This window comes from Podarcis muralis, chromosome 4, assembly GCF_964188315.1.
Source record: "Podarcis muralis chromosome 4, rPodMur119.hap1.1, whole genome shotgun sequence".
Lineage (NCBI taxonomy): Eukaryota > Metazoa > Chordata > Lepidosauria > Squamata > Lacertidae > Podarcis > Podarcis muralis.
The window spans coordinates 71,936,100-72,007,532 of NC_135658.1; the positions used below are offsets into that span (position 1 = coordinate 71,936,100).

The following is a 71,433-nucleotide window of genomic DNA, read 5'->3' on the forward strand; positions in this document are numbered from 1 at the left end:
AACGTCATCCCTTTCTCTTTCATAAAGAGCACATGCACTCCCTTGACCTAAGCAAAATGGCTGCTGTCAACTGCCGTTAAGGAAAAGCTGTGAGTCAGCTACTCTTTTTAGTCTGCCGCTCTCTTCAGTCTGTTCCATTTTTAGTAGCGTCTCTGTGTTTTCCGCACATTCACTACAAAAGGTTGCTCTATTGTTTATGGAAATGGAAGCGGGTGCACTCAGAGTGAATTACTCATAAGGAAGAGCAGCTATTGGCAAGGTCACCTTTATGCCTCATAACTCTCAGGTACATCTCTGAGTTTCAGAGATGAAAAGCAGTAAAATATATATCTATAAGTTCTGTTCTACCAAGCACTCCTGCATAGTATGGATCTGTGGAGTTTTAAAGCCTTAAGGCAGGAGGGAAAGTAGCTTACATAACCTTCCTAGATAACCTCACATTATACTCCATGAGTGAAATCCAGCAAAAAGTAATAAATCTCCCTGCCCCCATCCCACAAGATCTGTAGCTGCAGGAGGACCGGAACTGTAGGCTGTTGATTTCAGGTTTTGGAGATTGCTGGGAACTGAAGTAGAGTATGAAACAGGCATGATAAGAGTAAAATGCAACTGGAATTCCAGAAGATTTTATTTTAGAACTTAAAACTGCCCAAAGAAACTTGATTGGATCAGCAGCTAAAGGAGGGGGGCACCTTTTCCCTGCACTGCTTGTTATCAAAATGCTACCCACTACTGGAAAAATAATAATAAAGCCATGATACAGGCACAGTGTGGGGCTAATAATTATTTAAAGCAGACCAGTAGAGCAGGCATCCCCTCCCTCAGCACCACTACTCCAACAGAAACCAGAACCTCCCTCACATTAATATATCTTTATTATATGTGGAGAGATCCTGTCATGTATCTTCTATTTTATGTCTGTTTCAGAGCTGTGCTCAGACCAGAGAAGCCATATTGTTACTGGACTACAACTCCCATCATCCCTGACTATTGACCATGCTGGTTGAGGCTAATGGGAGTTGTAGTCTAGCAAGGTCTTCAGGGCCACTGGTTCCCTGTTTGTGTCACAATCTAAATTACCCTGCCTTTATTACAAGTCTAGAAAGGAAATGTCTGCTTTCTGTCCAAGCATCCCACTCCCACCTTTTCCCTTGTGGATGCTGAAATGCTGTCATATCTCCGTTTTGATACTAGGGGGATGGCACTGGTTCTTTCAGGAAGAATCTGCAAGTCCCGGTAGCTTTTGAGTTGTTTCAAACCCTGAATTGACTGCTTTTGCAGAAAGACACACTTCCACGCATTCACAAGGTATTGACAATCGTGCTAACAATAGCCTATATTCTCACATCCTGCTCCTTGTCTACTTCAACATCTCCTGTCGCTGTTACCAGCACCCACTCTGCATTCAACACTCTTATTGATCCAGGCAAAAGTCTCAGTCAATCGTTGCAAAGCAATATTGCTGAATTTTAACAGTTTTAGAAATGGCATGCTGCTTCCTCGTTTGAATTCCAGCCATGCTCTCATTTCAGGCAAGCAGAAAATGATGCACAAGCAAATAACTGTCTAGCACCTTTCACTTGGGTGCACGGCCATGGAAAGCATCTAAAATTACTTGTCAACTGACAAGACACGCAAGCCTGTTTCATTCGCATCTTGAACCAAGCAGGACTACTTTGCTTTACAGTATCAGCCCAGTAAAGCAAATATATTCTAGAGAGCAATATTTGTGGAGTCCTGTAAAATATATAGTATAGTAACTGGATATATTCTGTGAATGTAGGGTTCCATGGCTCATGAGACAAGTGTTGTGAGAGGATGAAGGGCAGCCATTTTGGAAAATGGCTTCCATAGACTTCCCTTAACATGTTCAAGATGTCTACTTACGTTTATATTGTTTCAAACCAGGGATTTTGCCTCATATAGATCAGCCATAAAATTCCTACATTGGTTTATTCCAGAGACAGGATTAATAATAACCTAAGAATTACAACTACGTTTCATTTTAAAAGCCACTCCTAAAGCCATTTAAAGGCCTGCTGAAATAAAAATGTAATAAAATAAAATAAAATAAAATAAAATAAATGTAATAAAATAAAATGTAATAAAATAAAATTAAAAATAATAATAATAATAATGAGAGATCTGGTCAAATGGACTCCTCAGACAGGCTCAGGCATGGAAATGCATCACCTGCAAGTAGAGATGGAGTAGAAAACTGATTTTGTTTCAGTTTTAATTCATGCTTCTTGAACCAATATGCAAACCGAAATACAACTATCCTTCAAAATTTACGCTTCTTTGAATTTTACAATAGTGTTCCCCAACCAAAGAATACGTACAAAAATCATTATATTAGAGGGGAAATGTGCATAAAAACATAAATATTAGTGAAATGTATTAACAAAAATTGCTTGCAAAAATGTGTTCATTAGTAAATGCATAAAAAAACCTCACACTGACAAGCTGAAGAATATTCACTAGGTTTTTTGTTTCATTAAAAAAACAAAAACAAATTTACAAATTGCTGCAGAAATGCAGAGAACTGAATTTAAGACTGGAAAATTTAGAATCTTAGAGAACCAAAACTGACAGATTCACCCATCCTTACCTGCAAGTTTTGTCCAGGTCACCAAGACCTCTCCACCAAGTAACTGTCCCCTCTTCTTTCGTCCAGAACTATACAAGACTATGGATGAGTTGTCACTTGGTGGTAGGCTAAGGAAAAGCTTTAACTGTGCAGAATACAGCCTGCAGTTCATATCCTACCCTTTCCTGATGAAGGCACGTGACAACCCCTGAATATAAAATGACAGCTACCTGAACATTATTGCAACATTATGTATTTTTGGTTGGACCAAAGTATTGCTTTGGTTTAGCCAGTTTCTTACATATCTCTAGATTGTTGAATCAGTACAACAGTTCTATCTTCAAATAAGTGGTATCAGAAAAGTATATTTTTGTATGTACGTATACCTGGAAATATAGCATGTTACTTTAAAACTATGGGATGAGATTCCACTTACATTTCACAAGGAAACACTCCACGATGATGGAATGTTTGCTCTGCAGAATTAAGGAGCAGGGTGTTTACAGTGGGTTTGTCTTGGTTTTACCAACTTGACCTCAGTGCTGAACTTCATCCTTGAATGTAAGTGGTGGTCAGCATAGACATTTCAGAACCATTCACAGTGTACAGCTGAAGTATAGAAGAACAGCACCATCTAATGGCGAATGTGATACTGTTTCGTGAGAGAAGTGTTGATTTGTTTTCAGGCTCAGTGCCAACTTGCTCATTTACCTTCTTAAGACATTTTAATTTACATTGCCTCCCCCCCCCCACCCAGCTTCAAGTCTTAGTGTCACCTGCCAACTTAGGATGACACTTCATGTATCTGATGCGATGAAGTAGACTCCAATTCACCAAAGCTATACTGAATAGCTTTAAGGTGGCCTCCTCCAAGCAGATGTCCTACAGATTTTTGTGGACTGCAAAGCTCTGGAGGGCATCAGCTTGCAAGAGGCTGCTTGCAAAGTGCCAGAATGCTCTTTGTTTTGACTGCAACAGACTGTCCCCCCAAAATCATTACACAATACAGTAGCCCATACATCCATCTTCCAGGACTGTTTTGCATTTAAATAAATCCTGCTCATTAGCTATTTCTATTAACTAATCCAAAGGTCAAAGTATTTAATTGATAAGTCTTTTCTTTCATTCATTAACGAGTTGCCATTTGCAAATAATTCATTTCAGAGAATTTTATTATAGAACAGGGCTAGTCTGAACAAAAAATAAGATATCGCCATTTGTCAAAAGGTTTTCTTTTGTTTCATTTCTATTTAGCCCTCTCTTATGACCTACCATCTCATTGACCCTGTGTCTCCTGTACATCTGTCTTAAGACATCTCCCTGCACCTGTGTGATGTTTTCATTTCCCTCACTAGATTAGCATTCCATGACTGATTTTTTGTAACACTTCACATGACATCACAGTGGCCCAAACCAATGCCTAGTAGAATATACCTACCAATATTCACTATGTGGACTGTAAGGCATGCTTAAGCTGAAAGGGATTCTAGACTGAAAAGGCCAAGCAGGCACTCTCTTTCCCTAAGCTGCAATTAAATAAATTAGTACTGTAACATTTGACAGTTATTAGATTGCTATTGATATTATAATTGCGACTGTGAGTTGGATAGATATTTTTAACTTAAGCCAAACCCTATCATCATTATTATTCTTGCTTTATTTGCCACGTCTGATAATAAAGCTGTAGAGACTATATTATTTTCTTCCTAAAATGGCATCATACAGCTTTCCAGTTCTCTTGATTTCAATCTCCCTGAAGCCAGCTGCTGTGAGGAGGCTGCTGTACTCTGCAGGGGTCCGCTCTTTCCCTTCAGTCTGAACCAACATATTAATGGAATAGAGCTGGCTTTCTAAAGGTCCGCTTCTGTCTTCATTCAGAAGTGTTTCGACTAGTAAAACGCCACCACCTGGTTGGGGAAAACAAGATTCATTTTGACACATTGCCCAGCCTCGTCTTAATCCTATAATGGGTCTATAACCTCAGCCTAAGATTTCAAGAAAAAGAGAGCACCCAGGAATGAAGATGGAGCTATGTGAAACAGAACAAGAAGGATTTAGACCAGTAAGCAAGTATGGATCTCTATACTCTTCCTGTAAACCAGAGCTAGCTAATGTGGTGCCCTCCAGATACTGTTGGACTACAACTCCCATTATCCCTGACATTGACGCCGATGGGAGTTGGAGTCCAAAGCCTCTTGAGGGTGCCAGGTTGGCTATCCCTACTATAAACTGAGCATCTTCCATTAAAGTAAAATGATGTATTGTTGCTGCCATTATAAAAGAACCAAAGACTTTTCAAGACGTTATGGAAAGGCTAAATTGATTGATAAAAGGAATGACAACGCCAGGCTCATCATGTCATACATGTGACCACTGTGAATTCTATAATATGACTTGTACTTGTGCTGTTTATCTTTTCTTTTTTTTTTAGTTGTTTATCTAATAGTGTTTTTATAAATTGTAATTGTTTTACTGGTGATATGTTAATTATTCTATATGATTTGCGTTGCATTTGTAAGCTGCTTTGCAATTCACTTGAATGAAAAGCAACACAGAAATATAATCAATCAATCAATCAATCAATGTGTAGAAAGAGAGATGCCAGGATATTCAGCCTGCTCTCACAATGCCACTGCCCCCATGTCCACTTAGTCCTTCCGTAACTTCTGAAAGGGGAATACAACTACAACTGCCACTAACATTTCAGCTACTTTATTTCTAATGTCAAGGAAAAGCTACGTAGACAAACTTAGGAGTTTGTACATGCTTGGTGGGATTTTTGAATATTTCCTCCCCCTTTTAAAAGCAGGTTCCCATAGGCTATCACAACTATTTTTGAAACCCTTCTGAAAGGGTGGCAATAGAAATGCCTGCTTTGATAGTAGAAAAAAAGCTTATCTGTGCACATGGGACTAGCTGCTTGATGTTTTGAATCTCGGCTTTCTTTTTTAAAAAATAGCACAAATAGAAAGGATCAGCAACAGTTGTAGAAAAACTCAAGAATGAAAGAGACAGCTGCACAAATAGATATCATTCCCAATGTGTTTTCAAGAAACTTCTTATCGAGGGATATCTTTAGAGCTTCTTAATAAAATCTGTTTGGGGAACATTTGGTGCTGCAGCTCACCCCTTGATAAAAAGTTTCTTTGAAGTATGCTGAGAACCAATAACTTCCACCCACCTGCACAGCGATACTTCCCGTTCCTCTTCTCTCTCTCTCTCTCCCCTCCAGCCTCAAACAGCTTGTAGCCCCCCAGTACAGATTGAAGGGTTACAGCAAGAGGAGAGGAAGGAGAAGCCTTATTGCATGAGTGATATCTACTTGCCTAGTCTGCCACCAATTCCACCACCCCTCCTTCCGTGGTTGCAAGAATGCTAAGTGACAAGCTGACGTCACAATTAATGGAAAGCACTCAGCACATTAAACAGTCCCAGAGAGATAAAGGCACTTGGTTTTTTGAAGTGATAATTGCAATGTATAGCCAGGCTCTTGTACGTTATTATACACACGTACGTACCAGTTTTGCAAGCCTTCTGCACCTTTTTGAGAAGCTGCACACATTTCTCATCTGCCCAATCGTGGAGGATCCTTGCTAAAATATACAGGTCAGCTTCTGGAACTGGGTCTGCAAAAAAATCTCCTGTATCAGGCAGAAAACAAACATTAATTTCTGATTAACCGAGACTCCAGCATGTCAAGAAAACATGGAATGGGTCCAAAGTAGCTGAGATCAGAAGAAGATTCGCTGGTGTTTGTTTTCATGCTTGAGCCATCATTAAAGTTCTTGGGGGGACAGGGGACAGGTTTTGTAACTGTTGAGATGCACCATGTTAATAAAAGCATCTAAACTACATGTTTTCTATTTGTTGGACCCAAGGCATGTGTGAAAGAAGGAACAGTAAGTCCAAGCAATACAGGCACTTTCTGTATTGGGTTCCATGTGAAGATGGTCTATCCTGTAATTAATTTGGAGAATAGAGGTTCTAATATTATAATTTAACCTATTTCATTCTTGAACAGCATGGGTGGTATACAATCATCTTCATTAATTTCAATGGGTCTTCTCTGATTAAAAAGTAGCTGAATATCACCCAGAGTCTTGGGATTTTAAGAAACATTCATGCAAGCAGCCCAAACATTTTTCTGGAAGAGCCAACTCTAAAAACCAACCAGTGACTTATCTGTTAGGCAGTGAGAGCTTTTGCAGTCACACACATATATATAAGCTCTAGCTCCAAGTCACACTTGTATGACCCTTTCGAAATGTGCAACAAATAAAATATTTCAAATGTCAGGAGGAGGAAATAGCCTTAGGGAAAAAGGCACAGTATTAAATTATGGGGCTACTTTCTAAGGAGAGGGGAAAGGAATTTACAGTAAAGAGCAATGTTCTCCTCCTCATCCTAGTTTTCTCAGGAAACACAGAAGAAACCACCATCTTTACCTTCATGAAAAGTGATCCGCTGTTCCTCAGAGGACACAAAATGCTTCTTTGCTGTTTGTACTACTTTAGGCAGGTCGAAAATTGTGACTGAACAATTTGGATATAGTGAGACACATTCCTGGGCTAAAGCACCAGCACCTCCTTTTTGAAGAAAAAGGTAAAAAAAACAACAACAGTAATGAGTTCAGAGGAGGAGGCGGAGAAAAATAACTAACCAACTAACCATATTAGCACAGCACTATTTTGTTTCTCACATCCTTTTTTGAGTATGGATGGGCCTGCCTCTGGGTTTCTTACCATTTCGGGCAGGGAATGATGCCTGCTTCATCTGAAGTGGCGTAAGGGTTTCGACAGTCTTGGGCTGGACAGGACCACACCCCAAGCTAAGGTCCCCTGGTATGCATCCAGCATGAATTGAGGTCACATTCCACAAACCTCTTTGATGGCACAAGGGGTGCTGGGACTTGAAATCAGCTCTGCCACTACTAACAGGAGCCAAGATACACAAGGAAATATTTGGTTCCTCTACAGAGAAGGCCCTCACTAGCCCCACTGAGTGCTGCAAACTGCATTTCCAAATCCTATAGGTATCACTGAGGCCAACATGGTTATGTACTAGAACACGCCAACCACTATAGTAAGGTCAGGTTTGGACAGCTGCCCAGTAAGCACACTGGTACTGCTGAGTACTGGATTGCCTCAAACTGCCATATGAGTAACTGCTTGCAACTCTTAAAATTCATGCCAGTCCATAAAATAGGTCCAGTGTATTCTTAATGCCTTCATTAAACCGGGCACTTGTCTTAAAGTGCAAGTTTTTCCATGCAAGATTTTAACATTTCTGTGTGTGTGTGTGTGTGTGTGTGTGTGTGTGTGTGTGTGTGTGTGTAAGAAAAACTACTGAAACATATTAAATGGCACTTACCTCCAAGATCGTATATGACAGGGAACAGAGAAAGATCAAATGCAGCTATCACATCTCTGCCACATATGCTCCAAATTGCATTCAATCCATACATGAATTTTATCATTTCTTCCTCTGATCTAGAGATTTGAAATTGCACAAGCAGTGAGCTCGTTGCAAATGCCCACAATGATTTACTGCTATGTAAAAGACATGGAAAGCTTTTCTGCCATCCTGATTAAAAGAATTGCATATTCTTTAACACACCCATGAGATCTTTGTGCAGATGGCCCCACTCATTTCTGTGGAAGGAGCAGTTCTGCAAATGGACACATGGATCTGCTGTTTCTATTGCACGAGCAGAAGAGCTTGTATATGATTGTGCTTGGAAAATCTCTTAAGAAACCAAGAATTGGACCATGACACCCTGGCCTCAGTTAGCCATATACTATTAACCTCCAAAACAGATTACTGCTGTGTGCTCCCCCCACAGTTTAACACTACCCCCACACTAACCATTATTGCTATCAAAAACAGTGTGCACACAGAGACATTTGATCAGGGGCAATCTATTGTGTTTTAGATTAAACTATTATAGTGGAAGCCTTACCTGTAAAGTGCTTCGAAGACATCTTTTGATGAAATGCCAAACGCTCTCTCGTATTGGTTTTTCCCCTCCCTTAAATTAAGGAGGGAAATTCTTGATAAATTCAACAGCTAACTTTAAAATGTCATTTATATTAAATAATACTGCCATACTCAAGAAGAATCCTAAACAAAAGCCTAAGAATGTTTGCATGAAGTTGCTTATAGAGTTCACTTTTTCACAGGAGCAGTGATCCTGAAGTAAGCTAGCTTTAAAAAAATAATCATCATCAAAACATTCCATAACCTCCCATCCTTCCTGGGAACCTAAGAGACAGAAGTATGCTTATATATGCCTACATTCCTAGCTGTATCAAGAACTATAAATGCAATTTAGCGATCCCAGAAATGACCTCTTCTGGTATACAAATTTGCCCAGCTTATCATTCTTAATCTTGCAAATCAAGCTTCTCACCCCCTAGGTCTTCTCTGATTTGGAATGTAAAACAAGATTCTGCACACACACACCCGACACAGACCCCAACTATTCAGTGGCCTTGACAACCAAAGCCAGATAAGCTTTGTAGGCACATGCATGAAGAAGAAGAAGAAGAAGAAGAAGAAGAAGAAGAAGAAGAAGAAGAAGAAGAAGGGGAGGAGGAGGAGGAGGAGGAGGAAGAGGAAGAGGAAGAGGAAGAGGAGGAGGAGGAGGAGGAGGAGGAGTTTGGATTTGATATCCCGCTTTATCGCTACCCGAAGGAGTCTCAAAGCAGCTAACATTCTCCTTTCCCTTCCTCCCCCACAACAAACTCTCTGTGAGGTGAGTGGAGCTGAGAGACTTCAAAGAAGTGTGACTAGCCCAAGGTCACCCAGCAGCTGCATGTGGAGGAGCGGAGACGCGAACCCAGTTCACCAGATTACGAGTCTACCGCTCTTAACCACTACACCACACTGTGCCCAATGAAACCCTCACAGCTGTCTCTGAACTGTGTGAGCCAGACAACCTAACCAAGCAGCCTTTTGCTTGGCATGTATAATCTGCTTTGGGCCAATTACTTTGATTTGTTCCTTGCGAAGGTTTCATGTGACTGATGTTTCTCACCCAGCTCAAAAAACCCTTTCTTTCCCCACTGAATGTATTTACACGGTTGTTGCTGTTGTTTTGGCTGGGAAAGGTGGAGGTAAATTTCAAGGCAGCTTTCTTCTCAAGCAGACATAAGATAAGGTGCCTATCTGCAGAGCACCACCAGTGAACATGTGCCAAGCGAGATCTCTTAGAAAACAGATGTGTGTGTTTTTCCAAACACATGCCGAGGAAGCTTGTAATTGCCAAGTGCATTCTTAATTGAGCCAAAGGGAATTGTTCCATCACTGGTGCACATGGGTGATACAGGATGCTTCTCTGCCAGAGCTACGCTTGATAGTTGTTTTGAATTGAAGGGAAATATGGAATTAGTTCCGCCTTCTACTCCTTCTGAAACAACTGACAGGTGTTAAGAGGGTCTCCAAAATGTCTTGAGCTAAAGTGCCTTCCCATTTTTTAATATTTATTGCTTTCTCTGGAAAGTAATAACTAACTAAATATTACTTTCTCTGGAAAGTAATAACTAATAATGCAAATGACCAGAACTTGAAGATAATGGAAATTTGTTGGGAAGCTTCTACTTGAAAACTGGGCAAATGGGCGATCTTAAATTTGCATTAATTTCCAGATGCAGCTGAACGTGGAAAATCCTCTTACACAGCTCTCAACCATCTGTGGTAAAGAACTTAGTATTACTAACAACAGTTACTTCAAAGTAGAACCATATAGTGGTCCTCATTCACTGAAAAATCCACCCCAATTTCCTTTGTTTTCTTCTGGCACAGAAAATAGAATCAACTGGTATCTCAACACCTTCGTGCCAGTTCCTCATTGCTAAGTATCCTCCTGAGAATTCTCTCGGTAAATAGTGCTGTTATGACAAAGCATTCCCTAGCTGGTTTCCACACACCTGCAAAAAATGAATCCTCTTAAGCGTTAACAATATCACAGTGCTACCACTTGGTGTGTGGTATAAAAAATAAAGTAATAGTGTAACAATAGTAACTCTATACCAGTCCTGTTTGAACTATTAGCACTTCAGCATTCAACAGTAAACAGTAGTTTTCCTGAAAAAGATCAATGCAAAGGGAATAATGCAGTGGTTCACTGCAAGGTTTAACAAAGGTTTCATTTTTCAGTTATCATCATAAGCTTCCTCATTGTTCACCTTACCTCACAGCATCTGTCAAGTAGTGCCAGCACAAATAGATGGTTTTGGAATAGTACATCAAGTTATGATACTGAGACTTCGGACTTGATTTTGTGAGGTAAAGATTTGATATTTCCGTGTTTCCATAAAATGCTAAAGAGGAAAGAAGGCAAAGTCAGTATTTAGCACAGTGGTGGTGATATCTGTGGCACCATCATCTTAAGTACAAGAACAATGCATCTGCGCAATTTATTTGTCCAACTTAAAGCAGTTTTTGATGCAATCTTCTTAGAAATCTTCACTGACTCTGCTTGCCATTTGCCAAAATATACGTCAAATTTGGGGATGTAACAGCATCCTTGTTCAGCTCAAGGTGAAACTGCCTGGAAGCAGAGAGAGATTAGATGCCCTCTTGTGTATGAGCAACACATACATTCACCCTTGAATGTTTCACAAAAGTCTTTCTGTTTTGCAGGTGGGAAACAGACAATCATTAAAAAAATGGTTTGAGAGTCACCTTCCATGGTGTATTCATGCATATATATATATATTGTACCCCACTCTCGCTTGTAGCAAACACAGCTTGCAGATTATCAAAACAATATAGAAATAGGCAAAACCTATTTACCAAAGCTGAAAGACAGTTGAGCAGGTGAACCAGAACCAGCCATCTCTATTTCGGATTACCTTCAACGTTATTAAGAAATGTTTGTTGCCCACTGGCAAGCAGAAGGCTCCAGGCTCAATCCCTGGCCTCTCCAGACAGGGGAAGACTCTGCCTGAAACCCTCAAAAGCCAACACCAGTCAGGATAGGTCATCCCTTCCCAAAATGGGGCTCAGTAGGTGGTTTGGACAAGCTTGACCATTGGCCATGCTGACTCAGGCTGATGGGTGTTAAGGTCCTAAACATTTAGGATACCCAGTTTGGGGGCAGCTGGTGTAGGTGGCTGGTTCCTTCCTATATTCTTAAAAAATGTCAGTTTCTAGGCACATAATGTACAGAGGCCAAAACAGGGGTGGCTGGTCATGTTAGATTCCTCTGACACGGTTACCTCCTTCCTTTTTCACTTCTGCTCTCAGCAGCTTTAAACCCACACAGGCATCTAACAACCTCTCCATTCCCTGGAAGCTGCTGCCCAGCTGCTCTGCAATGGCCTTCGAGGTCAAGAGATCTTCTGACTCTCTCAGCAGATCAAATACTCCCAGCTCACAGGCAGCAAACATCACCTAAAACCAAAGGAACGGGCAGGGATGAAAGAAGCAAAGAGAGAAAGCACAGCAGCAGCTAACAGTGCAGTGACTTCTCAGAAGTAAGGCTTATGGAATTCAATGAGGCTTGCTCCCAGGTAAGCAGGGTTGGTTGGGACGGCAACCTACAGTCGAATGGCAGAAATAATTTTAAACTGACCTCTGCAATGCATTGTTGAGCTTCATCTAAGTCTTTATTAAACTAAGCATACATAATCTGAATGCATATTTTTGTTGTGGGATTTTTATTGTTGCCATACACAATAATAAAAACAGTATGTTGAAGCCACAGCTGCAAGTAGATGTCCTGATTGTTTTTATCCTGGCAACAGACTCCTTTTAAAAAGAGCAACATGATCTCTATACAGTATATGCTTGCTTCAATATCTTGCTTTACCACAAATTCTGAAGGGATAGTTTCCCCCTTGGGGCTAGTTTAAAGTTATTTATTGATGATTTTCTAGAATCTTTGAAAACTTTATTTGTTCCCAGCTTCCTTGTTGGTTTACAAAACCTTTGCATTTTTCTATTGATTGGAATTGCATATCGCCTACAGAAGAGAGTCTATTTTCTCTCTTTTTTTAAAAAAAAAGGTTCATATTAGGAGTTTTCCTATTTCACACCTGTGAAGAATCTCGGATGTATATCAAAATGGAACTGTGTTTACACCTCTTGCTCTCTTTCCACAGCGAAATACTGTTGTTAAGAAACAAGGCTAGCTTCTTCCTGGAGGGCACAAGCTGTAAGCACTAAAGCAATTGAGCTCTTTCTACAAGCGGGCACTGAAAAGGTGGGAAAACTCTATGTGAGATTTACTTTTAAGTGACATCTTTGCTTAGTACTGGATTTTTCCAAATTTGATATTCAGAGAAAAGTCAAAACATGCTTTGCTTTTAACCTAAACATGTATGGACTTTAGATTACCAAGAAAAGATTGCAGGTTTGGAAATTTTAGTTTATAATGAGCCCTGGTTCAACAGAGATGATTCAAATGGTGGGGTTTAAGATTATTTACTTTGATACTGGTTTAAATCTCATTCGTTGCATTCCTCCCAGCACATTTAGTTAACACCTGTTGTTGCAAGCTGTTGAACACAAAATTAAAACAGATAAATTAAAAGATTCACCTCTATAGATGCTCTAGGTTCTGCACACATCCACAATAAGAAGAAAAAAGCATCACTTCCTAGTTTAAATTTCCTTGAGGCATTATCATTTGTGAACCTTACCTTTGATATTAAAAATCCATTCTGGTACTGAATTAAGAGACGAGGATATTCGAGGTCCTCTGCGGAGCTCATTTTTGTCCACTGCACTGTGAGAAATCCTCTTTCCTTCTTCATTTAAATAAGCCTCTTTAGCCTGTAGGCACAGACGATTCTGGGTAGTCCACTTTAACTGTACTAATACCACTCCAGACATATTTAGTCTTATTACCACAAATGTGCTGATGCAAGCTCTCCCTTCCAGGGGATGCTGTAGTCAGTGTTGTGGGTTCATTTGCTTGAATTAAAAACACCACTAGCCAAAAGAAGGGTCTGAACTATTGTTAAATATATTAACATGTGACCACCGAATAGCTTCAAGTGTGCAAGACCAGTTGACTGTGCGAAAGAGGCATTTTCCATTCTTTTTATTTATAGCTTTTATATATACCAGGCATGTCCAGCTCCCAAGAGACTGTGATCTACTCCCAGTATAAAAAAACTGGCAGTGATCTATCCATTGCCATTGGAGGTAGGAGGAGTGTGTGTGGCGTGGGTGGATTGCCCAGAGTTCTTCAGCTTTTATTTGTTAACTTTTGGTAAACTTTATTTAATCCCATGATCAATAAGGGTCCCGTGATCTACCAGGATCAGCCGGGGATCTATCAGAAGAACATGATCTACTGGTTGGACATGCCTGATATATACCAACGATTCAGTGGTGTACAGTAATTTGGTAAACAGCGTTTCCGTGCGCTGCTCTGGTTCGCCAGAAGCGGCTTAGTCATGCTGGCCACATGACCAGGAAGCTGTATGCCGGCTCCCTTGGCCAATAAAGCGAGATGAGCGCCGCAAGCCCAGAGTCGGCCACGACTGGACCTAATGGTCAAGGGTACCTTTACCCTTTTAAAGTCAAGATGATAGGACAAATACTAAAATAGATACCCGTGGGGTTGTCTGGAGTAGAAAGGGCTGAGGAAAAGGAATAGCAAATACTTTGCTTCTCCGGTTTCTGGAAAGTCATCAGTAAAGGCCTCAGACTAACCAGCCTGATCCCTCAAAATAATCCGATTAGCCTACTGAGATATGGCTAAGAGAATAAGCCTTGAATCTGCACCTCTGGTGTGAATTCATTAGATTACCTTAGACAAGCCAATCTCTTTTAGCCTCAGCATCCTCCCCTTGAATCTGAAGTACCATCTTATGCCAGGGATAGCCAGTGTGGTGCCCTCCAGATGAACTCCACTTCCCAACATCATCCAGACCGTCACCGTTCCTCAGCATTGTTTTCTATGCATGTGAAGCACTTTGAACATCAAAAGTGCTGTACAAACATTATTGTTGCATGATTATTCCACACAGAAGACGCGTGCTGCAAAGGGAAGTAAGAGGCACATGGGGCTTGTCAACCTGGGAAGTTAGCCCATCTAGAAGGAGGAAAACCTCTTTAAGGAAATATTAAACCTCTGCTGCCTTGCAGGTTATCTTTGGGGGAATAAAAGGCTCAGGACCCTACACATATCCAAAGTGGAGTCCCTAAGACAGTTGGATGACAACTTTGCACCTCCTTCCAGCAACTCCTGCAGCCAAGCTGGTGCTAAATGTATCGCTGTGTTTTCTATGGACCACACCAGCAAGTCTGAGTAGAGCATCTTCTTGTCTGGGCAGCTCAGGACCTCCATACCACGCTGCCCAGGCTTGTGCCCTGAGGTGGTCACTTTGGTATTGCTAATGCAGCGGTCTGACTTACCCCTGGAGGCACACTCCATTGTCTCTTGAGACAGATGGGTGCCAACAGTGAGGTTGCTATGCATATGCAGATAGATAACATTTGGAAGAGTCAACTCCCTTTTCAGTAAAAAGAAAGTAATTTTGAAATCTACATTATAGATAGATATAGATGGTAGATAGATAGATCCAGAAGCAAACAACACTTTCCTGCTATGGCTCAAATGGCACCTGTCTCTTTAGGAGGCCCAAGATAATCAGCTGAAAAGATTTACCCGAGTAGTGCATCTGAAAGAGGATTGAAAGTTCCAATAACTAAACTGATTGAACACATTGCAAAGGTTGCACAAGCTGCTTTTTCTCCTTGGTTATTATCATCTAAGCTCTCATTAGAATATGAAGATAAAACTAGAGTTTGGTTTCATTTGCCAATAATATTTTAAGGTGCTCAAACCTAATGCCCGAAGTGCTTGTTATGAAAATATTTTCCGTTTTTGTGGATACCTCTGGTTATCCCATCTCAGAACGGATATGGTTGGTTGAGAAAAGACTAAGTAAAGGATTGGAGCACCTTCCCAATGAGGAAGATGGAAGCAGCCAGTAAGCAAAATTTGTGCTTCACTTGTGACAAAGAGTAATCCAGTCCTCACATATTTATAGCCAGATTAATGACAAAAAACACAGGCTTCTGAGGAATGTGGCACATGTTCTTTTTTAATGCTAATTAATTAATTAAAATGTGGTTTTTAAAATTAAAAGATAGGAAAGCATCTCTTCTCAGGAAACTGAACTGTGCAATAATAATGTGTGCTCCTGCACAGTACAATCACAGAATGTGCAGAGCTAGAAACAGGTCAACATTTTCTGCAATGTAGCATTTGGACTACTTACCACATTTGCATACTACCTTGATTCCAGGTTCTATGTGTATAAATGTGAACTCTGTCCCATTTCTTCCTCACAACTATTGTGTAAGATACAGTGAGCATGCAACTTATGCACATTTAACTTATGTGAATTCAGCTTTACACTTGGCCAAAAAAATTAAAAGGGGGAGGAAAGGAATCTGGTGTCTGTGGGGGGAAAGAGACTTTGGCAATTCCACCTGCCATTGCACCCAATGCATGATTTTGGCTTCAGGCATGATCCCCGGAACTTAACAACATGCAGGTTGCAGGCTTACTGTACGTTAAGTTCTGAGAGAAAGTGTGCTGAGCTTCAAAGCTGCGTGTGGATTTGAACCCCAGTTTCTTTGATGCAAGTCCAACTATCCCATGTTCTTCTGATGCATGTGTCAAACTACAAACATTAAAATTAGTGGGCTGAGGGACTAAAGCATATTTTATTAGTGAGCTACTGTTTTGGATGTAGGGACGCGGGTGGCGCTGTGGGTAAAAGCCTCAGTACCTAGGACTTGCCGATCGAAAGGTCGGCGGTTCGAATCCCCGCGGCGGGGTGCGCTCCCGTTGCTCGGTCCCAGCGCCTGCCAACCTAGCAGTTCGAAAGCACCCCCGGGTGCAAGTAGATAAATAGGGACCGCTTACTGGCGGGAAGGTAAACGGCGTTTCCGTGTGTGGCTCTGGCTCGCCAGATGCAGCTTTGTCACGCTGGCCACGTGACCCGGAAGTGTCTTCGGACAGCGCTGGCCCCCGGCCTCTTAAGTGAGATGGGTGCACAACCCTAAAGTCTGTCAAGACTGGCCCGTACGGGCAGGGGTACCTTTACCTTTACCTTTTACTGTTTTGGATGTTCTAATTCACTCTGATTTTCTTAAAACGGCTTTGTTTTCTAGCTCCATTTCATCAATCTACATCTGTATGCCAGACATGGCTCTAATCTGCATCTGGTTATGCAACATTGTGCACATTACTGTGTGAAGTGGATGGAGTGGGTTTTAGCTTGTAAACATGCTCATTTCGTTCTAAGAGAAAATTGTCGCCTGAATTAGGTAACACTCAACATTAGAACTGCTGGAAAAACCACCAGTGTCACAAATTGTTTTCTGGAAAAAAAAATGCAATGTGCGTAAGTAACTATGTTCATGACGATACCTTTTTAGAACCTGCCCCAATTAGCCTGAGGGCTAGAAGTTCACAGCTAAATTTGTGTTAACAGGAGTATCTCTTTTAAAGCCATCAGAGATGGCAAAGGGGAAAAAAGGCTAAGTGAGGGTGAATTCATTCAAGGCTATTTAGGTCAAAAGAAAGCCACAGCAGTTATGTGGCGGCTACTCTCAATCATTTCTTTAAAAAACCCTGTAATTTGAGATGTTGCTTTTAAGTTCATAGAACAGAAACCAGAAAGTGTGTAGAACACTGTCAACAGTGCTTGATCTCATTTTGGATATGCAGGTGCACAGATGTTCTCAAACACAAGCATGGCTAGAAAATTTGACTGAGGCCCCTATTATCCACCATCAAGGGGGCACACATGGAACTCTGGAGTACTTCCTGTTCAAGTGCAAACTTGACCACAGACTCCAGAAGACTATGAGGTGGCTTCTGGGCAGATAGCAGGACTTCCCTAGCCTGCTCTTACCACTGCAGCCCATGTGCCCCTAAACAACCACTCACAAGGGTCAGGGGATCTTGCTGTACAACAGCTAACATGGTTGCAAAAAGGAAACTATGGCAAAGTGCTATGTGTAGGATGAACAGCTTCACACAGAAACAGGGCATTTGAGGTCCTGTCGCCCAAGCTTTCAAATTTGTGAAATTCTGGATGCAAAAAAAGAAAACGTGAGCAAATAATATCTGAAATCCTTTGACCCCACAGTTTAGGTCAGATCATGCTTCAATGTAGATACAGCTACATTAAACTGAAATGCCACGGAAAGTATTAAATATTATATACAATAAGATCAAGTCATCGTTGGAAATACAGAAACAAAAAGGAGATTTCTAGTATTATGCCAAAGGTCAAATGTGACCTCAGGGAAAAAAGTTTTTGTGCAGGAAATAAAACAAAAATCTTCATCAATGTGAAAGAACAGCGGGAACGTTCCTGCTTCTGGGAAGAGCAAAATAGCAGATAAAAATGAAATTATCTTGTAAAAGCGAAGTAGCTTTAAAATAGAACCACTTTATGTTAAGGACTCTGCATAATCAGTTATTAAAACAAAAGACAAACCAATTCATATTTAATGGTGTATATATCTTTTAATGTACCGAAATACGAAACAGTAATTTGGGTTCACTGGCAATGGCTTCTGTGGTTTTACCATTAGATGGTAAAAAGCTGGTTTTGCACTGCAACGTTAATATTTTGGGGAAATTCCCGAGCTTCATTTTCAGAAGCAAAGATATTATTTAAAAAGTTACTTAAGAGAAAGTACAACTCTGAACCTGAACGTAGCACATAAAAATAATTTAGCAGGAAGGCCCCTCTTTCAAAATAGACACCTGTGAAATTGCATGTAGAAGAATATTTCAACCAATGGTTTGAACAAAGAAAAGGTCAAATGTGAATACTAAAACTACAGCAGCCTGTGTATCTGCTTTCCAAAGGCTCCAAAACCCTGGCATATTTCCTTCAAAATGGAACAAAATGTTTAAAGTAGCAAACACAATGTCTATTCGGGCCCTGTAACAATCTATCAAGTTTGCAATTGTCATAATAGCAAAGAAGGCATCACAGCAGTGTATAAAAAATATGGTTGCATCTAGCACCAATTAAGATAGCAAAAAATCCTGGATGGAATTACTTATTCCCTGTGAATCAAGTAGGTCAACGTGTCAAGTTTACATTTCCTTTCAGAAACATACACATGCCAGTCTCTAAACAAAAGATTGCTGTGGCTGCAATCATTAGAAATAAAAAAGGACCCAAGAATTTTGAAAATGAAGTGAAATGCTGAATGCCTAATTAGGCAGGTTATCACAGAAAAAGCGTGAGCAAGAATTATCAGAATTTATAGAACTGTAGAAAGCCAACACATTGCTGACAGATAAAAGAAGCCCCCAAAATATTTCTGAAAAGCGCAGCTATATGTATTGGACTCCATAAACTAAATTCAAGTAAAAAAAAGAAGTCCCAATCAGTTTTCTTTTCCTCCCTGGACCGAATAAGGAGAGCTCCACTACAGTCCTTTCTGAGATAGCCCTTACAAAAGGCCAAGTCCTTCATTACCTACTCCAAGTGCTTCTTTGGTTGCTCAGAGATCTCTTCCGGTGCTTTTGTTTCTTGCTTGTGCTCTTGTGGCCATGACTGCGCCCTCTTTTATCTTCCTTCCTGTCTCTGCTTAAGGACCGCCTGTGCCGTTCATATTCCCGACTTAAGCTCCTCAGGCCAGGACTGCTCCCTTTCGCAGAGTATTTCTTATGGAGGCGCCTTTCTTTCCTACATTTTTCATCATCGCTACTTAAGTCTCTTCTGTGCCTGCTTTTTTCAGTCTTATCCTTGCTATGATGGTTGCCCATGTCTCTGCACAAGCGAGTCTTCCCCTTGCTCGGCTCCCTATTGCATTTGCCTTGCTCAGACAGCAAGTCTTTCTTGCAGGTGTTCTGCTCACGGTCTGGGGTGGTCTTGTGTTGCTGATTTGTAGGAATGCATGAAAGGACACCTGAACTACTTTCATCGGAAACGGTGTCCCTGCTACTGACATTAATCTTAGGGTCCTTGATGAGAACATCCTCATGCAAACTTCCATTTAAGTACTTTGGCTGACTGCTCACACTTTCATTAACCTTTATGCTGCTAGGACAGAGCTGCATCGGTTTGGCTAAAGGGGACAGCATGGAAGTAGATGCAACACAATGGGGAACACCCACCAGCACTTTCAAAGGCATAGGCTGCAGTGCATTAGCTTCACTCTTCTTCAGATGGGTTTCTTCTACCTTCTTATTCATGAGATTGCTCAACAGTTTCTCCCTCAACTCTCTTTCTTTTCTCTGCAGTCCAAGAGCTCTCTCTTTTTCTTCCTCTACCCGTCGGAGTTCAGCTTCTTGCAGCCTCCTCCTTTCTTCCAAGTGCTGAAGGCGGATTTTTTCCTCGTTGTGCTCCTGTTCCATAAGCTTTATTGCCTAAGAATATAGAGAGAAGAGATTTCCCTTAGTTCTGTATCAAATACACTCATTCCATGGCAGGGTCAACCTTGAACAACTTCAGAGAACTGTTAGAAGGGAAACTATTCCCCAAAAAGGGAACTATGCAGACCACAAGTAGGCAAGCTGCATCCCAAAGAGACCTTCCTTACAGCCCAACTCAATACGCCCCATCAGCCCAACAAACAGATATATGCAGGGAACACAATTTACATAGGTAGAAAGGGCTCCCTCCACCATTCGCTTTACCGCCTATTGCAATAATGCTTTCCTCAACCTGCCAAACAGCTGTCTGAGCTGGGGGAGCATGTTGCCCAAGCCAATGAACTGGAGAAAGGGGAGGCATGTGATAGGACCTCTGCCTATCATGTGCCTCCTCTCTCCTGCTGCTCAGCTGACTGGCGCTGGGAGGAGCTAAGAATTCATGGACAATGGGTGTGTGTACCCGTTGGGTTCGCTGAAAAAAAGGTTTGTGTGCTTGCATGTGAGTGTGTGTGCTCTCCACCCACCAAATGCAACTCTCAGGGCCAAAAAGAATTGCCCATCTCAACACACTAAAGGACAGAACCGTAGCAGATTTCCTGCTTCTCATTCTTAAATTGCTAATGCAATCCAGCAGTTGCTAATGCAATTTTGCACTGTTGTCAGCTTGGTGCCATGAAGACTTTAAGATTTAAGAAAGGCTTGAGATTAAGGAAAGTCGGAACTTTATTTTAGTGTTTTTTTTATTCTCCTTGAATGGATTGCTAGATTTTCCTAGGATTTTAAGTCTCTGTAAATTACTATTCAGGTCCTAAATAAATTTGTAAGCAGAGTGATCTCATGAAGCTGACAAATTGTTATTTGTGCCACAGCAGCAAAATCAGTGTCCTAAACCTTGCAAATGAGCACATGCTACACATGAAAAGGTCCTTGATACAAACACATAACAACCTTCACTCCTCAAATGCAACAACTGCATTCTTATGAACTCAGAAAGGCCTTTGATGCGGCAAGCTTCATGACTATCCCAATGCTGGTCAATGATCCCTTACTGGAGAAACTCAGGTTAAAGGGAGACCCTTGATGCCCAACTCCCAGGTCCTATGCATGCTTCCTGGATACAGTGGTTACATACGCTTCAGGTTACATATGCTTCAGGGTACAGACTCCGCTAACCCAGAAATAGTACCTCGGGTTAAGTGCTTTGCTTCAGGATGAGAACAGAAATCATGCAGTGGCGGCGCAACGGCAGCAGGAGGCCCCATTAGCTAAAGTGGTGCTTCAGGTTAAGAACAGTTTCAGGTTAAGAACAGACCTCCGGAACAAATTAAGTACGTAACCAGAGGTACCACTGTACAGGTTTTTGTCCCGTTTGCACAGATTGCATCACACACTGGTTCAGCTTTATGATGTTGGAAAACACAGTAGCCTATTTGTCCTTCAAACAGGAAAGAAGAGTGAAGACAGGGTTGGGCCTAGCCAAAACACAATGCTAACAGCAAGGTGCTATGAGCATTATTTAAAATGGAGTAACTGAAGAGGCATCATTATAAAATAGAGAGAAGAAATCCGTGTGTGTGTGTGTAATTTATCAAATCCTCACTTATAAGGTGCTTGGGTTTTTTTATACTGCTTTCCCATGCACACATGTCCAAACCCTAAAAATAAAAAACCAGTTACCTTTGCTCTGCTCAGCAGTTCAGCAATTAATTGAATAGACTGAAGGTTTCTCTGAGCTAAGAGAAGCTTTCTCTCCTCAAGCTTTATTTTCTCTTGCAGTTTTTTTTGCTCTTCAGCTTGTATTTTTTCAAGCCGCTTTTTGTTTCTACGAATTTCACGATCCTTTTGTTTCTGCTCTCTTTTGCGCAATTTCTCTTCTCTCTTTCTCTCTCTCTCCAATTCCTCAAGTTCTTTCTGTTTCCTAAGGATAAAGATTGCAGTTAGTCGCAATAGGTTCAATTTTAAAGGATTTAAAAAAATTCTTCAAACAAACAAACAAAAAAACAAAACTATTACTAACAGCTTCAAATCCATTTGGAGGTTAAACCTCACCAATTTCAAAGGACTGCTCCAAGTTAAGGATTGAAGTCTTACAAAACAGAAGTAAGAAACAAAGCCATATTGAGCACAAAGCAGCATTTCTAAATATTTTCCCAAGCCACAACAAGAAGGTAAAACAGAACTGATACTATTTTAATCATTTGATGGATAAGAACGTGGTATCAAGAACACCATGAATCACCATGAATTTGTTAAGTCTAATACACATTAACAGAATTGGCCATTAAAACACCTGTTTTCACCAGGAAGGTGGTAATGCAAGGTGTGAGAAGAACTGCTCACATTCTGATATGCTGTGGATAGATGCCATGCCTTCTATCTGGCATAAAGCTAGCTCTGCATCAATAAGTTTGGGTGTAATTTATGCAGCTAAAGCCATCAGTCTGCAAGAGCTGTGCTATTAACATCTGTAGCGATGAAATGCTTTGAGAGATTGGTTCTTCAACATCTTAGGACATGTTTTCCACCGGATTTTGATGAACACCAGTTCGCTTATTGGAGAAATAGGTCAACAGATGATGCCATAGCCACAGCTTTTCCCCTTGTGGCGAGTCATCTGGAGAGACTGTAGAATTATGTCAGAATGCTGTTTATTGATTATAGCTCGGCTTTTAATACCATCCTTCCGGACATTCTTATTAAAAAACTGAGGGACCTGGAACTTTCTTCTACCATCTGATTGGATTAAAGACTTTTTGAGGGATTGCACACAAATAGAGGATTGGGCCTGTTACATCTACCTCTCTGAAGCTCAGCACTGGCACCCCACAGGGATGCGTGCTGAGTCCCTACCTGTACTCGTTGTATATATGACTGTATCTCATCCGATCCATCTACTGTAATTATTAAGTTTGCAGATGATACCACCATAATGGGTCTAATTACAGGTGGAGATGAATCAGCGTATAAGGAGGTTCAAAAAGTCTCAACACGGTGCCTAGAGAACAACTTGCACCTAAATATCAGTAAGACAAAGGAGATGGTGTTGGACTTTTGGAGGACGAGAGGGGAACTAGCCCCATTGTATATTGGGGGGGGGTGCTGTGTGGAGATAGTCTCTTCCTTTAAATTCCTGGGAGTCTACCTTAGTGAAGACCTCACTTGGAAAATCAATACAACCCAGGTGGTTAGGAAGGCCCAACAGAGACTCTATTTCCTCAGGGTCTTGCGAAAGAAAAATGTCAAACAAAAACTGATAATCTCCTTCTACCAGTCCACAATAGAAAGTGTCCTTTCATACTGTATTACAGTGTGGTATGTTGGTTTGACAGCCATGGCGTTGGTTTGACAGCCACGGACAGGAAGTCCCTACAGAGAGTGGCGAATACAGCACATGACATCCTGGGCTGTCCCCTGAGTTTGCTAGATGACATCGCAGGAAACTGCTGCCTCAGGAGAGTGAGGAAAATTCTTAGGGATGACTCACACCCCGGCCAGCACCTCTTTAATCTCCTACCTTCGGGCAGGAGACACAGAAGTATAGTCAGCCGTACCAACAGGTTAAAGAACAGTTTTTATCCGTGGGCTGTTGGGCTGCTGCATGGAAAAAAATAGTGGTGCAATTGACTTCCGACAAGCACACAGAGTGCGAACCAGATTGAGTGTATGGGGGGGGGGGAACGCTCATTTAATTTCACTGCACACAGGTGGTGTAGTGACAATAAAGATTTATTATCATTTATTTATTTTTTATTATTATTATTATTATTATTATTATTATTATTATTATTATTATTGCAATAGAACACTGCCAAGAGTATCAAAGAGCTACTGAAAGCCATTTGATGCTATCCATATTCAAAACAGAACCACTGAAATCAGTGGACTTTATTTCAATGGGCGCCCTCTGAGTATCTCTAAATGGTATCACCCCATGGTCCAGAATCATGGAATTAAACATGTTTGGTGGCATATTAATTATCTCCACCCACAACCCAACAAAATATACCAGCCTTATTCGTAACATGCTCAGTAACACTTTGATAAATAAGATGCTCAAGAGAAATGTATAGAGTAACCATTCACAAGAGTGCAGTGTCAGTGGAACTGCTCTGAAGTAATTTCATCAAAGACTGCAGCTTGGTGTTCTATCAGAAGCTTTAAACAGATTGTACTAGACCAGGTGTAGCCAACATGGTCTCTCCAGATTTTGTGGAGCTATAAACCCTTGTCATCCCAAACTACTAGCCATGCTGGCTGGAGCCGAAGGGAGTTGTAGCCCAACATCATCTTGAGATCACCACATTGGCTTCTCCATATTAGACCTACAGGAGCTTAACTAAAGACACATATTAACAGGATCAAGTGCGTTAAGCTTAATTAGCTGAAAGTGGAAAAGGCCTTGTTCAGAAACTGTTATTTTCTTAGATTGATTTTACTGTCAGAAGCAACAGTGAACAGTCTATTGTTGTGCTTTCTAGATGAATAGTAGCATTTTCCAAAAGGTTGTATCAAACACCCCAATTTATGGCTTCTTAATGTAAACATTTACATAAAGCAAAATACAAATGGATTACAATATTCAAAACATCTGAGTAGTAAACAGCCCAAAATATAAGAACAGAAATAACTATGTTGCATTTTACAAGTACAAAAACATTAACAGAGTTTGTTATTTCTTAGGAAGGAAGCGTACCTTTCCTCCTCTTTTTGTCTTTCCTCTGCTTCTTTTTCTTTACGTTTTTGTTCTTCTCTCTGTTTTTCAAGCTCTTGGAGCTTCTGCCTTTCAAGCTGACGTTTCTTAATTGAAGCATCACTCAGGTGTTTTGTTGAATCAAATGAAACCTTTTACAGGCACAGAACAAAAAGTATTCACATTAAAGTACACTGACAGATTTTTAAGTGTTCCATTTGATTTCATTGTGCAATTTAGAATGGAACACTTGTGCTTACCGGTTACAGAAGCTTGAAAACTAAGCCACACCAGGTCTGTCCACATTAGTAGTCACTAACTTAATGAATATCATCACAGTTAATGATATTCATTCTTAACCTTTAATAGTCCTGAACGACAGTGGTTCTCATATTTTGCCGCAGTGTGCCCCCTTAAGTAATTATCAAAAAAGCCTTACAAGATTTTTGAACAGTAAATGACAGGCTTCCTAGTGCTTACTTGTCCTTAGGAAGAACAAGGAAAAGAGGACATTATTGACTAGGTGGTATGTAAATACAATCCAATTAATCCATCCATAAAATGAGAACACTGAAAGATTCCAATGTTGAATGCATTATTATCAAAATGAACGGCAAATCTCTGCTCACATAGGACTGCATTCAATTCACTGCATTCAAAAGGAACACAAAGGTTGCATGCCTGAAACCATATTGCAATGCAGATAACAGCGAATTCCCAGTAACTGAGAGGCTGATCCAACTATTTTCCTAGATGCCCACTCATACTGTTAAAACCACTAATTTACCCACATGCCTTTCTAGTTAAACTGAGTATCTGCTGACTAGATAAATACTGTTATTTCTAAATGCAAACTCTAATTTCACATAGAGTTCACTCTATTCTTTAACAGAACATATTAAACAGGGAATTATATACTATTAAAAAAAAAAATCAGCTGGAAAGATAAACATGAATAATGCCAGAACAATTGCTCTTCTTTTCAGTGTTATGATTACATGAAGGGAAAAAAATTCATGATTACATGAACTGGCAAAATAACTTTCATTGTAAATTGGGAATTGCATGGTTTAGTGTATGAAATGCCCAACCATCAGTCTCTCACAAGACAACTTTAGCATATTTCCTTATGTCACTCCTACTCTCTGTTCCCACATGTAGCAGAGCCCTATTTGGGTGTTCAATTCCCTGGAGACACAGCAGTTGGTCCAGCCCCCATAATGTCCCCATACCAGGCTCCATGCCCTTCTACTTCCCTGGGTGGTGAATATGTCCAGTGGGGAGCTTGCTTTACTCATGAGATGCATGTGCAATTGAGAATCATGCAGAGTTTCAATCCCATAGGGAACCTCTATGAATGCAGCAAGCTCCCTGCTATAGATATTTCCATCCCTACGTTGAGACGGGGAACAAGGGTAGGCACAGGTGAGCGCTAGAAGGTGAACACTGGAATATAATGGAAAAGCAGCTAGGCAACATGTTCCCACTCTCTCTAGTGTGTGAAACAGCATGCTTCGATAGGGCCTAGGAACATACTTCAATAAAGTAAGCACAGAATGAAGCACAGGAAGCAACGCAAAAGGCAATTCAGGATGCCACGAAGTACTCAGGTTTAGAAAAAGACTGGATATTCTTTTAATGTATTTTTTGAGATCATCTGACTTAAAAGAGTCTATGGGTGAGATCAAATGTAGGGTAAGCGGGCATCCACACAGGAAACAGGGCTTCCCTTCCTATCCTCCCACTACTGGAGCAGATTTATTTATTTAATTTTTTTGAGGGGGGCAGGGATGCTGCTGAAGGAGAAATAAGAAAACCAGAAGCACTTTTGTGCAAGTGGATTTCTGCTGCACAAAGAGAAGCTGCACTGGCAGCTGCTCTATATATTTAGTCTTTCAGACGTCTGCTACATCATTACAATTCATAAACTGTATGCCTATATCTTGTTAAGAACTAGTGACAGCACATTCCCCAATGCATACTTAACAGTTACTATAATTTGTGACATTTTCTTTGCGAGTTGCTTCTTCTGTCATATTCAAAGTTACACTCCCCACGCCATTTAGTTGGGCAACGCTTTGGGTACCATTTGTGGAAAGGTGGCATACAAATGTTTAAAATAAATGCCTCTAAAGGTTCACTTATGGGGTGCATGCACCTAAAACTGGTAACTTAAGCACCAGCTCATCAAAATATAAAGGAGAAGAACATGCAATGTTTCTTTGAAGAATTTTCTACTAGGAACAGCTCAACAGTATCTCACCTTTAAGTTACAAGCCACTGCTTTGCCATCTTCACCTTTGTACATCAGCTTCATCCCTCGTAAAGCGTTCATAGCCTTGATGAAACCTGCATATTCCTCATACTGAACATAAGCTTCAAAATTCAAATGGCCTCCAAAACTGAACGTATGAAAGTTTCTGCCAGTCATTTCTTCCCTATATGGGTCCAACATGGGTATGTCCACATTCCGTATTTCCCCAAATTTACTAAACACTTTAATAAGAACTTCTTCACTTGGTTTTTCTGAGCCAGAGTCTTTCAGCGCAAACCATTTACAAGGCAAGCCCTCCAGATGAATAGTGTCTGGCCTTTCCCCTGGCAGAGTTTCATTCATATCTTTTGCATCACGAAAAAAGGAGTCCCAGTCATGTCGAGTAGGAAAGTCAATTTTGTATTCTGCAGCGCGGACTTTTAAAATGTCTGAAAAGCCACTAAGTTTTATAGTTTTGCCATCCAGGCATGCAAGGAAGGATTTAACCAGACTCTTATTTTCTACCTCTCCTTCAAAGCGTATGAAATCCATGGTGCTTTTAGATATCCGCAAGGTTGAGAACTGATGTGTTTGCACCATTCCTTTCAGCCTTTCCATCACTTCCCAGTTTGAAATAGACTTCCCAGGCTGCTTTAACTGAGGAAGTGCCACACTGATAGTCATTTTTGTAATGGGCTTAAGGTATAGCCCATAAGGAGCACAAAGCTCCACTGCTTCTGATGTGTCATGAACTATTGTAGCAGCTGCCATAGCTACAAAAAAGACAATAAGCAAACAAGGGATAGTAGGCTTATCTGTGATTTAGACACTGGCAGAAAGTGGTTCCTTTCTTTGAATAAATGATCATTTTAACAGTTTCTTGAAAGCAGCATTCAAAGGCTTAAGAACAAGTCCTCTGTTAAAATTTATCAAAACAATATATATAGAGAGTCCACAACAAAATATTATGCTCTTTCCTAATCACACTGCAAGCAGAGAAACTGCAAAGCTGTGTGATGGGTACTAAGAAGGAGTGTTTAAGAAGGAGAAACTGAAGACGCAGAGAAATAGCTGTAGTCTTTTGCTTCAAATTCATTGCAGGTTGTTTGATGCATCACAACTGAGATGAATTCGAGTGGATACAGAAACCAGAAATCTGTGTGAAATTGAAACAAATGAATTAAGCATCTTACTTTCCATCCTATTAAACCAAACACAGGATGCTTTTTAGATAATGAAGCACTGAAGATCAGCAAACACCTCAAAGCCAAAATTACTATAAAATGATTTCTGGAAAGGTATTAAGTATAGTATGTACATTATATATTTCCTATGCACAGCAAAATTTACAAACTATTGTTACACAGTGAGAATACATCCAACTGACAAGTACTGCAATCCTAACCCTGTCTATTCAGAGGTAAATCCTACTGAATTAAATGGGGTTTACTCTCAGGTAAATGGGGTTAGGATTACAGCCTAAGTTGATAATATTTTCATTAGCATTACCTGCATGAAACATAAAAAGTTTCAGCAACCCTAGCTCAGAAATTAACTACAACAGTTAAGATAAAAAGAGAATTTACTAAATTGTCATCCAAGTTAATACTATTTTACTATTTGTAAAAGGTGAATGAATATATTCTACTTTCAATTACTGTAACAATTAATTTAACACCATAAAATTAAATTATGAAACTACATAATATGATTGCATGCTGGTCAATGGGGAAAGCAGGAGAATGTAAGGAGAGTCCTGCTGGCTCAGCCCCAAAAGCCTATCCAACCCAGCATTTTGTTTCCGACAGAAGCCAGCCAAATTGTCTCCTGGGAGCATGAAGGTGACAGCCACCTCCAGTTTGCTCCCAGTATTCAGTGCACACTCCCTAAAACACAAGGAAGAAGAAATGGGGCAATGAATCGGGTAGGCCCCACTTTTCAGGCTGGTGCTCAAGAAGGGTTCCAGGTCCGAAACAAAAAGGCTGACCACACAATATGCAACACAGGTAGTGTGTGGTGTATTAAGACCAGTGAGAGAGACCTGGGTTCACATCCACCCCCACCTGGCCCTGGACTAGAAAACGGTCCTAGCCTGCCTCAGTGCTGCTGTGAGAATGAAACCAGAGGAAGGCTTATTGATGCAAACCCCCAAAAGGTATTTTCTATGGTTAAGTTTTTACCTCTATCTTCAGTACATTCTATTTTATTTGCTACGGCTAGTGGCTGATGCAAATAAAGATTCTTCCGATTCTGACTCCAGAGGAAGGGCAGGGAAGCCTAGTGCCCTGAGCCCCTGGAAAGGAGGGCGCAGGTGAAAGGAGCCACCAGGAGCCTGGTGAAAGAAAGAAAGAAAGAAAGAAAGAAAGAAAGAAAGAAAGAAAGAAAGAAAGAAAGAAAGACGACGTCGTGCTGGGGCTGCAGGCTTAGAAAAAGGAGCTGTTGGAGAAAAAAAGGGGGGCGATGAGCACAGAATAGAGAACTTGAGCAGAGGACATTCGCTTTTTTCGCAGGTGGGCTAAGTGCCACAACGGGCCCGAAGGCAGGCTGGCGTCTCCCGCACAGACACGCACCCAGGAAACGTGTCGGTCCTGACACACGCACAACAGCACACGCGCACTGTGGGCGACTGGCTACAGGCGGATCGGTGGGCGAGAGGAGGCACCTACCGCGCGCCCGGTCCTTGGCACATCTGGCCTCCGCCAAACTGAGGAGGAAGAAACAGCCCCGCGCCGCCGACGCCCGTCTTCTTCCTCCTCCTCCTCCTCCTCCTCTCCAGGGTAACCCGCGGTCGCCTCTCTCTCCCTCTCCCTCTCTCGTCCGGCCTCCCGCGCACGCGCGCCCCGCACCGGCCTTCCCACAGTGCCCAGCGCCACCAAAACAAAAGCACTTCCGCTTCCTCCGAGATAAACGAGGGCGGGCCCGTAGGAAGCCCGCTATAGAGGGAAGGGAATGCCCTTATAAGGGCTTGGTGCACACAGAGAGACGGAGAGCGCGGAATGTAGAGGGACACGCGTGATGCGCACTTCAGGTTTCAAGACGCCGAGGGGAATGTTTTCTGAGTTGCTCGCGGGTCGGCGGGACGCGCGGCTCCTCCTGCATGCATGCATGCATGCGGCAGAGGAGGAGGAATAATTGTGGGTAGCTAGAGCTTCAGCTGCAGTGTGATGAGCGTTTTGTCTTGGGATTATTAATAAAAAAAATTATCAGCAGTCTCAGGTCTCATCTTACAGAGTCATAGAATTGGAAGGGGTCCGAGGGTCATCTTGTCCAACCCCTGCAATGCAAGAATCTCAGCATCCAATTTGAAAGCAGCCCGGACCCTGCTTGGCTTTGCAAATGTGCTAGCAGTTTTATTGCCGCTCCACTTCAACTTTGTATGTCCCTCAGCCAGCCTGACGCTCAATACAGTATTAGCAGCGGGCTATGATCTTGCTTTTCTTTAATTCTCAAACATACCGTTCTCTAAATTAGAAGTATCGTGGCAATGGATCGCGTTTGCTTTAGAATTTGCACTGTTGGGACTATTATTTTAAGCCATTCATACAAAGCAAGGCCGCAGTTAAAAGGAGTACGCGTGCCTCTTTTTGCTGCTAGTAGCCTGCGACTTTTTGATTCTGAGTGAGTGGGATCGCGCTGGTGTCTAAGCACAGCTGCGATACATAAATAAATGTAAGTTAAAAAACAACAACAACACGACTCCCTAGATTCAAATCTCGTATTCTAATCTGTGGGAATTTGTCACTTCCAAGGAAAGCTGCAAGAATGACTTTTCCAAAGTTAGACCAGGTATTCCTCCTGTTGAGACAAAGATACGTTACAAAGATTCTTCAAATACTGTATATAAATCTATGGAACGAAGATCATAGAGTTTAAAAGAATTGGGCTTCGCAACCGTAGAAAAATCATTGTCTTCCTGGAGTTACACCGTTAAAGGTGGGCTGCCATCTAGTGGTTTAGTGCGAATTTTCAACGTATCACGTCAAGCGGAGGAAAAGACGTTGAGACTACTTTGTTATTGTTTTAAAAATTTCTATTAACCATATAGTGGGTTTTTAAAAGAAAACTAGACAATTTTGTGTGTGAGAGAGCTGAGTTGTGATAAATTCAGCAGCCAACTCAACATAAAATCTGACCCATGTTGACCGTGACATACAGCAGTGTCAACGTACATCACACTGAATAAGGGTGTACTTACTTAATTTTATTTCTAATTATATCTCACTTTCTTCCAAGGAGATTAGGGTGGCATACATTATCTTCTACAACAGCTCTGTGAGGTAGGCTAGTCCAGAGCTTTCCAAACTTTTCATGTTGGTGACACACCTTTTTAGACCTGTATCATTTCGTGACACAATAGTTCAGTTTTACTAGCAAACCGGAGGTTATACTAACTCCTTTCCAGCCCCTGGAGGAATGCAGGGAGCATTTGCGCAACACACCTACACACTGCAGCCAACACACAAACGTGCCGCAACACACGGTTTGGAAAACTCTGGGCTAGGCTGACAGATGGTGACTGGCTTAACATCACCCAGTGAGCTTCATGTCGAGTGGGGATTTGACCCCTGGTCTTATTCCATGTGTGTGCTTTCATGTGCTTTAATAGCTGCTGTGTTTGGACCATTAAGACCAGCATGATGCTTTTCATTATATGACAGCTCATAAGTAAACTTGCAAGCTGTTTCTATTGAACAGTATTAGTTTCACTGAAATTGCGAAATTAACTGGAAAGCTCAGAAATCAAGATGGCAAGAGATTTAAAAAAGAATGGGAAATGTTTTATTATGTATTTACAAAAGTATTGTAAACAGGTTAATACATTGGCAGGATTTTAAGAAATAGTACAGGAAAGTTGAGGTAGAAAAAATAATTTCAAGTAGAAATGATATGCAGTTGAAAAGAAAATTTAAGGAACCGGGGGGGGGGGGGGAGGGAAGTCAAGAGATTCCCTTTGGATTTGATACTGTTTTTGTGTATAATTTTCTTTGGTTGTGGTGGGTTTTTGTTGTTGTTGTTGTTATTTCTGTTGAAAATTTAATTAAAATATTATTTTGAAAACAAACAAACCAGTATTAGTTTGGATGATGTAGGAATGGATGATGTATATTAAATATAATAAATGCCTCGTTGAGGGAAGTTGTGCTCCATTTGGCTTGGAAAGTGAAAGCACTACTGAAGTCTCTTCCTTAGATCCTTATGATCAGTGTGACTAGAGGCCAGAGTCTAGCCTTCCTTTCCTAGACCAAATGGTTTAGCAGACTGTGGCCTGCCCATGGTATCTATTTCTTTCCCATATGCAGGTCATCAAGCATGTAGATAACAAAAAGCTTAAATCAGTTCAGACTCATTTCCCAAGAAGAATAGACTATTCTAGTTCCCCACATTGACATCTTACAATTATTCCTTTGCAAATAAAATTCTTGCCAGACCACGTTTTTCGAATCTGTCTCTGATTGTGTGTGCTTTTTTTAAACCAAATTGTACAAAAATTGCTCTGTCCACAAGCTCTGACTTCATCCCCCACCCTATTTAAAAATATAGTTGAGATAGTTGAGAATGGCTTGCCACTTGCTTCACTCTTTAACATAGCTTTTTGGTTACCTGGGAGTAAGTTCCATTTGTCATAATAGGACTTACATTTTAGTAAGCCCCATTGAACAAGCATATGGCTGATTATATTGCATGTTGTTAAATACACCATTCAGTAAAACTAATTTATTACATTAGAACTCCACTAGAGGAAGCTGTTTCCATGAGATTGAGCTTTGAGGGAATCTTAACTTCTTGAAGCTGTTTCATAGTCTTAGACTCAATTTACAGTTGGCAAAGGAAACATTCAAAAAAGAAAAATAGGTCTATCAATGATTATTACCTGTGACAGCTAAATGTCATATAGTCAATAGTAGCATATCTCTCAGTACCGTCTATAGAATAGAAGGCAAAATTCTTGAATTGAATCTCCTTCCTCTGTGTTACATTTTAGATTGTAATCTACTCAGGGCAGCAACCTGTTTTGCTGTGTAGCGCTATACTTGTCTACTCAGAAGTAGAGTCATGAAAAGGTCTGCAGAATAGGAGAGGAGGGTAGCTTAAGAACTGGGTGTAAGGTGGAAAAGGTGCAGAGAAGTTGCAATGTGTGGGAGGAGGAAGATACTGGGTTGTACAAAAGGAGGAGGAAGCATGGGCACCAGAGTAAAAACAGAAGCAAAATGGGGCTGGAGAACAAAAAAAGAGAAGCAGTCTCAGATTAAGGGGTTGGAAAGGTGAAAAGTGAGCTGAGTAATTGCATGGAGTGGGAAGAGAAAGCTTTAGGAAGTTGATGTGGGGGAAAGGTAGGGCAGCTGGCGCATTTAGTAATAGCAGTTAGAACAGTAATAGCCAGCACTTAGAAAACCTTGCAATTAATGAATATTGATCACTGGTGTAAAATAGTCTGGCAAAAAGCCATAATGGAAAATGTATTGCAATAAAAAATAAAAAATGAAGGTGGTGTTGTAAATAAAAATATCCCCTTTTCCCTTATGGGGTATCCAAGAGCCCATATAGAGTCCTTACATAGGTTCCCTATTGGTAGGAGAAAATAACAGAGGCCAACCAGAGAATATTGAGAAGCAAAGCAGCTAGTAAGCTTGATCTTTATTGATCTGTTGCAACAGGGTACTCCCCTCACACGCAGGAGAGGAAGAGGACCCCCCAAAATGCTGTGCAAGGGCTTATAAAGACTTTTGAAATTCCCATTCTCTAGATCAAGACCACCCCCAGAAACATTATGCATACATCACTGAAAGGGTGTAACCTAAGACCACCCCTCAGATACATCCCACCTACCATCACAGAAATTTAAATGTTGTTTTTCTCCTGTCACAGTTTATCTCCTGTCTGGCAAGTTACTTGATTGGATTTCCCTGGGAGCCTGGCCATTCTTTTGCAGTGGTAAAATACTTATTTCCTGGGCCAGGTCACAGGCTCACACCCTATTCATATCTGAAATGTGTCCTTAAGACAGGATTTGTGAGGAAAGAGACAATGGGGAGACTTTTCCAGTTTGACCTTGCAGAGAAAACATTTGGTCAGTTTAGGAATCAAAATGGTTCCAGGTTGGTCTTCCTGTGCTGACCTATGTATGTGCGGTTATGAATATTACCATATATTACCATAAATTCCTATCACAGTGGCAAGGGGAGAGAGAAAAACTATACTGTTTTTTACACTGTGTGGTATGGTTTTATTAAATATACAAATGAAACAATACATGGATGAGAAATTCCTACAGCATATTGCAATATGGCATAGATAAGCAGGCACCGCTCATTAGCTCACTTCTACAGTTCTATTTTCTGAGTTGATTTATTGAAGAATTCATTCAACTGGTTTAGTGTAATAACTTCATAATTATGTAATGTAAAACAATATGTTTAGTATTTACCCTCCCCCATGACCCATTTTTTTTGTCAGCCATGTCACGTTTTATGATTTATGTGTGTACAATTTTGTAAAAGAAGAATATATACACAGAGAGAGAGAGAGGTGTTTTTTTTTTTAAAAAAAAAGCAGTGTATAAAATTTATGAAATAAAGAATACATGACTGTGCTGTATTACCACTCCTCTTTCCTACCTCTTCACACCTAATGCATGCGAAGTCTGGGCCACTGCAGTCACCACTTTTCCGTGTGTGATGTTGCATCCCTGCAATATCCTGGGTGCTTTTCTGCCACCTTTATAGATGCAATGGCCTTTCACTTAATCCTATATGTTTCATTTTTGCCTTGCACACTAGTGCCTCTCATTTTAGCTGTTGGGAAGTGAAGGGGTGGGGAATGAGGCCACAACCAGTTGGGAATGCCCCGGTCACTGAGTGCGTTATTATTCAGAGTGCCTTCAGACCACAATGGAAATATAGACAACAATTTGTAACATTGCTCAAGTTCTGCTTTTGGGGTAATGCTTGAAGAAATGCAGTATCCTTACAACTTTCTTCAGAGCTCATTTCTGAGCATTTTGTCACACTGTATTGAATGAAGGTATAAATTGCAGATCTGAATGATTTGCAACTTCCAAACCAAACACAGCCTAGCAGACTTAATATTATGGCCTGCTCGATGGCTGGCAACTCCTCTCTTTTTTTCAGTTCTCAACAGGCAACACCAGGAGGCTGTTTAGGCCCTTGGTAGCTTGTAGTCCAGTGGTGTACAGGGTTGATTTAGTTGGCTTGTGAGCAGCCCAGTTCCCAAATGTAGGAGGCAAACATCCGTCTAATGTTACCCTCATTAAACCCCTTTCCTTGTGTTTTTAAACTGCTTTAACCAGGGCTCTTTTTCAGCTGAAACTCAAACTCAGTTCCAGTACCTCTCAGGTGGGTGCCATTGCTATTAAAAGAGAACAAGGGAGATGTTCATAGTGAGTTCTGGCACCTCTTTTTCTAGAAAAAATAGCACTGTAACCTGCCCTGGGATGTTACAGTGAGGGTAAGAAATCTAATGCAATAAATATCCCAACATTTAAAGGAAGCTGGTAGCTGAAACACCAGTACATCACAGAATCACAGATTTGTAGAGTTGAAAGGGAGAATAGGGGTCATCTAGTCCAACCCCCTGCAGTGCAGGAATCTTTCACCCAGCCTGGGACTTGAACCTATGACTTTGAGATTAAAAGTCTCATGCTCCACCAACTAACGAAATGTGGTCTGTACTAGCAATGGAAAAACTTAACACACCAGCTACAGATATTAAGAGGAACACCTGGAGTCTATGCAGTCTTGCGAAGACTGTGATGTCTTTCTGATATATAGTTTATTTACACACGCATACAATCTGAACTTGCGATAGAGGGGCTCACAGCATTAACACCCCACAAGTTTCTCCCATTGCCAAAGCAGCTTTACATTCACAAAGAAATTTGCCATGGCTCTCTGACCGTCTGCTGCATTTTTACAGATGGTCACTTATTCTCTCAGTGCTCACATTCCAGCCAACTGCAATCCTAAGGAACTACTCTCCTTTCAACCCTGGTCTTTGTCCTGCTAACTAACTCAGAGCTGGAGGAGGAGCTCCTCCCATTTTTCCATCAGGCACAGAGACCCTCTCCATAGCTTTCGTAATGGACCATTGCTTTTCCTTTGACTTTGGACAATGGCTGATCTCCCAGGTGATTTCCTGAACACAGGAAGCTGGTTTGACCTGTATTTTAACACTTTGCTAAATCCAATATCCGGCATCCAAGAATTAGAAGGGGGTTTCAGGCACCCCACAAACTCATAGCAATACTAAGGGACAAAGCAAAAAATGACAAGGGTAGTTATTTCCGCTTTTTTTGTTTTGTTTGCTTTTTTGTGTGTGTTCTTTTTAAAAACAAACTTGAACCATGAGGATAGAAGATCCTGTTCTCCATGCAATATGTGTTATTTTTGTGCGCAAAAGCATGAACATGAAAAGGAAGTAGGTGTTGAAATATACTCTCTGGAGTCAGCGTCCAGACACTTGAGACAAAATTTGAACCTCAAACCTTCACAGTGGCAGATGTGAATGAATAAACAGGTAAACGAATTGTTTTTTTCTTTTCTAAAAAAGGTAAAGGAAGAAGCAATCATTTTTACTAACAGGCTTAATTTATTATACAGTATTAGTTTTGACTGCTATTTCTTTTTTAAAAAAACTATTTACATGTAGTGTATTTATGATTAAGTGTATTGCAAAGTCTAGCTCTGTTACTCAGGAAGCTGCTTTGGGTGGAATTCAGTTGCAAAGTTATTTAACTAGAAGGAGAGCATGTACAATGAACATTGAAGGAATATAAAAGATGAGTACTTATATGTTCCGAACGTATTTAGTGTATGTGCTTCTGGGTAAGGGGTTTCTGTGTGTAGTAGTAGTAGTAACAGGCTAATATATATCTATTTATATGTATGCAGGCATCTGGATGCTTGTGAATTTTTACCAGACACAAATTTACCATCCACTTGGGTCAATTTCATTCCCAGAGTAAATAGCTCTTCTATACATTAGCAAGCATTTTGCATTAACTGTGATAATTTCACTCATTAACATGACAAATTCTCTTTGATAAAATATGCCTTTTTGAGAACAGAATTTCTCAACACTATACAGTGGTACCTCGGGTTACAAACACTTCAGGTTGCAAACACTTTGGGTTACAAACTCCCCTACCCCAGAAGTAGTACCTTAGGTTGAGAACTTTGCTCCAGGATGAGAATGGAAATTGTGTGCTGGCAGTGCAGCAGCAGCGGGAGGCTCCATTAGCGAAAGCGCGCCGCAGGTTAAGAATGGTTTTAGGTTAAGAACGGACCTCCGGACCGAATTAAGTTCGTAACCCGAGGTACCACTGTACTGCAGGTTTAAGGACTTTAGATAATTTCTGTCAGTCTAAGGAAACATAATAATTTCCCTAAACCCCACCACCTAGCAAGATCTCTGAATATTTATATGCATTGGATAATGGTTATTGTGCCCCTCCCACAGTTTTAAAAGCATCCCAAAAGTATGTTAGATTCTGTATTTTTTAAAGAGCTTATTTGAAATTCAGGGGCATGTTTGGGGAAGAACAGTTAATAATACAAATGAGGTCAATGGACATTCATTACCTCTAGTTTACATGTCCCACAGAAAGATAGGGGAAAATTCTGATTGGCAGGAAAGGATCTCCCATGAGCCTTTGCAGTAATCCTGAGGTGCACAAGCTTACTAATTGTTATGTGGGCATCTGAGCCCTCCAATGCAACTCACCTTTACATATAGCATGGGGTTTGGTAGTTGTTCTCTCCACACACCCAGTTCATCAGGAACTTGGAATTGGATTGGATGGGCTTCCTCTGTCTACCTGACCAAAGAAGATGTCTTGCCAGGCATATCAGTGGATTGGTTTTATTTCACACTGTTTAATTTATACCAGGAGTCCGTAAGAATAATCTTTCCAGTCAGAATGGCATGCAATCCTGGGGAGGGAAGAAGAGGAGAACAGGCAACTATCTCTTGCAGTTGGCTCACTAACTGGCTTTACTAAACTTAGTCTGTAAGAAGGCAAAAGCCTCTCACCACCATGTTTGCTCCGAGCCTCCTTTTGTGGCACACTGTGATTGGGAAGGCACTGGTTGGTTGGTTGGTGGTTTTACAGGGGAAAGATATCTGGAAGATTGTGACTAGTGGTGTGGCTGTCACTTCTGTAGGGCTGCCCCATATCCATAGTCAGGGCTTACGCTACCTATAGGCAAGGTGATGCGAGTACCTCAGGCAGCAGATGCTGGGGGGAGGGCAACGTAGTATCTGTTCCTCCTGACCCATAACCATTCTCCTTTATTGGAGGATAAATCTGTGTGTGTACCATGCGGCTTGTCCTGTACTACCTAAGCTAGCCTTCTGCCCTCAGGCGCAAAGGTGGATGCTGTCCTGTCACCAGTGCTGAAACGAGATTCAGTGGCCAGCCCGCTCATCTTCTATATATGGAATGGTGTAAAGGGGGTGCTATTTTGTTTTGGCCTGACCCTATCAATGCTTGATGTACATGCTTCCACGTGGAAGGTTGAATGACATGAGGGAGGTACACACATCCCTCCCATACATTCATGAGCGTTGGCATGCATGTATCTTATTTTGATTTGTTTTATTAAAATATCGACATCTCACTTTACAGCGTCCTCACCATGGTGTCACCCTGGCACTGAACATGTAGGTGGAATTACTTCTCAAGGGTGCATGTTGGCACACAAGGCTGGCATGTACAATCCTACTCCCACCATGTATTTATGAATACAATATGTGAGATGGGCATGTGCTACTCATGGCAGTGCCATCAGCTCCCAGAGAGCTACTGGGATTAAAGCAAAGCTCTGGTATTGTTCCATTCTTCATGGATTGCTAATTTCTTTCCAGGTGTAATTCAGAAGAAAATGGTCTTGAGCTTTTCAAGCCCCAAGTGTTCTAGGACTGGGATATCTCATGGACTATCTTGAGCTATCCTCCTGCAGATACCCACACAAGTAACTCAGATCAACTGTTCCACTGCCATTTGATGCACACCAGGTGAGCACAAGAGGCAGCTTTTTCAGCCATGGAATCAGGGCTATGGAATGCGTTCTCCAAGAAGGCCCACTTGGTTCCATCACTGGAGGCCCTTGAATTTTAAAGGTGCTGCTTATATATGGGTACAGCTTATATTTGGGCCAACACGGTATTATTATGGAATAGGATGTCCCTATTTTCATTGGAGAAATGTTGGAAGATATGAGATCTGCCCTCTAAAATGGACTGCTTCACCCTTCTTAAAGGTTGCGGTGGCTCTACCAATGGCCTTAGCTGTTAGTCACTTGAACACGGGTCATGGGGATATATATTTTTGTGCACACTCAACACTTGTAGCATTTGCAGACTCACACAAGAAGCAACTCTCAGCATAAAGCATATAAGGAAACACTTCACAACAGGAAGTGCGTGAGTGGGCCAAGAATTTCTTCAACCTCCTCTTGGGGAGCTTTTAGAGTCTCTGGAAGCAGGGCTCCCTCTTCTTTTCTCGGTTACAAAACAGCAGTGAGGAAAGACGGTCACGAAAGGAAACGTATTTCACAAGAAGTGAGTTCCTGCAAGTGAAATGTACAACAGGAAAGCAAAAGCAAAGAAAATTGGGTTTATTTCCTGACTTCATCATGTCTGCAGCTACTCACCCAAACTACTCTCATCAGTAAACACATGGTGAAAATACAGCAAGCTGCAAAAAGTGTTTGCCCCCATTTCCCCCTCTCTCTTCTGTACTCCTTGACCTCTGTATTACCTAAAATGGCCAGCACACATTCCTGCGTATTAATCCAAAATAATACGATTCTCTTGTTTTTAGAAGCATACCTGGATCTCCAGTGTAGAATGACAGTGAGGCTGAACTTTAGGAAACAAAAAAGAAATGGTCTTCCCTACACAGCTTTCTAGCTCAGTGAACCTATGAAATATGCACATCAGGACAGAGGAAATAGTATGCGTCTACTTCTTAGGATGATTTGAGACCAGGGTTTAATTAATATTCTAAATGAGTCACTGAGAGATTTCACGTGGCCTGTTAGCAACAGGTTTCTTAAAAATGTAACAGGTTTTCTCTGGAAAGCGACAATCCGAATTAAAGGCACAGGGTGGGGGAATACAAGTTGTGAATGCATAAGAATGCAGTGTCATGTGAACAATGGAGAAAAACAACAACTTGCAAGCATGAGGTGTGCCAATCCCATTATGAACACCCATCTAGAAGCACCCTGCTCTTAAAATGGTTTCTGGTGATAATTAGCAATAAAATTTCTGAGCGTCTATGTGCACTTTAAAAAATAAATAAATGCTGGAACTATTTATGGAAAGGAAAATCCTACACAATATAGGAAAGGGCACCTCTTGTGTATAGAAGAGTTGTGGGGTTTTTTTTGGCAAATGTAGCTCTTCATGGCATAGCACTGGGTGAATGAGAAAAGTTGCACCCACTACCAAAAGAACACGATTCTGGTCCTCTGTCAGCTCAGCTTAGATGCAGCCTCATGTTGCTGAACCTTATTAACTTCTGTAGGTGAGGATACACGTAACTGATTCATGTATGATAATAATCAAGTGTTCCTTTGGTGACAGTCCCTATATCTTCACAGACACTAAGCAAGCCTTCAACTTCGTGTCGCATTTTCCATAGCCCCTGGCTCATATATATCAATACGTAGTCTGAAGCATCATCCATGTTTCAGGTTTACCTTCTCCTGAGCGAGTCACGATAATCCTACTGAGAGATTGTTGTGTTAATTAGGATTAGAGAACTGGCCAGTTGGCTATCATGGTTGAATAACACAAACTATTCCACCTGGTCCCAACAGCACGGCATAATGGCAGAAAGTACCCATGTAAATCTAGAGAAAGGTAGGTAGTGCGGACTTGTGTATGATCCCTGTAATATAATGCTTTGCCCCATCTAACTTTAGGCATTTGCTGCTGAATTTGTCGGTTCCGCAGCAACAGATGTTGCCTCTCCTCTCTTGTGGAGCTGCATGTTTTTGTGCCACCTCCTGTCCATCTTCTGCAACTGCATCAGGCATCCAATTTCTCCCTATGTCATTTGCATGTTGGGGTAAACCAGATGTGATGCCATGAAGTGTGAAAATACCCAGTGTTTATTAGTAAAATGGTCCACTGCACTAATCCACTATCCCTAATGGTTATGAGCTTTTGTGGTATTTACTTTTTACATGCTTTTAGGTATCCATTTTTTTAAAAACAAAACACCACATTTGTGTAATAGACAGAGGTTAAAGTACATATATTACCATACTGCTTGCTTACAATGAAGGATGTTACATATACGTTTCCTTTTTAAATCTAGAACTAAGACTCCACCAGCTTTCAGTTCTTTTCAGAAGAAGGATGCCTCAAGATATGCCACTCATCCCAACATCGAAAGCCTTGTTCCCTCCTGTAAGGCCTGTGTCAGATGACACATCTGAGATGCTTCGAAGCTATGCACTCCAGGTCACTTTGTCTACCATCTTCTCAGTTATTGCCTGCATCAGTATCCCACTCAACCTCATCTGCTTGTGGTTCCTGTGTCGGTATTCGAGGCCTTGGACTCCCACCATTGTGTTGTGCATCAATCTGGCCCTTGCTGATTTTGTCTACAGCATGATCCTCCCCTTTCAAATAGTTTACCATATACGGGGAAACAACTGGCCCTTTGAGGATGCTCTGTGCCGTATTGTCACCGTTCTGTCCTATGGTAATGTGCACTGTTCCCTTTTGACCATGATGTGCATCAGCATTGAGCGCTACCTGGGAATCGTCCACCCTTTGCGCTACAAAGCCATGAGATCCATGCGAACCTCTGTCCTGACATGCGCCCTCATTTGGGTGTTTGTCTTACTGCCCCTCGTCCCACTCATGATGACCAACCTAACAATTCGTGTACAAAACCTGGATATAATCACCTGCTTTGATGTTTTGCCTAAAGAGATGTTTGATGACAAGCCAGCACGCTTCATCGCTTACTTTGGCTCTCTGGTATTTTTCTTCTTTTTCCTACCACTGCTCATCATGGGGTTTTGCTACTTCTCAATCATCATAACACTTCTCCACTCCCATTCCACCCAACTCAGAGAAACTAAGAAGCAGACTGTCTGTTTGATAATAGTGTTGCTACTGGTGATCACGGTTTGTTACTTGCCTCACATTATCATGTCAATTATCCATTACGTCTTCACTATTCAGAAAAAATCATTTTATTTTGAATATAAAATTTCATTTGCAGTAGCCACCATCAATTGCTGCCTTGACCCATTGGTTTATTACTTTGGCTCCAAAGAGTTTCGGCGAAAGATACAGAAGAAGCTCTGCAGATGCGTAACTGTTGGGGTCAGTGAAAATACTCCAATCTTTTCAGAGCATGATATCCAAATAACACCAATGCAAAAAGTATTGAATAGATAGTCTGTATTGCTCTGGAATGTAATAAACTTTGCCAGTGCACTGTATTGACCTCAAGAAAAATCAGGAGCTAATTCATTGCAGAACCTCAACTGCCAAGTTACACAGAACTATTTTGCCAAACGTTTCTGGAAGATCAAATGGACTACAATTATCACACATGAGTCTATTTCTTTTGAGTAAAGGCAACTAATGTCAAAGTCCAGTTAGACTGGTGCAGCTGAAAGACACCTGTCTTATTAAGAGACACCTGCAAATGTAGCATGAGGAGGAAAGCATGTGTTTAACCACTTTTGACTGTGCAGAATTTATGGAACAAATATTAGTAGAAATATTTGGTTGAATGGAAACAGACATTTGTTAAGACTGCCTTCCTTGAATGTCACAAATTACCTGTGCCACTAAGTCACAAAAGAATGCAACTACCTGGAGTACAGATTCTCAGTAATTAGAATGATCTTGTAATTTGTTCTTTGTTATTGATGTTGGTCTGACAAAGCTTTGTATGGACAAATCTTTGTATAAGCACCTGTATAAGATGGTGCTTGTCATCTCAGGTAACAATATTGCAAGTGCCATTCTTAAATACTACATTCATATAGTTTTAATAAAAGAATGTTTATTGTGTCTGCATTCCAATCTTAAGTTAATGTTCTTCTTTGCTGTCTTTGGAATATTCAAATCTGGGATAACCATGAGAGATCAGGGTCAATTTACACAACCGGCAGAATCAAGTGACAAAACTGTTCCTGAACCATATTATTGCTATGGAATGAGATAGGGTGGAATCTCAATATTGTAGAGAAAGGCAACTATTTCTTGGAGGAGTTCTGTGCTGAACTCACTTAAATGTTATTTGTTTGCTAAAAAGTTTGAGCCCAACACACAGGCTTCAATTTGTGAACAGTTACTAATTGTGCTTGGATAACTTCAAGCTTTTTCTCACCTCTCTCCAATTTTGTTACCCATTGCTTGGTAGTCCTGTCATGTAGATGGTCTTCATCAGTGTGGACCAGGGGCTGATGAATAGCAGTCTGGCCTTCAGCATTGCCTAGATACAAGACTTCCTGGGAACCACATGTAAGCTGCACTGAGTTCCCTGGAGGGAAAAACAGGTTATAGATATAATAAATAGCATCCAGACATACCTCCAAATGTATATGAAAGTCATTTCTGTAGAGGACAGTCATGTATGTTATATCAACCAAGCCTCATATTTCATTGTGATCCTTTTTATGTATTTATAGCATTTTTACCCCATTCTTCAACCACAAAGGCTCTGAGATTGTGGTCCTCAGGCTTATAATCCAGAAGACATGACTAGATCCTGGGGCAGAAATTCAATTCAGTTTTCATTTAAAGGTGAACGTACCTAATTCACACTTTATGAAACCTACATAAACTGAGAAATACATGAAACACAACCATCTATCAAAATTTGTGCTTCTCTGAATTTTGCAATACAGTTCTCCAACCAAGTAATGTACATATACTAGCAGGCTTCCTCAACCTTGGGCCTTTTGAGACTACAGTTCCCATCATTCCTGGCCACTGGTCCTGCTAGCCAGGGATCATGGGAGTTGTAGGCCAAAAACATCTGGAGGCCCAAGGTTGAGGAAGCCTGTATATTAGGGTAACATGTTCCATAAAAATGCATATATTGATGAAAATAACATACAAAAATGCATTATATTACAAGGAAATGCTGTGCAAAAATGTGTATATTTGGGGGAATTACATTTGAAAATGTGCACATTAGGAGGAATTTGCAGTAAAAAGTTCATGAATTTTCATGAGGTTGAGAGATAGGCGTGGGGGCAGTGGCGTAGCGTGGGTTGTCAGCACCCGGGGCAAGGCAAGTAATTTGCGCCCCCTAACCCGTGGATTTGCGCCCCCTAACCCGTGGATTTGCGCCCCCTAACCTGTGGATTTGCCCTAACCCCAGATGTTGCGCCCGGTGCGGCTGGCCCCCCCTGCACCCCCCACTGCGTGGGGGCATCTGTCTCAATTTCTTCTCCTAAGATAGGATACTCTGCATCAGCAGTGGGAGCTGGACCCACTCAATGGGGCTGGTCACTTGTCAATCACATGACAGCATCAGGTGACAAATTCAAAGAGGCTTACAGTCAAACTATACCTGCAAATGGAGAGGGAAAATGTGTGCTTGCAGGTACAGTTAGCTTCAAAGGTGTGCATTTTCAGGCAAGGCCTTTGCAAGTGCTGAGGCTTGCAAAGCCCTTGCCTGACAGCATGCCTTGAAAGGAGGTCAAAGTGGGTCATGGGCCAAAGAAAAGAACTGCTTGGCCTAAATAGACCTGTGGGCTGATGGTTCTCCACGTGCTGCTCTGTATGTAGATGCCCTTCCCTGAAAATCTCCAGTGTTGAAGACTGCAAAATGTTCCCCTAATAAGCTTGTTCTCATTTCTCAACTGTTCTTCCAGTTACTGCATTTCCCCTAATTTTAAAACTACTTCAACCTTATAGTAGTTTAATGCTGCAATCTTTTCCGTGAGGTATGCTGGAGAAAAGGACAGTTGCTCAACTCCTTACCCTGATGCAACACCAAATTAGGCTGATTTACTGAAATGATGAGCAAAGATGGGCAAACATACTTGTCTACTCATCCCCAAACCAAGTACCCACCCCCCCCTCCAAAAAAAGGTAGAGAAGAGAGAGGACCATCAAGCAGCTGAATTCCCCTTTCTCTTCCACAATTACCTCAAGGTGTGTGTATAGTGGGACATCCTTACTGTAGGGAAAAGATAGGCCTTCTCCCTGGCAGCAAATAACACTCATCAGGGCATAAGAGCCCGATGGAATTAGGCCAGTTACTTATCTAGTCTAGCAGCTGATTCTCACAGCGGCTAGCTAGACACCTATGGAAAGCCATGAAGAAGACCCTGGGCACAAGGGCTCTCTCCCCCTTTGCAATTTCTTGCAACTCGTGATTGACTTTTCACACACAATTTCCTGTTGAAAATCACGGAGCTTATAGTCAAGCCATGGTCCCTATCCTAGCCTCCACTGTGTGGTACCCTTCACTGAAAGGGGTGACCAGCAGAAAGGAAGAACAGTAGGAGACAAGGGTGCAAATCCCATTTCAAATTTACTCCATTGTGGCAGCAGTAGCTAGAAATTGTGCTGCTCAATCTGAATAGGTGGCCCATGGCTGGCTGTATATTTTGGATGCTTGCCCCGAATGATGACTATGTGATTATGCTCTTAGTCTGTCAATAACTTCTATCAGGGGAAAGTGGGCTGCTGCTGTTAACGCCTACAGAATAAAGGGAGGGAAATTTTGACATTGGGACATGGTGGGGGAATACTAGAGGCTCAGGTGGGCTTATTTGTAGCCTCCCCACAATTATAAAATAACAACAATAAATGAGCTGTCATAAGTAAATGAAATCAGTGAAGAAACTGATTACCCGATAATTTCTACCCCTCTGTTTTAGTGTCATCAGAAGATAAGATCCTCACTAACCCATGAACTAATAAAGAACGGCATTCCCTTTTATAAGGCATCCACTCAACACAGACAGCCAATTATTGTCACCAAGTATTTTCCCTGTGGTCTATTCCACGTGTTATAAGACAACAAAAAAGTCCAACTTTTTTTCAGAAGAATGGAAGAGTAACACAATCTTCCTCATTGCATTTTGTTTGATTACAACTCCCATCACCCAAGACCACCACCTGAGATGGGTGGCGATAATTGGAGCAGTATTCCAAAAACATCTGGAAACCTAAGGTTGAAAAGCACTGTGCTCAAGTGGGAGAGAAGGTGCCTGAAGGTCAATATTTGGCCCCTTAATATTGTTACTGCTTAACATATGATGAAACCAGTATTGTGGCTGCCATGAGGTGGAGAAGTGGTCACAGATAACCTGTTGTGCTGGACTAAAAACAAAAAACAACAGTATATGAATTGTGGGAAGGTAGGACTAGATGTGATAAAAGAGGGTGAACAAAATGTATGAATAAATCAGGCAGTAAACTGACTGCCAACACAAGAGATGACTCTACCCATGGATATCACCAGATGGGCAGCATCGAAATCTGATTGATTATATTCTCTGCAGCCAAAGATGGAGAAGCTCTATACAGTCAGCAAAAACAAGACCTGGAGCTGACTGTGGCCCAGATCATCAGCTTCTTATAGCAAAATTCAAGCTTAAACTGAAGAAAGTAGGGAAAACCACTCTCGAGGCTACCAGCATAAGTTTGACCAAGCTGCGGGAGGCGGTGGAGGACAGGGGTGCCTGGCGTGCTCTGGTCCATGGGGTCACAAAGAGTCAGACATGACTAAACGACTAAACAACAACAAACCTGACTGCAGCCATTGGTCCACATATAAGTCTGATTGATTCTCTATCACAATCAGTGCTATAGTGGTAAATTTTGAAGAGGACAAAGTTCATCATAGCCACACCCTCAATGAGAGTCCAAAACTGCAGGCAGAGGTATTATTCTATATACACACCAAAGATAAACAGCACACAGCATAATATCCAATTTATTAGGATCACCTTGGACTGCAATTCTATATGCAAAGTTTCCTGTGAGTATGCTGTAGTAAACTCAGTGATGCTCATTTCTGTTTCATATGTTAGTCGCTTTATCTTACCCAAAATGACTTACAACTAACCAGACAGACAATCACCATCTGCTCACACAGATATATTAAAACCAAGGGAAAAAGAAATACATTAAAAACATTCCTCCCACTTTTAGTTAAGGGCCAAATGCCTGGTTGTAGGGGAATGTAGCCTGCATACCAGTATATACTGTGGTACCTAGGGTTAATTTGTTCCAGAGGTCTGTTCTTAACCTGAAACTGTTCTTAACCTGAAGCACCACTTTAGCTAATGGGGCCTCCTGCTGCCGCTGTGCCGCCGGAGCACGATTTCTGTTCTCATCCTGAAGCAAAGTTCTTAACCCGAGGTACTATTTCTGGGTTAGCGGAGTCTGTAACCTGAAGCGTATGTAACCTGAAGCATATGTAACCCGAGGTACCACTGTATAATGATGGTGTCAGGCAAACCTTCCTGAGAAGAGCATTCCACAAATGGGGAGCCACTGCAGAAAAGGACTGTTCCCATGTTACCACCCTCCAGACCTCCCTGATAGCCCTCAATAGGCTTAACTTTGATGAATTTGGCTAATTTGGCTAATCCCCTTATATTCTTGACTATCATGGACTGGCTGGGTGCAGAAGAGTGGTGAAAGGCACCAGCTGGGGAACACCCATGAGAAGAAGGCTCAGAGCCAGGGGATTGGTGGTGGGACAATGATGAGTGGTCAGAGGGAGAAAAGAGAGCAGACTGGAGACTCAGCTAGACTGGTAAAGAAAAAGCTCTTTATATGTGTTGTGTATGCAATATAAAACTGTGACACTAGATGGTGCTGTGGAGTCCCGTCTTTCCCTACTGGATTTCTCTGTATGAGTTTACAATGCGTTTAACTGAATCGCCTCTTTGACGTGTCTAGATCCTGGGAGGAGGAGGTGTCGGAAGCTGAAGTGGTAAGCCGGGTTCAGTGAGCAGGAAGAGGCTGTGGCAGAGAGCAGTCCAGAACCAGAGGCAGAAGCGGAGGCTGGAGAGGAGTGGGGCTAAGAGGCAGCGATGAGTCAGGCTGGTGAGGAAGCCAGGCTGTCTCCCCCTCCTGCAGCAACAACCACCGCCCCTCCCCATGGGTCTCCTTGAGCCCAAAGGGGCATGAAGAGGGCGGAGCAAAGACAGGCAAGACGAAGGAGCCTCAGATTGCTTAGGAAGGAACCAGAGGAGGAAGAGGCTTAAGGAGCGGTGGGAAGGTGGGGACTGGCAGTCTTCACAACTCCATCATTGGGGTGAGAGGGTTGCTGTGATCACTAGGCCTGCGCTATTTGGGTTTCTTTGAATAATGAGTTTTTATTGCTGACCTACTCCTGATAGCAGCTAAGAGGGAACTGGAAAACCTTGGGGCTTGAGAGCCTATTTGGTTAACTTTTAAAAAATCTTATAGAATCTCTACAGAAGTAGAACTCTATTGACAAGTTTTTAAACTGTTTTGATGTCTATGTGAACACACCCCTCTCATGACCTACTTGATTCCTAACATGCAAGAGGAAGGAAGTGCAACACCCTGCAACCTAGTCTATTTTTCACTATCACAGTTGTATTTGTAACCACAACATCACAGTTTACTAATGAAAAATATAGAGACGCTAGCCCTCAAGAGTGCTTATCTGTTAGCTTCTCTGTCATTAATGGTTAATCTGTGAACTTCCAAATATGGGTTTCTACTAAGCAAAGAAATGTTTTCTGTAACCACCATAAGAAACCCATGAATCCTACTTTTACCATGGGACACTTGTCGTGTTCTCTCTGCGTGTAGGTGTGCATGTTCATTCCTGTTTCAGCTGGCAGGGCCATTTCCATTTTGTGGGGTGCTTTCAACTAACTGGAGAAGTCCTCAGTAAATATGATAAGGGTATGGAGAAGAAGGCACAGCTTGTAAGGACAGGAGGAAACAGAATATGTTCAAATATAAAACAATCAAAAAGAGCCATGACACTTTTGGCTGTGTCTGTGTTTCCCGATGGATAGCAAACATTGCACCCCTTCCCCTAATTACCTCAGATGTCTTCACAGTGGGAAGGGAGCATACCCTCCAGCATTTCTCCAATGAAAATAGGGATGTCCTAAAGGAGAAGGAGAAGGAGAAGGAGAAGGAGAAGGAGAAGGAGGAGAAGAAGAAGAAGAAGAAGAAGAAGAAGAAGAAGAAGAAGAAGAAGAAGAAGAAGAAGAAGAAGAAGAAGAAGAAGTAGTTAGAAGTTATTGTTTGTATGCCACCCATCTGACTGGGTGCCCCAGCCAATCTGGGCAACTTCCAACTTATATAAAAACATAATAAAACATTCAACATTTAAAAACTGCAGATGTCTTCTAAAGGTTATATAGTAACTTATCTCCTTGGCTTGGCGTGTTTCATAACTCCATATCCTCCAATATTTCTATGATGAAAATAGGGATGTCCTAAGGAAAAATGCTCTTGCCAACCTAGCAATTCGAAAGCACGTCAAAGTGCAAGTAGATAAACAGGTACTGCTCCGGTGGGAAGGTAAACGGCATGTCCGTGCGCTGCTCTGGTTCGCCAGAAGCGGCTCAGTCATGCTGGCCTCATGACCCGGAAGCTGTACGCTGGCTCCCTCGGCCAATAAAACGAGATGAGCGCCACAACCCCAGAGTCGGCCACGACTGGACCTAATGGTCAGGGGTCCCTTTACCCTTTTAAGGAAAAGTGGAATATTCCGGGATCAAATCAGAAACTGGGATGGCTTCTGACACCTGGAAAGTTTGAGGGAGTTCTCCATCCCCAAATCCTGCCTTTATGGCCTTGCTAATGGTGGATCAACTAGGGTAGGGCTGCCATACGTCAGGATTTTCCTGGACATTACTGGAATTACAAAGGTGGAATTGAAGTCCCAATCATTTTTGGCTTTTCCTTTTTGAAACATGGCAACCCTAAACCAGTCCCATGGACTGCAAGAAGATCAAACGCATCCATTCTTAAGGAAATCAGCCCTGAGTGCTCACTGGAAGAACAGATCGTGGAGCTGAGGCTCCAGAACTTTGGCCACCTCATGAGAAGAGAAGACTCCCTGGAGAAGACACTGATGCTGGGAAAGATGGAGGGCACAAGGAGAAGGGGGCGACAGAGGACGAGATGGTTGGATAGTGTTTTCGAGGTTACCAGCATGAGTTTGACCAAACTGCGGGAGGTAGTGGAGGACAGAGGTGCCTGGCGTGCTCTGGTCCATGGGGTCACGAAGAGTCGGACACGACTAAATGACTAAACAACAACAACAACCCTAAACCATAGCTGTCAACGTTTCCCCTTTTTAAAGGGGAATTCCCTTATTCTGAATAGGATTGCTTGCAAGAAAAGGGAAAAGTTGACAGCTATGCTCTGAACTAGGGTAAATCCTATCATTGGATTATGAAATAGAATCGCCCTTTGTGTAGGCCTAGCGAGGTCATAGAGGTTAAGAGCGAAAATGACTCTTGGTTTGTGAACGCTTTCATGCACCTGGTCCCTGACACCTGCCTGGTTGTTCCTTTGCAGCTGCAGCTTTACCTGCCCCACACCTGACATCACATGGCATCAAGTGTAGGTGGGCATGGGTGGATCTGTCAATCTTGGTTTTGCTCAGTTTCTCTTCTTTTTCTCTTTCTTCAGTCTTAAATTTAGTTTTCTACATCATTTTGCAATTTCTTTTTTTTAAAAAAAGGTCCTCATGAAATTCATCTGCATTTTTGTGCAAATTTACCCTAATCTACACCTTTTTTTGCAAAACAATTTCCCATAATATAATATGTATTTGTATATTCTCACCGATATATGCAGTTTTATGGACACTTCGCTGCTATATGTGTATATTTGTACACATTACTTGGAAAGATGACTGTGTTTCAGTTCTCACACTGTTTTAGAAATTGCAAATTAGACAAATCTGAGTTTAAATGAGAACAGAACTGAATTTCTTCCCCATCCTTAAGTGTGGTTGGGACTGGTGTGTACAGTTGGGGGGAAATGCCCTTATGAGCCAAATTAGGACCCCTAGTATGCCTTTTGTGCCCTTCAGAACAGAGGTACCCCACCCCCAGGCTATGAACTAACAGAACTAATTGGCCTATGAACTAACGGAACAGATGGAGCTCTTCAGCAATGACCTCAACGTGATCTCAGCACCTGAACAATATGCAACCATGATTGTGGAGATCAGTACTAGGAAGCTGCAGCTTAAGTTTGGATGATCCATTGGCTATGTTCTTCCATGCAAATGTTTCCCTGGGAATAGTTGTGTGTGTGGACCTTTGAATGTCTAAACCAGAAAGAAGGCACAAACAAGGGTGATAGGAAGAAAAACCTTACCTCAGTGTGGTTTTCCAGCTGGAAGAGGAGATAGACCCAGAACACATTTTTTTTCAGGATACAGGAGCTTCAAGGCAGGTTGCAAAGTAACTACAATGGAAGCACCTTCAGATGCTGCTCTTCACAAAAGTTTTATGGGCTGCATTTGCTTACACCAGCATTCTTTGGCCATGCATGTGAGGCTCTGGGGATTTCCAGATGACTGGTTTTTCATACAATAACTATATAGCTGTCGCTCGTATGTTGCTAAGGTATTCCAACAGCGAAGAGCCAGAAACCTATATGCAAATCATGAAGACAATAGCCACATGTTATTGCTTGTCCCTCAACACCTGGTGTTTTGAAGGCACACTGATTCTGAACATGAACGGTCCATGTTTGCCTTCCATTGACTATGTGAAGTCTTCATTAAAAATCCATTTAGGCTAGTGGTCCATCATCACATCTTGTGATAGAAAACTCCATAAAGCAATTGTATGTTGTGTACATTCCTTTTGCCACTGCCCATTTTGGGTGAACTTGAGTTCTAGTGTTCTGAGAAGTAGGCAAATATTTCTATGTGCTTTCTTCATGCTATTCAACATTTTATAAACCTCTGCCATACCCTTTCCTTTACTTACAGTTCCCTTAACTGAAAACACCAGCCATTCAGCCTTACATTGAGAGAAATGAGTCCAGTCCTCTGGCCACTTGAGTTTCTATTTTCTGGTTACTGCATTTATATGAAGGCATTGTTATATTTTCCATTTTGTTTTTAGTCCCACCCCTAAAAAATTCCTAATATGCAATTTGACTTTTCTAGGATAATGCCTTTTGTCAAATTTGCTTAGTACATAAATATTATGTCACTGTGAAAATGTAATCCCCCCCATGCCCCAACATGCAGATTATTCATTGTGATGGTGAATAACTTGTGTAATGTGCTTGTGCCAGTGAGATGGGCAAGTGGTGGATTGTGTCTGCTTACATAGTTAGCGATTACACAACTTGTATCCATTCCTGGACAATTTTGTAATGTTTGAGACATTTATTTTAATTATTGCAAGGTTGTTTTTTCTTTAGAGGAAGCACAGCCTCACTATATTTCTCAAACAGTGAAATGTACATGCAGTCCTTTTTAAAACGGAAAAAAAGAATGACATTAAGGCGGTCTATCCTGTGATGCAATGAATAGCCATCTTGCAGCATTTATTGCTTAGAAGGCTGGGAATATAAATGCAACCATCACTTCCCACACGATTTCTGTGAAGGAAGCATGTAAAATACCCATCATTAGCAACTAGAAAGGGTATTGGACATGGTCTGGCAAGTGCTTTGCTCAGGCATGTCCAGGCACGTTCATGCTCAGCTACTACTTTTGCAAAGGGGTGGTGGAGGTGGTGAGATGACTCATCCTTTCCCCTCCCCTGCCAGGCCAGAGAGAGGGCAGCAAACTAATCCTGCAATATGCAGGATGCTTAAATTCTGCTCAGTTCAGGCACACCAGCCAATTCCCACTGAAGAATTTTGCCCCCTCCATATATATGCACTTTTGCAAGCTCTTGGGTTCCTCTAAGCACCACTTCACTGTCATATGTGGCTCTTTGTGTGCTGGCTCTATCGGACTCAGAACGCATCACAGTTGGAACATTTAAATGTGTTATTAGGAAGTCAAACAAGCACCCCAACATTGGTCTACAGGTTACAAGGCACAACAGAGATTTGTGATACATGGCTGCCTAGGACATTGTTCCAACAATTGGTATGCTCACCCGCCCCATGCTCTGCCCTGTGGGTCAGGCACAACTATTCACATGGTTGACACCCCAAGTCGCAGGACTGGGCAAGCAAGCTGCTACTCCTCCCTAGAGGCTGGGCATGCAAGGTTTGTTCATGCCAGTGCTGTCAACTCCATGTCTTTGGAGGCGAAGGTGGAGTCAGTAGGGTCCACTTGCCTTTGGACTCATTCACAGAAGGGAATGGTTATTCACTGATAGGTAGAGCCACTGGAGACACCTCAACAGGTGGTGATGTCACCCTTGGGGTACCTAATGACATGTTCTCTTGATAGCCCTTTCCCATGATCTAGGTCAATACCTCCCTACCTGGCACTCCCTAGGCAGACCCTCCAAGAGTCCCTATTTTCTAGGGACAGTCCTGGATTTACAGAAGCTGTCCTGGTTTCTGTTTTGATCCCATAATGTCCCACTTTTCCTTAGGACATCCCTATTTTCATCAGAGACATGTTGGAGGGTATGGTAGGACGTCCCTATTTTCACTGGAGAAATGTTGGAGGGTGTGGAGTTATGTGACCCGCAAGCCAAGGAGACAAATAACTATATAGTGGTACCTCGGAAGTCGAATGGAATCTGTTCCAGAAGTCTGTTCGACTTCCAAAACATTCGGAAACCAAGCCACGGAAGCCACGTCAGACATTCGGGTTCCAAAGAACGTTCTCAAACCGGAACACTCACTTCCATGTTTGTGGTGTTTGGGAGCCAAAACATTGGACTCACAAGGTGTTTGGAATCCAAGGTACAGCTATATAACCTTTAGAAGACACCTGAAGGCAGCTTTTTAATGTTTAATGTTTTATTGTGCTTTTATATATGTTGGAAGATGCCCAGAGTGGATGGGGCAACCCAGTCAGATGGGTGGGGTATAAATAAAAAAATGTATTATTATTATTAAATAGGACGTCCCTATTTTCCTCAGAGAAATTTCGGAGGGGATGTCTAGGCCAGACTCCCCCTGATGTCTCAGGCTGTCCTCTCCCAGCCTGCTAGAACCTTCCCCTGGGTTGCCTTCCCCAACTCTCTAATCTCCTCCCACGCCTCTTCCTAATCCCACCACCCTCTCCATGACTCTCCATGGGACTCAAGACAATTTCCTCCCTAACGAATGGCACTCACCCCAAACACTGCTTACAGAGCGAATGATAAATAACGCATAAAACACCAACAAAGAATATAGCAAGATCATCATTTTCCTAGCTTGCATGTTCCTCTCTACACTAAGAATGGGAAAGGGAGCTGAGTGAAAATGAGACTCCCAGCCTCAGATATGTACTAAAAATAGTCAAGGAAAAGGCCACTACAATCTGCAAGCAGGTGCTGGGTTTATCAAACTGAAATCTGCTTGGCATGGCCAGCAATTGCTCAGGAAGGAGCATGCAGCTCAGTTAGGCATTTACACTGATGACTCTGAAAAAAGGCACACAAGGGGGGAAGATTAACTCGTTCACTTTATCTTCTACGCTACCTCAATGTGCTCTTTTGGAAAACATTTTGAAAGTATTATTAATAAGCAGATATTAATATGGGTCTTTTGTACTTTCAAAGACTTAGAATTTGCTTCTGATCCTGTTTCCTGGTGCTATGGTCAGCACAGAGCCTTGCAGTTTGGTCGACAGAGAGAGGAGCAAAGCACACCTCAACAAGGCACTGAGGGCACATTTCTCGGTGCCCAGATTTCCTATGGAAAATCAGTACAACAGCAGTTCACCTCACAGGGCTGTCGTGACAAACCAAACGAAGCTTATAAAAATAGACTTTGGAATTTCTAAATATAAAAATACATATCAGGTGTCAAGGAGATAAATAAATATACAGCTTTTAGAAGACATCTGAAGGCAATCCTGTATCAGGAAGTTTTTAATGTTTTATGTATTATTATGTTTTTATATGTGTTAGAAGCCACCTAGAGTGCCTGGGGTACACTCTAGCCAGATGGGTGGGGTATAAGTAACAAAAATTGCTGCTGTTGTTGTTGTTGTCATCTAGGTGTTTTTGTTTTTGTTTGTTTATATTCATTTATTTGTTTATTAAATTTGTATTCTGCCCTTCATCCAACAATCATAGGGTGATTCACAACATATTTGTAAGCCATCCTGGGAAAAACTTTTTTCATATATAATTTTTATTAAGCACAGTAGGTATGGATGAGGCCTTGGCCTGCCATATTTCAAACTCTTTTCAGAATGGATCTTGAAGAAAGTGTGCTGCTGCCAATGCTCAAAGTGGTTAGGTTGAGATCTTGGACTCCCTTAGATGACCTTCTTATTGAACATTCATCCTGATTTGTTTGCAGAAAACTTACATGGAGGTTACATAGTCTTTACTGAGCATTTGTTCTGTCTTGTTTGCAGGGAGGTTATACAACAATGAGTATTCATCCTGTAGTCATCCAGATTTGCTTGTACGGTGTTTATACATTTTCCCATTCATCACTTGCTCATCCCACACTTCTCTCTCTCTCTCTCTCTCTCTCTCTCTCTCTCTCTCTCTCTCTCCACACACACACACACACACACACACACAGACTTTTCATTACATTGAAAGTAACAATTATTACCACACATAATTATTGCAGTCACAAGCTTGTATAAAGCAAGCAGAAAAAGTATCCACCTGTGGAGTATTATGAGCACTTTGCTCTCATGCATTTGGAGATTCATCTCAATGCAATGATCCTATGCCTGATGCATAACCACACTTTAAATGAGCTCCTACCTGGCCTCTCCACCTAGGAATTTGAGAAACTGGGGGATATAAAGTATGCTGTCCCTTATCTATAAAAGAGAAGAACCAAAAATCTCCTCAAACCTATCCAAGACATAATTAATCCAGGTCTCAATTAATTCCGTTTTCTAGTGATGAACTGCAGTCAGCCGCACAGCACCCCACACTTTTCAATGCATTTCCCTGTCACATTCCTAACGAAAAGGTCTATTTGCTTGATTTGTTGTGCTAGGGTGATGGAACGCTTTAATCCACTTCAACTGCACAAGCCAAAATTTCCTTGTACACGCTCGAACCCTCCCTCAAATCACTGACAGTAAAGAGGCAACAACTTCTTTCAAAGCAGCTTGATAACCACCTCACTCTTTCTCAATGAATGCCATGAAATCTGACCTAATTCGAAGAAAAAAAGATCTCACTTCCTCCCCCCACCTGTCTCTCCTTGAGCACCGTTCACTATGGAAGTAAATAAACATGAACCTCACAATGTGCAAGATTCTTCTGATTCAGTTATAGGAGGTGCAATACAACTTGTCCGTTTTGGAATTTGTAGCACGTGCAGCATCTTAAGATGGAACTTCCATGGCCGTTTTTAAAAGGTTTGAGAAACTGATAAAAAAATACCTTCTGGCATACAATTATCTGTGTGCATCTTCTGATACTCAGATGGCTGCATTTCATGGGTATTCACACAAACTTTGGAGCTCCATCTTCTCTCCAGCCTTATTAACCCCCTTTCCCTTTCACCATGACCCCTTAAAACAGCTACAGAACAGTTCAGGGAGGCAGGGATCAAATATAAATGGGGATTTCCATTTGCTCCCATCATGGAGACTGATGGCATGCCACACAAAGGCACCAGAAAAGGAGAAGTGGAACCTGTCTTAACACTACTGAAATTGAAGGTCCCCTGGGAGGAAGATGAATTGAACATGGGAGACCTGCAGGAGCCTAAAGCAAGAAGGGACAAATGGAAACTGCCCCCCTTACCTAACAGAACGAGACAACACCATCAATTATATAAGGAAACACATCACATGGATAGTAAGGCTAGGCTTCCTAAACATCCATGCTTCAATAACCTTTTCACAGCAGCTGGAAAATTCAATTTTAGAGGGGTCATCATTATTTTGGCCAAAACAAGAAGGGAAGATATGTTTTTGTGAATTGAATGATGGACACTTATATGGCCAAAGCAAAGCAATTCTCTTTTCTTTTTAACACATTAGAAATGCAATTCCATCTTTTGTTACTGCACTATCACCTGGTGGATTCCTGTTGGTGGATGCACCCAGGGGGTCAGGGACTACAACTATTTATCTCCAGGTCCTATTCATTCTTACAATTCAATTACCATATTTTTCCGTGTATAACACGCCCTCATGTATAAGACGCCCCCTATTTTGGGGGACTCCAAATTGAGAAAATGGGGGAAGATTGTATCCGCGTATAAGATGACAATTCTGAACACAATTTTTAAATTAAAAAAACCTAGTCTTATACACGGAAAAGTACGGTATGTGCTGGATTCTGGCCCCATAGAGGTGCAGCTATAGGATGCCAAATTCTTCCTAACGCTATGTCAGACCATTCATCTCTATGGGTTACGTTGCAACTTAACTATGACTCATCTGTCCAATAGGTTTGGAGATGAGACTCAAATTTATTTAACAGGAAAAGCTCCATGGAACGTATTAAGAAATTGATAATGGAATTTATTACATTTTATTTAGGCTCAAATCCAAATTTAGCTATTGTAGGGGATGCTATGAAGACCACAAACCAAGGGTGTGCATAACTGTAAAAAGAAAATTTAATATGATAATCATTCTAATCAAATAACAGCTTTTACATTACTTCTCAATTTTGGAAATTAAACAAAACACCACAGCTTCAAGTAAAGCGTATAGGCCATTATTACTCAGTCTAATGAAAGAATGTGAAGCCTGAAAAACTCAGCTACAAAATCTTTAAACTTTTTTAATCAATGATTTTATCAGACTGGGAAATGAAACTCAAACCCCTTAACTGATATGCTGAAGAAGAAAAAATACAGTGGTACCTCAGGTTACAAACACCTCGGGTTACAAACACTTCGGGTTACAGACTCCGCTAACCTGGACGTAGTACCTCGGGTTAAGAACTTTACCTCAGGATGAGAACAGAAATCACGCGGCAGGGGCAGGGTGGTGGGGTGAGGCCCCTTTAGCTAAAATGGTAGCTCAGGTTAAGAACGGTTTCAGGTTAAGAACTAAGACCTCCAGAATGATTTAAGTTCGTAACCAGAGGTACCACTGTATACACATTTTCCTCTCTCTCTCTATAAAAAACAGAAAGGTGGAGTATTTACTGACAGTCAGTAATTAATGAAAACTTTACCAAATAGTATTCTAAATTAGTGGAACGTGGGTGACGCTGTGGGTTAAACCACAGAGCCTAGGACTTGCCGATCAGAAGGTCGGCGGTTCGAATCCCTGCGATGGGGTGAGCTCCCTTTGTTCAGTCCCACCTCCTGCCCACCTAGCAGTTTGAAAGCACGTCAAAGTGCAAGTAGATAAATAGGTACTGCTCCAGCGGGAAGGTAAACGGCGGTTCCGTGCGCTGCTCTGGTTTGCCAGGAGTGGCTTAGTCCTTCTGGCCACATGACCTGGAAGCTGTACGCCGGCTCCCTCCGCCAATAAAGTGAGATGAGCGCCACAACCCCGGAGTTGGTCATGACTGGACCTAATGGTCAGGGGTCCCTTTACCTTTATTCTAGATTAAATAGTTCCTTGAAACTTAATGAAGATAAATTACAAAACTAGCTATCCGTAAATTATAGCCTATCACTGATGATCAAGGAAGAATATTGAACAAACCTATTTCAGCAGAGGTCAAAACTTCCATAAATAAATAGAAAATCAACAGGGCTCCCAGCCCAGATAGCTTTTGGAGCTCATTCTACAACAAATTCAAAGGGAATTCAAATGCATGTCTGAAAGGTGTTTCTAGTGATACACTTAAATGCAACTTGTGGATATCTAATAAAGGTTAATGCTGGAAGATTCAGGACAGATAAAAGAAAACATTTAATGCAGTACAGAATTAAACTATGGAACCTGCTTTCTCGGAAAGCAGTGATGGCCAACAACTAGGATGGTTTCAAAAGATGATTAGATGAATTCACAGAGCATAAGTCTATCAATGGCTCCTAGCCATGATATGCTCTGTCTCTATAGTTTAGAAGCCATATGCTTCTGAAAGCCAGTTGCTGGAAACCATAGGAAGGGAGAGAGCGCTTGTGCTCCCATCCTGCTTGCTGGTTTCCCACAGGCATCTGGTCGGCCACAGTGAGAACAGGATGCTGAGCTAGATAGGGACGCAGGTGGCGCTGTGGTCTAAACCACTTAGCCTCTTGGGCTTGCCAGTCAGAAGGTCAATAGTTTGAATCCCCAAGATGGGGTGAGCTCCTGTTGCTCTGTCCCAGCTCCTGCCAACCTAGCAGTTTGAAAGTATACCAGTACAAGTAGATAAATAGGTACCGCTGCAGTGGAAAGGTAAACAATGTTTCCGTGTGCTCTGGTTTCCGTTACAGTGCTCTGTTGCTCCAGTAGTGGTTTAATCCTGCTGGCCAGATGACCCAGAAAGCTGTCCATAGACAAATGCTGGCTCCCTCAGCCTGAAAGCAAGATGAGCGCCGCAAGCCCATAGTCACCTTTGACTGGACTTAACAATCCAGGGATCCTTTACCTTTTACCTTTTATTTACTGATGTAATACACCACTAAATGGCAGCTGTTAGATCAGATAAACAGACGCATGCAAAGGAAACACCCATCTGAAGATTAATTTGCCCAACATCTTCCTGCTTCATAATTTGAAATGGTACCAAACATTCCAATCCACTTTAATAATAGAAAGTTTGACATTTATGGATGAGAAGGAGAGGTCCTGTTTGATAACTAGCTAAACGGACTGGGGTCTCATGAGTTATCTGTGATCAGCACACAAGTGAGGAAACAGTTAACCGTTGCAAAATATATATGTATGTATGGTCATTTCCTGAGCTGCGGGGTGCTGCCAAAACAACATCTTCTCACTTACTTCCCATCGTATCACATGTGGCTCTTGCATGCTATGATCTACACACCAAAGCAGGTAAGTGCTACTTTGTCATCTAAAACCTACATTCTATGAGATACGTGTGATTTTTCATGTCCCTTGTTTGAGCCTAAGTTTTCTTGCAGTGAATTATGTCATGTCTACCGATAAGACCATCACTGATGGCTTAACCAATTGCACATTGCTATCAAAGCAACTGGCGTAACAGCTCGCAATCAACAACTAACTCAGGGAAAGGAACTGTGTTATTAAACAGCCACAAGTATTATTAAGATTAAATTCGGAACTGCTTTTAAAATTAAATTAGTTGTGTATAAGCTGACTATTTTAAAGCGAAGTTGTATTGCATTAAAAACACAAATGATTTAATAAACCTTTCTGTACTTGAGACAGGCAAACAAATGAAGTAATGATTTGTAGCAATTTTGAAACTGCTGTTCTAGCGGGGAAAGAGTGTGGGAGACAATCATTTCGCACAACCCCTTTAAGAATTATTAGTATGTATCTTTATCAGAAAAGCAACATTTTCAGTCTCTTAATCACCACGAAAGCAGAACTTGGTTGCCTGCAGAATTCAACCGCAATTTTTAAAATCACAGTGCATAAAAGCAAACTGTGCTTATTGTCTCTTACATGGGCTAAAACAGTTTGTCGAAAGCGACTTTTACAGACAACTCCGGTCTATCCTCTTAATTGTAAAATAATTGCCAATTGCTGACCTATGGAAAATTTAAGGTACAGGAAAGTTTTTACGGTCTTTAGTGCTCCTCTAAGTCCACTTCACCATCTGTGTACCATTTTGGAGTTAGCCAATCTGCTTATCTGCCTTTAATGTTATTTTTATTATTAGTTCTTTAATCCATTCTGTACGTAGTGGTAGGGAGACCTGGCACCCCACACTCAGGCATGAAGCTCACTGGTCGATTTGGGGCCAGTCGTTCAAGCTAACCTACCATATTGTGTTGTTATGCAGGTAAAATAGGCTTCTTTAAGTAATGATGAGATAGGAATCTGACAAGATTAAACCCATGTACTCTTTGGCTAGTTGGATACATGCAATAGTTGTTAATTGACTTCTTATGATATATGTATACCTTCTCTGCTATATCTGGTACATGTGCATACTGACTGGTGTTTAGGCACATCCTTGATGCACATTATATATATGCTGCACATATATCTTATAGATCAGGCTTCCTCAGCCTCGGCCCTCCAGATGTTTTTGGCTTACAACTCCCATGATCCCTAGCTAGCAGGACCAGTGGTCAGGGATGATGGGAAGTGTAGTCTCAAAACATCTGGAGAGCCGAGGTTGAGGAAGGCTGTTATAGGTTGTTCAATTGTTTTCTTTCTTTCTTTCTTTCTTTCTTTCTTTCTTTCTTTCTTTCTTTCTTTCTTTCTCCAAACCTTTATTAGGCATTACAGATATAGACCATCTTAAAAGATCCATATACAAACATTTGAAAATACATGCAAAGAAGCAGCCATATATAGTAACAGAAATTTTCATTGGAGTGTCTTCCCGCTAAACTGGTTTTCAACCAGTGTGCCGTGGTACCCTGAGGTGCCTTGAATGATGGTCAGGGGTGCCGCAAGCAACACTAGACTCTGTCCCTCTTTCCTTTCCTCCCTCTTCTGATGCCCTCTCGCTTCTCTGTCTCCCAAAGGCTTGCGTGGCTTGTTTGTTGCAGCAGCCCTGGTTACAAGCTCCTCAGGTGAATGGTGTCTCTGGAGCTGGCCAAGGGGTGCTTCTCAGGCCCCTGTGGGGCAGTTTGAGGAGGCACCTCTCTTTGGGGTGGGGTGGGGTGGGGCAGCTCAGAGACCAGGGGCAGCAGCTGTGACTGTCCAGAGGACTCCCAAGGAGAGGAGAGGAGAGGAGAGGAGAGGAGAGAGGAGGCTGAGGGAACACTCCACAAGGGAGGGTGTTTGAAAAGGGGTGAGGGGCTGTTGGCTCTGCATAACATAACATAACATAACATAACATAACATAACATAACATAACATAACATAACTGGGCTTCTGGGCTCCACAGCTGCAGAAAGAATGTAGTTGGTCAAGGCAGCCATGGGCCCAAAAAGGATGAAAACCTCTGTATTAGTACATAGTTACCTTTGGGGTTTCACTACGAAACAAATACTTGCAGTACTTGAGTATGATGTAAATATCTTTGACATCTCCTGCAATTTATTTGTAGAGGACCTCAAATAGCATTTTAGTGTTGTCACCCACCCCCATTATAACGTTGGCTGGTATATTCTTGCAAAACACAGAAACACCAGGTGCGATGCATTTTGTGGGAAGACTGTGATTTACCATATACATAGTTTCATGAGTGAAAAAAAGGAAAGTTTGGGTTCGGATAAGCAAAGTACATCTGTAGGAAACCACATACCGGTAATCAGAATCAACTTCCAGGCAGCTGAAGTTGGAGTAGTCACCCATAAGTCATAAGTATAGTCTGAGACCATGTTTGCACCATCAGTTCACACAAGTGGATTCAAAAGAAGAGAATACTTCTTTCACCAGGAATCGTGTGACTTGACCTTCCTGTAGTGAGGATGTCCCCACCAATAAATCTCCTGCAATATTCACTGGTATATAGGTGTGAATATTGCACATACCTTCTGTGCATGCAAGCCTACTATGGTACACAAAGGAGCAATGCAGATGTGAAGAACAATGCAGGTAATATATTTGTGCTACACCATACACAGTCTGATTGCCTTATACTGCAACTAGTATCATTTTTGTTCTCTTGGCTTCTCATTTTTCCAATATGAAATTCAGTTCTCCATAGTTCTGCAGCATTTTTTTTTCAAAAGCTCAGCATTTTAGTGTCTATTTCTCCCAATAAACACAATTTTGTATGCAGTTTTGATGAATGTATAGATTTCTGCAAGCCATTTCTCCTGATATAATGCACCGTTCTATGTAATTTTCACCAATTTCTTCATTTCTCCTGAATATATAGATTTTGGTAAATCAGTGTGGATTTTGAAGGATGGCTGTGGTTCAGTCAGGGCAAATTTGATAGATTTGACTTGAAATGTGAGAGAAAAAGCCACAGCAGCCCTGCTGCAGCATGGTATTCTATGTGCTTCAGGAGCCATGCATGTTGATCTAATCATGTGACTGTCTTTCACAATAAGTGGCAAGAGAGGGGTTTATTTGAGTGGGCAGCAAGGGTAAGAATGTTAGTTATGACTGTGCAAACTACAACAAAAGTATACTACAGGAACAGCTTTCCTGTATCATCAATGCATCCAGCAATATTTGTGTATATGAAGGGAACACTCCACTAACGAAGGCCTATATCACCCAGCAGTAAGAATGATCACCATGCTAAGGATAGTCCCACCCACTTTTTCAGAAGTATTAACTCATTTATGGGTGCAGGACAAGTGGCCCAAAGCCTTCGTCCTATCTTGTCCTTGCTGCAAAGTGCATGTGGCAAAAAAGGTGTTTTCAGACTTAACTGCCCCTTGTTGTGTTGGAAACCATCAGAAAGAAAAGCCTTGCCATTTTGAATTGTTATCAGCTTGAAAGAAAGAAGAAAAATCAGTATGCGGAAATAAACATCAAATATCAAACATTTTTAACATAAGAATTAAAATAAAATAGATAAAAAAGAGAAGAAAAAAGATGGAAAATCAGCAGGGTTTTTTTTCTATTAGCTTTAAAAACCTGTATAAAATTCTTACTCCACAATAACATCCAACTCTTCTACTTTCCATAAACCAACCTTACCCCCCATAGTCTTCAAACCCTGATACCACAAGTTCTTTTTCCTTGTTGCGCAGAAAGTCCATAAGGGGTTTCTAGTCATTAATAAATGCCAGTAGTTATTTTTCTCTACTTATCATTAGAAAGAAAAGCTGGTGGTGCAGCACCCCTCTGCAAGCTTCTTCTTCCCACCCAGGAAAATTGAAATCATTGGTAACAACAAGGGAGGGGCTGGTTGGTAGAGAACTGGTCACTTCAGAGCTAGTTCACATGTTACTTCAGGCTCCACCCCACTCACTGAAGATCTAGAAACTACCGGTTAGTTCACAGATCTCAACCGCTAGCACAGCCATCAGCATTCAAGGGTGTTTGAGATCACCAAAGATAAAAGAGATAACATTCAGAAATCCACAGGCAAGGATGCTTTGCATGCAATCTACAAACTGCCTGACACTCCATATTGCCAAATTGTAAGGTTTAAATGGAAATCACCTTTCCCCAAGTTTACTCTTTATGGAAACACTAATGAATTTGAAAAGCTTATTTGGTTCAAGTTAAAGCAGGCTTCCTCAACCTTGGCCCTCCAGGTGTTTTGAGACTCCAATTCCCATCATCCCTGACCACTGGTCCTGCTAGCTAGAGATCATGGGAGTTGTAGGCCAAAAACATCTGGAGGGCTGAGGTTGCGGAAGCCTGAGTTAAAGCTTGGTCTTGCATGGGTGGGGAACCCTTTTCAGCCCTTACAGACAACCTTCTAGGGGCAGCCTAGGTGGGACTAGAGGCAGAAGCAGTGGAGGCCACAGCTATAGATGTGGTTCTTATCTTTGTACAGTAGGCTGCATTCCGCCCATGCCAAAATCTGAGGTATCCCACCCACACCATGCATCTCTCCATCTTCCAACCAGGCAAGCAAGAGGCATTATGACAGTTCAATGACACAAGCAAAGGCACCTGAGGAAGGTGGGGAGCATAGACAGTGAGAAGAGTAGTCTACAGAGGTCTGAGGGGACAGTTCTGAGGGTCACTTTTGAACCCTTGGAGTTTACTGCCCCAATCCAAGACCAGCCTCAGAGTTTCCACTTGAGATGAAAAAGCTAAATAGATATCCACCCATTCTGTACTTAATTACAGCCTTGATTTATCCTTCTGAGGCAGCTGATTTATCGCTCTGGGGCAGTTATCCAGAGTTTTGGAGCACGTTGCCAGCTGTGTATGCTGATGATACACAGCTCTACTTCTCCTTTACATCCGCAGGTGTGGCAGTGGATGTTCTGGACCGCTGTATTGCCTCGGTCATGGACTGGATGAGAGCCAATAAACCGAAGCTCAATCCAGATAATCCCCATTCAACAAAATTGCCGGGCCGGATTTAGATTTGATGAGGCCCTAAGCTACTGAAGGTAATTGGGCCCTTTATATGTCCAGCTGTCCTTTATCAACAACAAATTGTCGCTGTTTTTTGTGTGTTGACTATATGCTATATGGTAATTTATGGAGCTAATAGGTCCATAATAGGAATCTAAAGCCATTTGCACATGTTGCCGTGCAACCAGTCCATGCAGAATGTAGGCACCCTATATGTAGAAATGAGCAAATATTTCCAGGAGCAGGCTAGCAGGCAATGCCCATTACTTACATCATAGGAGCCTACACAACACAAAACACTGTTGCTGTATGTAGGTTTTATTTTTTTCCCCTCTTATATTTTGGAAATGTACATCCAGGGTATTTTCCTGTTAAATTTTTGGGGGTCACCCAAGAGAATGGGGCCCTAAGCTATAGCTTGTTTAGCTTACACGTAAATCCAGCACTGCATACGTGTACTTAAGTCCACTAATTTCAGTGGGTCTACTCTGAGTATAAGGGACTGTCTCTCTTTAGTTTACAGCCATATTTATTTAGCATATCCGTTCGTTAGCAAAACAGGGTTTAAAGGTTACTTTCAAGTTTCCACTCCAGTATGTATACAGGTTTTAGCCATGCACCCTCCAATTTGCGCTGCACTTTGATACAAATCATTGCAACCACTTCCTCATTGCTCATGGCTTCTGTTTCGCAGCTTTACAACACACCCCAGCATTCAAGAGCGAGCAGCGCCCGCGCAGCTGCCACATTGTTTTCAAATCACTCTGCGAGGTGACGGCTCCCACGTGGCAAGTTGTTTGTGTGCAGAGCTGCCATCAGCAGATCAGGCAATCCTCTGCATGATGGCTCTGGGCCTCAAAGGTGAGGCCTTACAGTGCCGCGGAGGAAACCAGCCATTATCCACTGCACAAAGACAAATGCCGCAGGCCGCAAAGATGGCCGTTCTGTGGCAGCTGCTATATATGCATCAGAATTGAAGGTTTTTATTTTTAGAACACTTGATTCCAGATCATTGCTACTGTATTTTGGGGTGGGATCCAGAAACGTGCTGGTACATTCTGGTTGATTTGGTGCTCTTGCTCCTCACACCGCGACCTTTTTGCAGTAAAGAAAGTGACATGAAAATGCACTGGCTATGCTTGATGAAATATCATATAGCCTCCTTGCAAACCAATCAGAATGAATGTCTGTGGTATTTAACCTCTCCCCACAAACGTTTGTCTACAAATAAAAAAAATAGAACAATTGCTCATAAACAGTAAGCCTGGAAGTGACCTTATCTTTCTTCTCTGATGGCAATCAAAGGAGAGGCTATTTTTCTTTTTGAGGTTGTGTACATACAACACATTTAAAGCACATGGCTTCTCCTGGGAACTGTAGTTTGTTAAGGGAGCTGGGAATTGTAGCTCTCTTAGGGGTTAACTACAGTCCAGGATTTTTTTTTTGGGGGGAGGACTGCTTTCAATGTAGGTGACAATAAAGCATGATCTCTCTGTGTGTTTGTCTATTGTATATTTTTCGGGCAATTAGGAAATGGGGTATGGAAATTTCTCAATAATAATGTTGCCAGAAAGATGGTTGTTGGCTCACTCCTTCCCGCTAGCATTCTTTCTTTTGCAATATAGTTATATACGTAGTCATCTTGGCTAACCAGGAGTAATTGCTGCCCCTGAATGAAAACTTTCAGTAATGGAGGGGCTATTTACCTTCATTTTGTTCAGAGCCTTGATTCAAGGAAGGAAGGAAGGGTTGAGGTTGATTTTGAACAGAGAAATGGTTGAGGGAAGAAGCTGTTTATCTGCTTCATTTTACTTACAGAGAGTGGCCCACAAAGAAGTATGTGAAGCCCCTACTCCACTATCCCTCAGCTGGGCACAGTGGAATGCTTCTCGCCATTACCAGGAAAGGGAGGCCCACCTGCACATCATAGAGTTAGGTAGAATCTACACACATATATAAAAACACTGTGAAAATGTTTTTAAAAAACCATTTTGAAAAATGCATTGAATTTTGCATTTTGAATTTTGAATGCATTGAATTTTGCATTGTCCCATCCAGTGTCGCATTTATATATCCCACTTTACAACACATTTAAAATGTTTTATTTGCAGTTGTGTAGATGAGTCCATATTCTGTGGCCTGCCTCACTGCAAGGCTGTAGAGTGCAGGCTCTTTCACAAGGGGCACAAGCTCTTTGTATACATAGGGATCGGGCTGGGAAAGTCCTTAGTCTGTTTGATTTATTGCCACTGAAATTCCAGATCCATCAGGCTAGAATCTAATTTGGCCTGTTTTCCAGACAGTCCTCCAAGCATCTTACCTTCCTTTTGCCCAGCATTACATTCATTCATCTGTTCATCTATTCGGGGTGGCTTCCAACATATACAAAAACATAATAAAACATTTTTAAAAACCTTCCCTATACAGGGCTACCTTCAGTTGACACATTGGCTGGTTAACTCCATGCCCTCCAACATTTCTCTGATGAAAATAGACGTACTAAGGAAAAGAGGGACATTTAGGGATCAAATCAGAAACCGGGACAGCTTCTGTAAATCTGGGACTGTCCCTGGAAAACAGGGGCACTTGGAGGGTCTGAAGTACCCCCCCCCTCATTTTTTTGTATATGGATCAATGTATATACAAGAAGTGAAGGGGGCATAGAAAACTAGATCACGGTATTACAGAGAACACATTCTAGGAAGAAGCACTGCAGCAAACACAGTTCTTATTTCTGTCTCCTCAGAGTATGTGCTTATGGACATGTTCTGAAGAAAACACAAGCGAAACGTGACTATGGTTTCCTCCAAGTGATGGATCACTGATCTAATCCTTTTCATTTCTCTAGTGTTAGCATAGTGATTCTGCTATACAGTTGCCCTATAAATGGAGCTACTTAGGAGTCCAGCCTAAGTACCTCGAGCCTTTTCACCCACAGGAAATCTCAAAGCCTGTAGGGTGGTGATGCCAATTCTGACAAAGGGTTAAAATGCAAAATGCACTCAAAAAGCATTTCACGCCCTGCATTTGGCAGTATTTTACCTTCTATGTGGTAACACCAAGCCTGACCACAATGTCCCGTTTTCAACAAATGACTTTTGCTAAAGGAAAAGTCTGCCACTTTTCAGTAGACGGCGTAGGTTATATGGTTTTCCTGTCCGCTCCACCCTGCCAACCCCCTTCACAATGTAAATAGTTTGCTTGTAAATATATACCGTACTTTTCCACACACACACACACACACACACACACACACACACACACCATGTATAAGACCTCCCCTATTTTGGGGGACTCAGTTTTAAGAAAATGAGGGGAGATGGCCCCAAGTTGTTGAGCCTCTCCCCCCACGCAGCTGTGGGCAGGAAACACTCCCTAGATCATTTCCTGCGCGCAGGAAGGGAGTGTTTCCCTCACGCAGCGGCATCGGAGGAAGCTGCGAGCCGCCAGCCAGCGCCCCCCAGATCGCTCCCTGTGCTCAGCAGCAGCTCCCCCCTCCATGCCACTCTCTGTGTATTGGACGACTCCAGTTTTTTGAAATGATTTTTCTGTCAAAAAACCTCATCCAATACACGTAATAATATGGTATAGCCAGATCGAATAAAGACACCAGAACGCAAGTGCATGCATTCAGTCACAGAGTAAAAAACAACCCCAGGCCACATTCACACCAACATTTAAAGACCTGCAATGCCACTTTAAACAGCCACAGCTTCCCTCAAAGCATTCTAGGAACTGTGTAGATTCATAGAATTGTAGAGTTGGAAGGGACCACGAGGGTCATCTAGTCCAACCCCCTGCAATGCAGGAATCTTTTGCCCAACGTGGGGCTCAAACCCACGATCCTGATATTAAGAGTTTCCTGCTCTACTGACTGAGCTATCTCATAGTTTGTTAAAGGTGCTGAGAGTTGTTAGCAGACTTGTTTTTCCCCTCCCATAGCTATAATTCTCAGAGTGGTTTAGCAATCAATCAATCAATCAATCAATCAATCTCTCTTTACAGGGAACTCTGAGAATTGTAGCTCTGGGATAGGAACAGGGCACCCCCAAGAATTCCCAGCAATAGCCAGGGATTATGGAATTGAATCAACAACCTAGGGGAGCCACCACAGTGGCCAGCCCTATTTTATGGAGTTTTCAGCCTGAACCCTTCGTGAAGCTGTCCAGGATGCCACTGAATTCTGAAAGCCTTGCCTCATCTCAGTCTCAGTCTATAATTTTTGCATTGGGTCAGAACTAGGGATGGGCGAGAAACTTGGTTTAGTTTGAATTTCAATATGAAGCTAACTAATAATGCACTTCCCAAAACGATCTGTGAACCGAAACACAGCTATCCTTTGAAATTCACACTTCTCCAAACTTTGCGATGCAGTTCGCCAATCAAATAACGTGCAGAAAAATGCATATATCTGTGTGAACAATATATAAAGCGCATTATATTAGAGAAGTTTCTTGCAAAAAAAGGTGCCTAATGTGAGATGTTTGCACTAAAACGCCAACAAATTTTCACATTAACTAGTTAAAATAAATAAATAAATTGCAAGCCGATGCAGGAATGTGCGAAACTGAAATTAAGATTGGCAGAGTGAGAAACTCAAATTGACATATTCCTACATCCTTAGTCAGACTCCTAGAACAGAACAACTTCATTAGCACCAATCTGAGTGGACCTTGTCCTCAGTAGCTTTTAGCGGCTGATTTGGTGTTCCCAGAAGTGTGCTGTTTGCCAGAAGCGTTATTTGCATAGTTATTTGAGGTTCTGCAGTGAAATGGCTTCTGAACTTTCTTGATGACAATTTGGTGCAACGACCAGGTTATTTTAGTCCTGAACAGCACATGCATGCTGTCTCTTTGGCACCTGCTGCTTTTGCATCCTTTCGTGTACCACATTCAGAAACAGCCAGGCTCATGCAAATCTTCTTTTGCACCTTTCATCAAAAACATTTGCTGCTTGGGACTGCTTTGGGAGGATGGGCAGGAGAGAAATGCAATAAATCAATAACAATAACTAGTGGCTTCACCCCTGCTGGCTCCAGGGGTGAAGCCAGTGTGGTGTAGCGGTTAAGAGCGGTAGTCTCGTAATCTGGGGAACCGGGTTCGCATCTCCGCTCCTCCACATGCAGCTGCTGGGTGACCTTGGGCTAGTCACACTTCTCTGAAGTCTCTCAGCCCTACTCACCTCACAGAGTGTTTGTTGTGGGGGAGGAAGGGAAAGGAGAATGTTAGCCGCTTTGAGACTCCTTTGGGTAGTGATAAAGCGGGATATCAAATCCAAACTCTTCTTCTTCTCTTCTTCTCCACTCACCAACCCCCTTCCCCCCATTAATGTCCTACAGATTCCTCTTCCCACTCTAAACTTACAACTACTAAGCTCGCTCTTCACCTCCCAAACCCCATTTCTGAAGCCGCTTCTCCCTCTTATTCTGCTTGCCCATGCCTCCCCCTCTCCCAGCATCTACTGCATCTATAGTAAGTTCTCCTTTGAGTACTTTGGTTGTTGACTTGACCTGGCTCTCCCTTTCCGTGGCAGCCATTTCTGTGCCACCAATCTGTGCAAGCAAATAATAATAATAACAATCAGCGTCTCGCCTGGACAGATGTTTCTCGGTTTGTTTTTAAAACTGTGCACCAGACAGTTTGCACATGATATAATCTATGAAAAAAGGAAGTCAAAAACATCAGCAGTCAAAAACACTCCCTTTATCTTGTGATGCACATGACCCTGTAGAAATATTTCCTGTCGCGCTAGCCTAAATGTTTCATTACGTGTACTGCCATGTGCTAGTGAGATGCCCACCCAATGGTGGGAATGTGGATGGAAATGAGGCCAGCATGATGGACTGCAGCTGAATACGTGGGTGAGTGCACAGACCCAGATCCCCCCCCCCAAAAAAAAATTGTTTTGCATCCTCTTTCTTTCCTTTGACCCATTTACTTCATGTAAATCCCCTTGGGATCCTTGCCTCTGTCTGCGGCTTGATATGCACCCTTATTTCAGCTGCCTTCTTCCCTTTCCCCTTTCAGTACTATTCCACTAAAGAGAACAGATCCTTGTTCTTCAAAAGCCCTGCATTGTCGTCCAATTATTTCTCAGGTAATAGATGTTCACATCTTTATGCCCGCACTCATTCTTGGCCCTTTGTGGTGTAGAGGTTAAGAACGGTGCACTCGAAATCTGGTGAACCAGGTATGATTCCCCGTTCCTCCACATGCAGCTGCTGGGTGACCTTGGGCCAGTCACACTTCTCTGAAGTCTCTCAGCCTCACTCACCTCACAGAGTGTTTGTTGTGGGGGAGGAAGGGAAAGGAGAATGTTAGCTGCTTTGAGACTCCTTTGGGTAGTGATAAAGTGGGATATCAAATCCAAACTCTTCTTCTTCTTCTTTGCTTCCAGGTCTATTAAGGATGACAGCTTTTGCACCTGTCCTTAGTGGGCAGTTGCTAAACATGCAAATAAGATTGCGGTGACAGTTGTG

At 41.9% G+C, this 71,433-nt stretch overlaps 4 protein-coding genes across 7 annotated transcripts in view; 2 read left to right on the forward strand and 2 right to left on the reverse strand.

Annotated features, from left to right (window-relative positions):
• Window positions 1-3,491: 3,491 nt before the first annotated feature.
• Window positions 3,492-13,308, reverse strand: ASMT (acetylserotonin O-methyltransferase). Its single transcript, XM_028725640.2, has 8 exons — window positions 13,237-13,308; window positions 11,812-11,986; window positions 10,782-10,911; window positions 8,550-8,618; window positions 7,961-8,079; window positions 7,036-7,176; window positions 6,109-6,231; window positions 3,492-4,497 (listed from the first exon to the last, which is right to left on the reverse strand). The coding sequence occupies exons 1-8, from the start codon at window positions 13,306-13,308 to the stop codon at window positions 4,286-4,288; spliced, it is 1,041 nt and encodes a 346-aa protein (XP_028581473.1). The 3' UTR covers window positions 3,492-4,285.
• A 4,770-nt stretch (window positions 13,309-18,078) lies between these two features.
• On the reverse strand, window positions 18,079-29,772 carry AKAP17A (A-kinase anchoring protein 17A). 2 transcript variants are annotated; one of them, XM_028727774.2, is made up of 5 exons: window positions 29,578-29,772; window positions 26,921-28,067; window positions 24,661-24,809; window positions 21,645-21,885; window positions 18,079-19,961 (listed from the first exon to the last, which is right to left on the reverse strand). In XM_028727774.2, exons 2-5 carry the CDS (start codon window positions 27,680-27,682, stop codon window positions 19,065-19,067), a joined length of 2,049 nt encoding a protein of 682 aa, XP_028583607.2. In that variant the 5' UTR covers window positions 27,683-28,067; window positions 29,578-29,772; the 3' UTR covers window positions 18,079-19,064. The 2 variants fall into 2 exon arrangements, with proteins under 2 accessions (XP_028583607.2, XP_028583609.2); XM_028727776.2 differs by having other exon boundaries at window positions 29,482-29,581.
• A 6,409-nt stretch (window positions 29,773-36,181) lies between these two features.
• LOC114595349 (P2Y purinoceptor 8-like) lies at window positions 36,182-42,985 on the forward strand. Of its 2 annotated transcripts, none has more exons than XM_028725641.2 (2): window positions 36,182-36,445; window positions 41,259-42,985. In XM_028725641.2, exon 2 carries the CDS (start codon window positions 41,300-41,302, stop codon window positions 42,353-42,355), a length of 1,056 nt encoding a protein of 351 aa, XP_028581474.1. In that variant the 5' UTR covers window positions 36,182-36,445; window positions 41,259-41,299; the 3' UTR covers window positions 42,356-42,985. The 2 variants fall into 2 exon arrangements, with proteins under 2 accessions (XP_028581474.1, XP_077783673.1); XM_077927547.1 differs by lacking the exon at window positions 36,182-36,445 and adding an exon at window positions 38,766-38,944.
• A 16,839-nt stretch (window positions 42,986-59,824) lies between these two features.
• LOC114596325 (P2Y purinoceptor 8-like) overlaps window positions 59,825-71,433 on the forward strand; it is a 19,098-nt gene continuing 7,489 nt past the window's right edge. The window contains exon 1 of one of the 2 annotated variants that reach the window (XM_028727777.2): window positions 59,825-59,903. The gene's annotated coding sequence lies outside the window, so the exon portion shown is untranslated. Of the gene's footprint in view, window positions 59,904-70,711; window positions 70,816-71,433 lie in introns of those variants that run through there. The other variant, XM_077927548.1, reaches the window with a different exon arrangement.

Excerpts from the sequence above, each read along its gene's own strand:
- AKAP17A (XM_028727774.2), bottom strand. The coding sequence starts at position 27,682 with ATGGCAGCTGCTACAATAGTTCATGACACATCAGAAGCAGTGGAGCTT. Across the intron at positions 24,810-26,920 it reads CAGTGGCTTGTAACTTAAAG|GTTTCATTTGATTCAACAAA; the intron begins GTGAGATACTGT and ends TGCCTGTAAAAG. Across the intron at positions 21,886-24,660 it reads AGACAAAAAGAGGAGGAAAG|GAAACAGAAAGAACTTGAGG; the intron begins GTACGCTTCCTT and ends CTTTATCCTTAG.
- ASMT (XM_028725640.2), bottom strand. The coding sequence starts at position 13,308 with ATGAGCTCCGCAGAGGACCTCGAATATCCTCGTCTCTTAATTCAGTAC. Across the intron at positions 11,987-13,236 it reads ATGGATTTTTAATATCAAAG|GTGATGTTTGCTGCCTGTGA; the intron begins GTAAGGTTCACA and ends CTTTGGTTTTAG. Across the intron at positions 6,232-7,035 it reads GCGGATCACTTTTCATGAAG|GAGATTTTTTTGCAGACCCA; the intron begins GTAAAGATGGTG and ends TGCCTGATACAG.
- LOC114595349 (XM_028725641.2), top strand. The coding sequence starts at position 41,300 with ATGCCTCAAGATATGCCACTCATCCCAACATCGAAAGCCTTGTTCCCT.